Here is a 67540-nt window from a genome sequence, read left to right on the forward strand (position 1 = left end):
ATCTTTTGGAATAACTGATCTACTAGAGACCAAATTGAATTATAATCACAAAAGCATTTGAAAATCAAAAAATCGGTACTTAACCGATTCATTACCGATGAAGACCGATGTATCCGGGTTCTAATTTGCAATACTTTTCTAAAAAATCCAAATTTAACCAAAAAGAAAAATGAGCCTTCCAAGTATTTGACCTTTGACCTTCAATAATTCAAAATGGAGAATTTTCCGGTCATAGGTATGTTTGGGCGAAATGTTTGCCAGGACAAGCTCTAAAACTTATCCAAAAATAATTGAAAAACTTGGGCCAATTTTTTGCAAAATTGGAAAAACCTCATTTTTGACCTATTTTTGAGGGATGTGGAACGTTTGAAAGGGAAGGGGGAAAAATAAAAAGGTTGGGTACGAGATAATGTCATTTGAGGAGGGGTCATCGAAGACCGGAAGTTGATATCTCTTACCGTTTAAGCTCCAGAACAGTGAGAAGTTTAAAAAAGGTCGATTATATAACTGCTCTCTCTTTGAGTTCGAGCAGTAAATTATTATGTATAGTTAATTTATATTCTAGTGCCAAGATGTTCTTTTCTTAAAAAAAATGGAAATATCAAAAAAATTAATAAAAATCGTTCATTAAGTGTAAGATTTTGAAAAGTTCTAATTTTTAAGTTTTAATATTGACAATAGCACATAGTTGGAGGTATACAAAAATACTCTAGATTCTTATGAACTTTCTACTTTATGATTATGTATAAACTTTGGAAGAAAATAACTTTAGATATTCAGGAAACATAATTTTCTCTATGAGACTCTGATTCCTGGTATTCCGATCGTCCTTAAAAGGTTAAATAAAACTACTTTAATAGAGTTTACTGTTTACCAAGAGGAAAGAAAGTTGAAGATAGGTGTCAAAACCAATAGAGACATGCTTTGTCTTCTTGACGATTCTAAAATTATTGACAGGGAGTAACAGTCACAGTTAAAGTTCGAATTAGTCTTGTTTTTATTATCATAAAAAGCATTTAAATTAAATGAACAAAATTTATAATATTTCCGCCTCATTATAATTTACCACTGAACAAGTCTTTTAATATCTGTTTAGTGTGGTAAGCTCATAAATTGTCACAACTTTGCAGAAAATTGGATTGTGAACATTCGAAATTTATTTTTTTAACATCAACAATAATTTGTTTAAGAAATTTATCTACTTTCGATTTCTTTAAACCTTTCGGAACAGAATGGATAATAGATTTGCGCTGTTAACAGCCAGCTCAAGTCCAGTTCCTCAGTTCTATTTATTTCTTTCGAACTTCAAGCATGCATGAACTGGTCTATATTCCCCTAGATATTTCTAATTTACGTTTGTTTGTAGATATATATAGACAATATAAATAAATAAATAGATTTAGGTTCAATTCAATTTAAGTTTCAAACGTCTGAGATTGTATAATTGTTGGTATAGCGACAATATCTCTTCAAAATTTCACATATTTCTGAGCTTTTTCGAAATGAAAAGTTTCCATAACAGCATATTCTCCTTTGAAAGCATTGTTCGAAAATTGAAAATATTTGTAATTGTTTATGAATTTTCAAATTCGCCACAATTATTCAACAAAAAGCGTCTCTTCTTTCATCTTCTCTGTCCAAAGCCTCTGTCATTTCATATATGGAAAATTTACTTTAGCATGTCACATTGTTTTCTGACTTAACTTTTTATTCATTTAGACTGGAATTTTCAAACATATCCCCAATATCCCTGTGGAATTATTTTCGCGTTTTCACCGCTTCAACGTTATGGCTTACAATTTTTTCGGTGATTCTGAAAATGTATGCTGCAGGCAGAATGTTTTGGCAATATAATAGAGTATGTATATCCTAAATTTTGGGGGAGTAATGTTTTCATTTCCTTTCTTTCCCTCTTTGTCTAGTATGATTCTGCAAAAGACATAAGGTTAAAAAAATCTATACCGCAGTGCAATCGATTATTTAATTCTTCTTTCCATACAATGTACTCGTACAATGAGCTAAGTTCTCAATAACATGCTGGAGTTTTTCTTCAAATTGGTGATTATCACAAGGTATGATGAGTGGAAGACTTTTGGGGGAAATACTCCCTTCATTTGTCCCATCAGTATAGTATTTTCTCTCATTTACTGTGAAAATTTAATGAAGAGGAAAAAGTACACAAGAGAGACCCAAGTGCCAAAAATTCTTCCTGTATGTCCCATTGAGAAGATTTCTGGCACATTTCCCTCAAGAGAAAGCTAATTGATTTTAATGAGTCAAGTTATGGACAAAGGAATTTTTCCCATCACCGTGTTACTTCAGGGACTTTTGTGTCTCTTCTGTCCAACAAAGTTTATTCAATCTTTTGCTACAATCTGTAATCCAAGTGATGTTTAGTCAAGTGTTACGTTTTGTACATTTGCGATGGCTAATCTTCCACCCACCTTAACTTTAGGCCATCCACATCAACTTGAACGTGCCGGAAAAGTTTGGCGAGGGGAGCTCCCTTAGAAAAATGTACGTTCATTGATTTTATCTAATTTGCCCACAAATTGGTGAATTGTTTCGCATACAAATTGAATTTTCCTCTCATGTCCCTTTCATAGTCTTGCGGAATTTGTCTGCCCCATCGAGCTTGGAGATTTGTCATTTGATGCAAGATAATCAAGAAACTTTTCCATCCGTCTCGCTTATATGGAATGGTGCCTAATATCCCTAAGAGGATAATTAAAGTTGCTATACAATTTCACTCAAATGGTAATATGTACAATGTATATTGCTACGAAAATATACTGACATAGGCTTTTCGGGTTACTCACTGAAGAAGAAACTATTTGCTTTTCTTATACTCAAATTACACCCTGATGTTCTGGACAAATTTAGGAGAGTTTTAACATAAGAAAATTTTAGAAGTTTTTATCTATTAAAATTTCTAAATGAGAGTATGCGACACTGAAAAAAAAGAATTAATTATTATGTTATAAGAATTTTAAGATGTTACTCATTCAACCTTCAAAAAACACTTGGATTTGCATTTACTTAATGCTCATTAGGTCTTTTTGAAAAAGCTCCCTTATAATTTATTCAAAGTTTATATAATAAATTACTCAATTATAAGAACCATTTCCAGTAAGATAGGGAGTATCGGGTAGCTTTTTAGAAGGGCTGTTTTCTTTTTTTTCAGTTTCTCCACCTTTTCGAAAGAAGTGGGCCAAGATCTTTATGTTTTTCAATTAACGTTGTCCTACAGCCTAGGAAACCCAAGTTCCAGAACACGGAGCTTGACGCTCCTCTCTTCCTGGATTTTCCCATGACTGCCCCATTCAATCTCCTCGTTTCACATTAGCCCTTCTCCCGGCAATAGAGTTCAGGCGGGAGATTCAAAGCTCCTGCTAAATAAAAAATGGTTTTGGTTTAGCCCACACTACCGACTACTACAATAATATCTCAGCCCCATATCCACTAAAATCATGAACATCATAACACTTCTTAATTCTGCAATTGCTCTTTTATAATGTGTAAAACGTTTAAATCTTGCAAAATTACATCAAAATAGAATTTTAATGGTTTAGTTTTTCAATTATGAACTATTGAAATTATATAAAAAAGTAAAATCATTATTATTATCAAAAAATCATTTGGAAATTGAAAATTGTTTTTTGTGAATACTTTGATCCTTTATCTAAGTATTTCTAATTCATATTAATTTGACATTTAAAAATGAAAAAAATAGTCGGAATTAACAAAAGTCATGTGCATATTCGTTACCTATTAAGACCAATAAGACCTATGCAGCCGATTGGGAGATTTAAGACTTTAAAAAATAGAATTTGACCAAATCTGTTTGAGAAATTCTACATTTTGAAGATTTTATATTCTAAAATGTTTTTGTTATGCTATAATTTATTATTATTGGTATTATTATTATTCTTTTAAAATATATTTTTAGAACATGTTCTAGCGATCTATAATGATGATTAAAATGATTTTAGCGCTACAAAAGACCACTTTGTGATGTTACATAGTGTATAGTACACGAAGCTGCCCTTAAGAACGCTTTGGAGCAATATAAAAAACTCGGCTTGCGTCCATCAGTCTCGCCAAGCGACAATCTTTCCATTACTGCCAGTGATTTGTGCCTTTTCTTTTCTACGTCTTCCTCTGTAAACGTGACTTGTCCTTCCCTTCCCCCTACGCCCTGGGAGGGTTTTAGCTTCACCTGCGTCTCTCAAGCAGACGTAGTGTACGCTATCTCCCGTGTTAAGTCGAATGCCATGGGGTGTGATGGCGTTTCCCTTGATTTCATAAAAATTCTTCTCCCGGTTTTAAATCCAGTGCTCACTGATATCTTCAATCACATCCTTATAACTTCAAGCTATCCAGACTCTTGGAAGCGCGCACTAGTGGTTCAAATTCCTAAAATTTCCAATCCCAAATCTCCTTCGGATTTTAGGCCTATGAGCCTACTTCCTGTCCTCTCAAAAGCTTTTGAATTTATTCTACACGAACAAATTTCGCAACATCTGACCGCAAATGAACTCCTCTGTGCCTTTCAGTCGGGTTTCCGTAAAGGTCACAGTACTACTTCTGCCCTTCTCAAGGTAAACCATGACATCTCTTCAGCTATCGATCGTGGTCGTTTTGCGATTCTAGTTCTTCTAGATTTCACTAAGGCCTTTGATAGCCTTCCTCACGACCTTCTTTGCTACAAGCTGTGTAGTCTCTTCAAATTTTCTTCGTCTGCAATTGCCCTCATTCGATCATACTTCTCTGGTAGATCACATGTCATCAAATTTGGTGATGAAACTTCACCACCTGCATTCTTAAGTAAGGGCATTGCTCAGGGTTCAATTCTTGGCCCTCTGATGTTCTCTCTCTTTATAAATGATTTACCTTCAGTCTTGTTAAATTGCCTATTTCATCTTTATGCAGATGACCTTCAAATCTATGTGGATGGTGATCCTACTAATCCACAGGGTGCCTTCGATCTTATGAACTCTAATCTTTCCAAAATTGAGCACTGGGCGTTGCTGAATGGTTTGCTTCTAAACCCTAAAAAGTCCCAAGCTATCATCATTTATAAGAAAACCCCTTCATTTGATTTCTTTCCTCTACTCCTACACGGAGATATTATTCCCATCGTAGATCAGGTTAAAAACCTTGGAATAATCTTCAATTCTACGCTATCTTGGTCAGACCATGCTACTTCAATTTGCCGAAAGGTCAACTACTCCTTGTATACCCTTAAGCGCTTCCGGGACATCACACCTTATGACACTCGCTTGCTCCTCGCGCGAGCGCTTCTTCTTCCTTTCTTTACTTACGGAGCAGAGCTTTTCTTTGCGGCGGATAGTGACACCATTCGTCGTTTAACTGTCTCTTTCAATAATTGTGTCAGGTATATCTGTGGCTTAAATCGCCGGGACCACATCACTCCTCATAGAAATGTATTTATCGGCTGTGACCTTATTTCTCATTTGAACTCAAGAGCCGTGCTCTTTTTGTTTCATTTGCTGATTTTTGGGTGTCCTGAGTACCTGCCGGGTCTTCTGGTGAGGGGGGGGTTCGGCCAGGGTTCGGGGACTCATAGTGCCTAAGGTCAGGAGTGATTGTCTGTACCGGTCACTCTTTGTAAAGGGTGTTGTGCTCTACAACGCAATTCCCAGTGACATACGTAGGTCCGCGGATGGAATTCGGCAGTTTTTTTCGAATACAGGCTGAGTGAATCTTAAAGAGGCATCTTTTCATCTTATCTTTTTTTCTCTTCTTTTTTCCACCTTTGTTTTTTTCTCTTTAACTCTGTGTTCTTTTGTTATTTAATTTTAATTTTCTTTCTCTTTATCACAATTGTAAGAGGGACGAACCCTATTTTGTGATTAAATAAATATACTATACTATAGTGTAGGGAGTTTTTCAAAGACCCTAAATCTGTAATCTCTAACGTTTTAGTTTTCACAGATCCCATATTTACTCCATAATTATTTAATAAATTTTATACGGATATTTTTCGAAAAATGTGTGTTCCATCCTGGCAAGAACTTCGCTTGTGACTTTCCGTACAACGCGTACAACTCTTTGACTGTTCTGATTTTCAAATTTTCTATAGGAACTTAACACCGTTTTATCAGCTCTCTTGGCATTCTTTCAGCTGGCATTCGACAGATGTGCCCGAGCCAGCTAATTTGGCGCACTCTGATGGTAACTATGAAGTCTGCCTCTTGGTAGAGGACTTCTACTTCATAGTTCGTTTGAATACCCTCTTTTAACTGATTTTTTCTTCGGATCAAAAATCTGAAAACTTTTAGGTAAGTCTCAAATTAAAATTTTGACAAAAAAGAAAATTGTTGGCTGTTATACCCAGCGCACAATAACTTTTATTTATAAACATGTTTTCAAAATTTCCTATAAGAGTGAGCGAGATGACTAGATGTAGATCTCACTCACTCTCATTGAAATGTCAAAAATATGTTTATGAAACAAAACTTATTGTGCGTTGGGCATTACTCTATTTTTGCGTTAATTATTATTATTATTCTCTGCTTGGGTGTACCATAGGTATAGTAATCATGTTTCACAAGAAATCAGCGAAAACGAAATTCTATTGTATTATTTTAGGTGCAGAATAATTGAAAGTATCTTGGTGAAAATCTTCAGAAGCACTTGCAGATGGTAAAGAAAAGGAGGAGTTGCATAAAATTCAGAGCAAAAAAAAATTATGTGGGATGAAAGATAGTCAAGTTGGGCAAATTGAATTTGAAACAATTTTCCCATAACCATAAATTGCGATAAGCCATGGCTTCACCATCATTTTCTCTCAGTAGTTCATCTTTTTTATCGCTAGTATACCAAGAGAAACTGAAGAGCTGTATTTTGGAGGACTCTTTTCTTTTTGGGGAATGAGAGCAAGGACATTTGTGCGCGGGAAATGTCGAGATACCCCAGGTAGATGTCGTCAACAACGACATAATGGGATTTATGGGGATGACCCTCCAATAAAAAACGCCCATGGAGGACTGTATGTTGTGTGCTACATGTGCGTTTTTTCTGTTATATGAATTGAGCTGAGAGGATAATAAAAAGGCTTCCTCCATAAGAAAAATTATGAAGCAAAAAAGGGCATCTCTTTTGAAGAAGTTCAGGCCTAACCAGAGTGAAAAACTTATACTCCATACACTTGTTGGGAAATATCATCAACTTTGCAACACTTTGACGAAGAAATTTACTTTAATATATTCCCAACATGACATACTACCGCAAACCCCAAGTTGACCGAATTTTTCCGGAAAATGCTCCTCAAAACTGTAGAGAGAATTGAGTTTCCTCTTTGCACCATCGTAAGTTTTCTGTTGAGATTATTTATATTTTCCAAAGTTTAAACATGTATTAAAGTTTAAGCATATTATTTTGAAACACATGGGTAAATTAACAAATTTTTCTGACTCGTCTGTATCCGTAGTGTATTCAAATTCTATGGAAAAACACTAGATTGATTAATAAATGCTTATGAGTTTAATTTTAATTAAAAGTTTACATACGCATAACAACTATTTGCGCCCAATCCTATAATTGTGACCTAAATATATATTTATGTATGTAAAATGTAAATTATGTTGGGTACATGCACGGAAAATGAATTTTACTACGATAAAATTACTAATTTTCTGAAAAATGTAGGGCCATATGGGTAACTCCGCATAATGGGAGCTGTGAGTTCTACTAGTTTGTCATTAGATAATAAGTATTCTGAAGACGACACTGCTATAAATGTTTTAGTACACAAGAAATTTAAAAATAAAAATCATTCTTCCTATTTTAAGCGGTACTACGCATATTCGGTGAGTTTCTTAATAATCTAACTTACTATAATCCTAACAAAATCTCATGTCCTCCGACCGGCCCCAAACTTTGCCAGAATGTGTTTGGCCACTTCCTGATCATGAATATATGGATGACTAAAAACCGTTCCCGTCCGTCCGTCCTTCCGGCCGCCCGCTTTTTGGAGCTCAATAGCTCCTGAACTAAGAAAGATATCGACTTGCGGTTTTCGGATAACGTTATATATCGGGTGAAAACTTCAACTTGGTGCACTAACCCCCCCCACCCCTTCTTCCGCCATTTTGAATATCCCCATTTTTTTGTTTTCTGAATAGCTCCGTCCCTATGACGTTGATCAGGCTCAAATTTTAGTATGGGTCTTAGAGCATTCGATCAACATCAAATTTAAGGTCCCCTGACCCCCCCCTGGCCCGAGCTATAAGAGTCCAAAAAAATTTCTTAAAATGGCCATAACTCAGGTTCTAATTGTCAGAATTTAAAAAGTGAAGGCGTTTTGTAAAGCTCTCGTGATATTCCACTTCTTCTTCTAACATTACAAGTTCATAAAACCATAGCGCCCCTATTTTTAAAAAGAAGTTTTTTTTTCAATTTTCTAAGTTAAATAATTCAAAAATTCTTTTGTGCATCGGGCTGAAATTTTAGTATGTTGTAGCCGCAGATTATACCTATAAAAAAATACCTAAGTCGATCCATAACCCCTGACCCGAGCTATAAGGGGTCAAAGTTCGAATATTGACCGGCTTCTATCTCCGGTTCTAATTAACATAGCGACCTAAATTTTGACTTTTTGGTTTCGTCTCGATGAGCACTTTCAGATGGAAGTTCGAAAGGTCTTCACAGGTGGCGCTGCGATAGCGTCAAAATTCAAACACATTTTTCTCAAAAACTCCTTTGTGCCGGTTATTAAAATTTTAGAGTGTTGTAGTCTATTCTAAGTTGTGAAGTTTCCAAAAAGTGGCGTAGATTCGCTGTGGTTATAATAGAACCGGAGGTATGAGAGGTCAAAGTTTACGAAATCCTCAACGCCATATCTCCGGTTCTATTTAACCGATTTTGATGAGTAAGGGGTAAAATCTTACAAAATTCTACAAATTTCTAAAACATTTGATCTTCGTGGGACCAACACCAGGGCGCGCCACAGTCGAAAAACCAATTTCAATATCACATAACTTCAATTATCTCGACACGTACTTAACCGATTTTGATGATTACTTTTACATAATTGTAGAGGACATTTGTGTCTACATTTCGTCCATACATGATTTTTCGATCGGACAATGCCACCTGTCCAATTTTGTCGTTTGAGTGTGAAAAAATTGATTTTTCCCAGAATGACGCTTTGTAACCACTCAGATGCCAATTTGACCGCCTCTACTCCACCAAGACACTTAAAATAGGGTTTTAAATGGAAAGTCTCACAAAATACAACAATTCTTTGATATAGTTGAAGTTCATCAAATGAACACTTGGGGCGCTCTGGGCGAAAAGAAACGAGTTCAGAAACAAACAACCTCGATTATCTCGGCTTTTGATTAATCGATGAGATCAAGTTCTATGGCAGAATTATAGAAAACATTCTGGTCTACATTTCACCCATTTATCACTTTTCTGTCAGTCCATCCGAATCCTTGATATTTTGGTTTAAATATAAAATTTGTATAATTTCACGAATTTGATTTAATATAACTGAATGGCGTCCCCCAACTTCAGCTTTAAATCGAAGAATCTCACCTACATAAGCCGGTTAGGATTATCTGTCCCTTTTCTTTAAACATTTAGGAAAATATGCGTTATCAATTTTAAACATTTTGATTTATCATCATCATCATTTTCAGCCGCTTATCCCTATTGGGGTCGCGGACCCATGACATACAATTTAGCAGCCCACGCTTTCGATGCTCCGCCACTTCAGGAAAATGTTCGGGTTCGATCCCAAGGCGCTCCAAGGCAAGATTCTGAATTTGATTTAACCACCTTGTCGTAGGTCTGCCTCGAGGTCGACGCCTCCTCACAATGGCTTGCGTAGCTTTTCTGGGGAATCTTGGGAATTTTAATTTATCCTAGTATACATTTAACCCATTTAACCAAATTCAAAGCTTTCAATATTCATCCTAGAACTATTATTTCTGGGTGCATGAAACAGAAATAGCTATTTATTAAGTTTTTTTTTAATTTAAACATAGTGCAATATTCATACACTTTGTGCATTATCCAAATCCAAATCCAAACTTTTGTCGTGAATTAGCTCTTTTGGGAGTCAAGCCAACTATCGAACTTTCGTACTAAACAAAAAGTAGTTCACAACGCAACGAAATGTAATAAGGCTGAACTAATATTTAATTCAAAATGGATATTGTTGATAAAAATATTATAAAACAACACATATTAAAACAAAATCAGTGAAGAAAGAGGAAACTGTTATTGTTTTAGTTTTGATTTATTTCTAAATTTCCCATATTTGTCATGGAATTGTAGAGAGCATAACGAAAATTTTATTGTTCTGAGAGAAATTTTCATTATTGATTTTTTTAAATGGAAAATAATGAAAACTTGAATTCAATTGGAATTTCTCAATACGAGGGGATGGTGCCAAAACTTTTGCAATCTAAATTCAAGATTTTCAATACCACTCCACAAAAAAAGAAAGGGAGTGTTTTATCCTGAAGTTCATCCTACCTCGCAGTTCTTGAGCTTTTTTCTTATCTATACATTCCTCCTGTTGAGATGCAATAAAGTCTCCTGAGGTGGCTTTTCTTTATTTTTCTTCCGCACAGACAATACTGGAGCCCAAGTGAGGAAGGCCATACCATCAATTAAGGACAAAAAGTCTTGTTTTTATTACCATTCCTTAACTCATGGCACTTCCCATGGCGAATTGTGCTGGGGGGGGGGGGGGGGGGGGGTGAGGAAGCTGTGGGCTTTTGAAGTACAAAAGCTCCATTAGAAGAAGTGATTTGTTTGTTCCTCTGGGAGCAAATGAATGGGCTAGAGTGTGCGCTCAATTGCGAGAAAGAAGCTTTAGAAATGCTTTTGGTGACTCGAGGGGTGCTGAAAGATGCGACAAAGTTTAATAATCTAAACCATTTTCTGCTGGGGCATACATTAGTGCTTGTGTGAGAGCTTTTTCATGCTTCGGTTGGGAATGACATGCAAAGCTCCCCCTTTTGGTATGAGCACCTTCAACAGATTGACGATTCCTAGCACAATTGTCCCCCTTACACGTGGGCTTCTTTTTTTTTTACCTCAAAAGGGAATTCACAATAGGGTGGAGGATGATTGAAATTGAAGGGTCATTTGGGTGTCATGGTGAGGGCGAGTCTGTTGACTTTCCTATCAGTGGACACATCGATGATGATACGGAACATTTATACTGTCCCCCAAAATATTCCATATTCATGTGCTCTATGGTAAATTTACATTAAAACTGTCTTCATTTTCGCACAGGCATCCCGTACTTGCGCAAAAATTTCCAACATTTTGAGAGAGATTTTGTTGTGAGAGTGCCAGAGAGCATGGGAGTCACAAAGAGAGATTCTGGTCCAAGATTCTAAGTCAGATGATGCGGGAGAATCAGAGATTCAGGAGACTTTGGTGCGTCTGGACCACATTTTTGCTTAGTCTCAGCTTTAGAGGGAAAAAAGGTCGAACTTTAAAACTTTCCCACAAGTTCCGTGATACCCAAACCAATTAATATTATCGCTAAAAGTCAGTTACGAGTCGGTTTTTCCTTCTTTTGTTTTACCAGTGAATTTCCCAGTGGTGTGTGTAGAAAACACTTATGTGCATCTGAAGCTTGCAAGAACAAAGGGATAAAAAGTATTCTTGGCATTAGAATTTGTATGCTTCAGAAAGGACTATATCATCTGTGCGAGAGTGTGTGGTAAGTGAAATAAAAAGTAATTGAATAGCAGAATGAAGTGGAAAAAGTGGAAAAAAGGGCAGAATTGCAGCATAAGCTGGAGTAAATTATTAAATTATAAAAAAAAGAAAGGAGAAAAATTGAGTGAAACTGCAGAAGAGAGGAATAAGAATATTCATGCCCTTTATCCTGAAAGGCAGAAAAGCCATTCAGCTAAGGCAACTGTTCAATGAATTTTTAATTTAGCTGAAAACACACAAAACAAAAACCATTGAGACTGTAGGTGTAGGTAGAAGCCTGAATAAAAAAATAAAATGTATGATAAACAAATCTAAGGGGTTCGACGGAAACCTATAAAAATATCCCTGAAATCCACTCAATTTTTGCATTAATATGCAAAAAAGCTCATTTTCAGCCAATGATGCTCAAAAGCTTTCCTCCAGTCTTTTGTTGCTACAGAAAATTTCTAAAAAAAAAAGCATTTACGGGTGATTATATAATGTGCCATTAGAGACTTTTGGAGGTTAATGAGGTTACATTTGAGACAAGTCGAGCTTAGTGCTCTCGAGTGCCTAAACCTAGGGATTATTAAATGTATAATAGTTGCTTTTTGCGAATACACTCGAGCCTCTTGCTGAATATTTCTAGCATGCTTGCTTATGAGTGAGCTTATCATTTGGAAAGCTTAGCTCATTAGGTTTCAGAATCTGGTACATTTCTCCCTATCTCCCAAATGAAATCAATGAAATAGTTGCCATCCACAATAATTTTTGAAAAACATCCCACGGATTTTACTGAAGTTTTTATAATTAAATTTATTAATGAATTCTCCGTCAAACATCGCATTGAAATGTGTGACAAATTTAAAATTTTGTATCTGGTTAATTCGAGAGAGATTTTCGAAAATACGATTCAGATCAGTCACTGCGAGTGCTTAGTGTAGATCCTAGCAATAACCATTCGATGCCCACTGATCTACACTGCTGTCCTGTTCCCAAATTTAACACAAAAATTTATCACATGGTGTTACTCAGTATAGCGTTACTGTTATTAAATTCACAAGTTCAAATCAAGATAATCCCCTTATGAATTATCAATAGCTTAAGATTTTGAATTTGAATTTTATTTAAGAATAAATTCAGAGGATTATCATCTTAAGCGTGCCAAAAATGGCAAGAAAATCTTGTGTGCCAGGTGCAAAATGCGTTAAGCCCCAAATATACTCAGGCCAATCCTCGAGAATAGATATTACGTAAAACTTTGAGCTAAGATTAATCTAAAAACTATCATATACTGAGAATTGTGGATAATATGATTTGAGGATGATATCAGAAATCCTGATCCTTCAACGTAAAATTTCACTTACAGGTTAGATATTCTCGGAGAATCATCCTGAGAAGTTTTAATCAATGTAGCAGATGTATTCTGTAAGTTGACCGTGAGACCAAGATAGAGATCAAAATCAAGCAATTTTAATGAAGCTGGCATATCTTTCCAAATTTCTAAATTTAATGTATTCACGAATTTCATGTCTCTACATATTCGTCGGGATGCCTTAATCCAAATAAAATAATCTAAATTTCGTATGTAACGGGTTTTTTGCTTAATAGTTTTGTAAACTTATGAAAACACTCGATTGCTAATTCCAATAAATAAAATCAAATAAAATAAAAAAAAATCAACTAAATTGTTTAGAATCTTGACATTTAAGAGACATCAATTCCGATGAAGCAATATTAGAAATCTATTAAATATTGTGTTATTGAAATCTATTTTGAGTCTCCAACCCCCAAAGGATCGATTTTAGGGCAGAATCACATTGACAGTAAAATGCTCACCGTTACCTTCAAAGCCCTTACCGCGTATTTCGTCGATTTACGCATTTTCATTGCAATTCTTACGCAAATTTTCCATTACGATATTACCTTGTCTCATACTCGATGGCACTAGGTGAAAACAGTATAAGATAATTGAATAAATAAAGCGAAAATGCGATAAACGGTAAGCAAAAAAAAACTGTAGGATTTTTTTGCTACAGTTTTTCGTACAGTTTTTTTTGCTCACCGTTTATCGCATTTTCGTTTTATTTATTCAATTTTCTTATACTATTTTCACCTAGGGCCACCGAGTATCAGATAATGTAACACGATAAATTGAGAATTTGCGTAAGAATTGCAATGAAATTGCGTAAATTAACGAAATACGGTGAGGGCTTTGACGGTGACGGTGAGCATTTTACTGTCAATGTGATTCTGCCCTTAAGCAAAATTTTTAAATTTTGAAGATCTTGAAAATTAAAGTCACAGTAGCGTTTGTGCTTGACTGTTCCCTGTCTGTCAATCGAATAATATTCAAATGATAAAAAGATATCGGCTTCCGATGAGCCACTTTAAAATGAATGTTATGCTCAGACTAAATTTTTTTATCCTCTTCTCTAAAATAATTTTTTTGGTTTATTTCGGTAATAATCCAAGCAATTTTTCTTTAATTTTCCATACTTTATATTTATTTTAAAACTAATCTAGATTGAAGTTTTTAAAGTCAAAATTAAATCACTATGGAGAGAGCTCATTGTTAAACTGGTTTGATCAAAATTGGATTTATTTAAAAGATTTTGAAATTGTAATGAAACTCTGCTTAGATCCCAAATGGTTACAATCGGTAAAGCATCGGTAGTTTATTTTTTTTTTTTAATATTGGCATTAATCTTTCGCAGATTTTTTTTAGTCTCAAAGCAAAACAGTAAATTTTTTAGGAACTGGTTGTCGGTTATTTCTTATCACTACCCGTTTGTCTTGAAAACATGTTAAATCGAAAACAAGTCTACTTAGATAGAGGACCTAATTCTTAACCGCTATGACGGAACAAAGCCTTCCCGCAAGGGGATTTATAGACCCTCATTATTATTTTTTCTTGTACGGAATTAGGTTGTCAGGCCCACGCCCGTGGAATCAAGTGCAGTGAAGCTCACTGGATGCAATCCGAACGCCTTTAACGCCAGAAAAAATTCTGGTGACCCAAAGGGAATTCGAACCCGGAATACTTGCATCACAGAGCGAGTGCTCTACCATTTGACCCATTGAGTGCCCTTTTTTTTTGGTCCTTATGCTCGTACCAAAAACTATCCGGCCAAACGGTAATAAATATAGATTTCTGGAATTCGGTGATAATCTATATTTTATAAAAATGAACGTTCTTTACAAAAGGTTTTTTTTCTTTTACTCTCAATCGTACTAATAACGATAATAATAATAACAATAATAATCGTGGCTCAACGTTACACATACAAACTTAGGCCTTTCCTCAAGAGGAGTTCGGAACATCCATTATTATATTTTATTATACAGAGATGGGATGGTCAGTCTCCCTCTCCCGTGGAATCAAGTGCAGTGAAGCTTACTGGATGCAATTCGATCAAACACCTTTAATGCCAGAAAAAAAACCCTGGTGACCTAAAAGGAATTTGAACCCGAGACTCTTTCATCAAAGAGCGAGTGCTTTACCACTTGACCCACTGAGTGCCCTACTACTTCTCCGAAAATTATGACTTTTAATTGTTTCGTTATCGAATTCAACGATTTTTTTTTGATTTTCGAATAAGACTTTATGATTGTTTAAAATACAGTGGACTCTCACTCAATCGGCTCTTTTTCAATCGGGCGACAAATTTTGTTGACAATTTTCACGTTTAATTATCAAGCTAATTCGTTCAAGTTCGCTGTAGCTCTTCCTATTTTATCGTGATTCTTTATAATTGAGCGCTTTTTGTGGAATTTACAAAGGCTTTAACGCTCAATTCTATCGCTAAACCGGATAACATTTTGCCCCATATTCCCGATTGAGAGAGAGTCTACTGTATTTCGTCCGTATATATGTCAATGACCTCCACTCACATACTGCAGCGATTTTTCAGTATACATGTCAAATTTTTTTAAAATCAAATGTCAAAGCATTTTAAAATACGATCTTATCTAATGCTCAATTTTAGGTTTGTTTTCTTATGGTTCATAAACAAGTTTAAAATGGTAGTAAACCTGTACCCAAAAACTATTTTCTTAAAGATTGAATCTACTTGTGAGCTCAAAAATCTCAAACACTGCTACAGTTTTCTGAATGCCTTGAACTCTCTAAGATTTCAATAATCTATTATATTCGTACTCTACGTTAAACAGTATGTATAAAAAAGGGCAATTCCATTATTCTTTCTTATTAAATTTATTTTATTTTAAATTTTCTTTCATTTGGTCCTTTCTGAAAATATTTATATATCCGCACCATCCGCACTATATCACCCTGTAAAATTCCTGAACTTCAGAGTTTTGTGTTTTTCCCGGTGGATGGCTAAAATAATGAGACTATTGAAAGTTCTGTGAAGTTTAAAAATTTTATGTTCAATCATTTGCATAAAGAGATGAAAATCCTCTTTTGGAGGAGAAAGACTTTGAGATTTAATTGTTGAAATGTTTGTGTGCTACCATACGATGCAGTGCAAATAGATGAATACACGAGTAATTTTCCCCGTGTAATTATGTAATCTCCGGTAAGTGTTCTTCACCACATTTTCCCACCCATTCTTCACCGCGGAAGAGCACTTCTAAGCGACTATCATACTGTTCGCAACAAATGAGGGTGGCAACATATGGTGATGGCACTTTTCTACTCATAAAAATCATTTGTTAACTTTTTTTTTGATCCCTATGGAGATAAATCCTCAGTTTCTTTCTTTGGTCAACCTTATCAAAAGTCGTCGTCCAGTTGAGAAATTCTGTGATTTAAAATTCAAGAGCATGAGAGAATTTGAAAAAGTACAAAGCAGTTTTCATCCATGCTTCTTATTTATTTTTCCAAGGTGAATTTTCTTGTAAAGCAAATCCTGCTTCAGCAGCAATTTTGAGAATGGCTCAAGTCAACCTTTGCAAAAGAGACACTGACTGGCTGAAATAGATTAAAGAAAGCATACCTCATAAAAAAGGGATCGTCATCTCCGTGAAAAGCAAGAAACCTTTCATTGAAAAAGATTTTTCTCCGCCTTGGAATGAATTTACCAACAAATCTTTTTGCGATATAAATAGCTTCAGGATTGTGTAAAATCAAAAGGATATTATTAGATTAAAGACTTATAAACTGTTTATCAATATTAAATAAGTTTGTGGTAGTTTTAGGGCATTGTGATCTTACTCACGTTGTCTCAGACAAAACTTTCTCAGACACACCTTTTGCCAAAGAAAACTTGTATATATGAGATATTTCTCGAGAGACGCAACATTACAAGACCATAATTCAATTGTGTGCTTGAATTCTCTTTTGTACAATGATTTGTCCTTTAAATTTTCCTTCTGCCACCAAACACAACGTGAAACATCTTACAGCGAATAAAGATTTTGGATTTAGAAATAACTGAATCAAAATGTAAAGATTTGAACTTGATTTGATTTAAGTTTTCTGAGAATTTGATATGCTTATATGAAAGAAATAAAAAAAAGAATTTCATAGATATATTTGCCTCAAGTTTTTAAGCCTTAAATCAAGGCCAACCAATATAAAGGAAAATTCCATTTTATAGTATAAAATATAATAAGGTTTTTTTATATTCATCTGTGACATGTGTTCAAGAAGTTATTAAAATTTGAAGTATGAAAATGAATAATTCATGTTGTCTTAAAATTTCTGGAATTAGGATTGATTTCGCTAGTCGATGTGCTCAATCTTGTCAAATTGTCCTTTTGTAGGGTAAGATGGGATAATTTGGAATCATGCATGATTTCGGACTTTGAGATTGCCTAACAGTATTTGATGGCAAAAGGAAAAAAGCTATTAAAAAAAAGTACTCGCAAATGTAAAGTATTCTCAAATAGTTTTCGTGATTTTCCTTTTCTCCTTGATCATCTGAAACAGTAAGAAAATCTCAAAATTCCAAAACAGGTATAATTCCGAATTACCCCATTTTATACTAACTTTCCTATTCTTCTTGGACTGTCATCTTGAACTTCTTGGTCAGTCATCCATCCGATCGGGATTTTTGATACGTTATAAACATGTAATTTATTTTTAATTATAGATAAAACATTAATATTTTACTAATCGTATTACTCTACTAGAGTGTTCTCTTTCTAACACACGTGATTTTCTATTTGAAATTTTGTATACTATACACCTTTCTTTACGTTTTACGGCGTTATCACACTTGCACATTAAAATTTTAATGTGATTCACATTAATTGTCGCTTGTGAGCGTCCAAATATGTTATTTGTGTCTTTGAGTCACTTAATATTAGGGGTTTTTCTATTTATTGATAAAAAAGTGGACTTGGCCTGCAAAAATAAGTTTAAATTTACCTAAAGCATAAATATTTTTCACATTAAAAAATTAAAGAGAAAATCGCATTAATTTTTCGCATTAATGCTATAAATCAATTTATATCAAATTTTGCGGGTCAACTCTACCTTTTTATCAACAAATAGATCAAATTTTGAATATAAAATGATTCAAACACACAAATTACACATTTGGACTCTCACCAGCGACAATTAATGTGAATCATGTTAAAATTTTAATGTTCAAGTGTGATAACACAGTTACTCTTAGTTAGTATTAATCTTATATGTGACACCACGGTCAGGTTCTTACTTAACAAAGGTAGTTTAAAAGTTTGACAATAAACCTGTAATTTTACACATTTTTTCACGATGTTTAAAATTTTGAGGAGTTGACCCTATCGGAGTCGTGCTGTATAGTCATTCGAGGAGAGATGGAACACCTAATTTGTATTCAATATTGCGGACACGTTTTTAGCGCGAGACAAAGACAAATCTCACTGGTTTGCCATTTGAAGACTCTAGATTTAAGATGTCAATAATAGAAAAGCCTGGACGAAAATAGTCATTTCGAAAAATAGGATTTAAAAATAGTTGCATTTTGTGGCACTCAAAAAAAGTGCGGGTGAGATGGAACACCCACCCCTAATTTTAGCAAAATATTTTTATTCTATTTTACTAATTTAGAATAGGAGGGAATTCAATTTACACAAGAATATGCTATTTCATTGAATTTATTGGAGTTTATTTTAGTTTTTCAGTAAAAATTATTTATTTTGTAGAAAATGTGGCTCATCTACTTCGATGACAATTCAACTGTGAGTGTATCAAAAGGACAAATATTCAATCTTTCTTATTTTCCATAATTTTCTTAGTTAAATCTCTTACAAATATTGGGCATCTAAGAATCTCCATAAATTGTAAAAATTTTGAAACCTCTGTTACTTTAAGTTTAGAAGCTCTTTTATTCTGAAATTTTTGACTTGTTCATATTTCCCAATATTTCCACATTTAAATTGAAAATCTATATTTGTCATGTTGATTTTCATTCGAGTTTTCGATTTGCACCAACTGCAGTACTAGTTTCTTGAAACTTCCTCCAAAAATATCTAGGAATGCAATATGCCATTAAACATAAATCATCTTGGTTCTTGTGCATAGCCTTCTTGCAACTGCTGTTTCTATGATTAAAATTGTTGTTTATTTTCTCCTCTGATACACAGAATGATTCTGCTTGGAAATGAATATCTTTATGTTAGAGAAAAAAGACATGATATATGACACAATTTTTTAGAGAAGCTGTGCAAAGTTTTAAATTAAGGTTTTCTGAGGCTTTTTTTCTACATACATCCGGTATTGCAATTACAGCAAAATGTAAATTTCGTATGTAGATTTTACTGCTCGAACACAGCGAGAGAGCAGTATATATCGATGGCTCGGAATAAGACTCTAACATCTCGAAAATGGCAAATCTTACAGGAGAGAAATTTCAATTTGAGATTGTACAAATTAGAATTTTTAAGACAAAACACAAATCCAAAAAGGCAGGGGATTTCAGAGGGTGTCAAGGAGTACCAAAGAAGTGAAAAATAGATTTTTTGATTCTACGATATTTCCAAAATTTTCGGTGTTATTTTTTTGTACATCTTCGCGAACAGACGAATTCTTATAAAATGATATCGCTCTCTCCGTCATAGTGTGAAGTAACGTCCATTTGTCTGTCTGATCAGTCTGATCTATCCAGCCGTCAATCAATTCTATTTAGAACCTAAACGATTAGAGATCGAAAATTGAGTTATAGCATTTAAGTCGCAAGATCGAATATTTCGCAAAATTAGCATGCTACTCATTTTTTGTCCGTAAAATACTAGTGAAAGATTGTGTGAATGATATTTTGAGAGATTTATAAGTCGGTATATAAAACTGGTGTATGGAGGACAGTGGGGAAGTCCTATAGATGGCTAAGGAGAGAATTTCTTTAAAATCTTCCTGATGGAACGGTTGAAACCGGAGGGAAGTTCGTTTGGGTTGCACAAAAGCCGAATGTGCAAAAAAAGAAGTGAGAGGAGAATATGAAAAGATGAGAGGAATGAAAAATCAATTCCTTTCCGAAGGATGGCATGAAGGCAGTTGGGCTTTGGGAGTTTGGTAAATGAGGGTGAGGAAGTAAATTTCCTCCATGTATTATTTATATTCTTTCTCCTGCAAGAATGTAAGAGGAGAGATGGCGCGAAAGAAGTGTCTGATGTTCCCACAATTGCGCCAAGACCTCCTTCTATTTTTCGAGATGCTCCAGCCCAGAAAGAAAGAGCTTTTTTTGGCGCGAATAAAATGAAAAAAATATCGAAGAATCTCTGGGAATAATAACGAGGAAATGATTGTGGGTAAAGTCAACTTTATATTGTGGATAAATTTCAAATATTGAAGATGCAGAATTCCATCGACGTTTTAATGATGCCGAATGACTAATTTTCATTTTAAACATCACAGGAAATTTAATTATAACAAGCTGCACGTCTTCAAGTTGGATTACCACAATTCCTCACTCCTTCACCTTTGTGCCCACGACCCACTCAATTTCCTCCATCTTCCGCGATGTTCCCAGAGACAGAGAATTCTCCCCACAAGTGTCTGTCGCAACAGCGCCTGGTCCCACAAATAAGCACAGGCTGGCTGTACTTATAAATCAATTATGTCCAAATCTCGGAATATGCCTCTGTAATAATATGGCTTCACCACAATTTAGATACAGCGACTAATTTATTTATATAATTCGCCATTTTTGCATTGTCCAAATACAATACGTATAGGCCAAAGCACAAAAGACATTTGATTAACATCCACGCACTGGGTGGAGTGGAAGGAGCAGAATTAAAAATAACCTTTTGTATATATTTATGGTTTAGCCAATAGATATACATATAGCAATACGACAGACGATCGACACCAGAATGATACATTCACAAAATTGTGTGTTATTCAATTGAACTGTCATCATATTGAGTGAGGCAACATAAAAATTCCTCTCCTTCGAGGGGCTTTGTCTTCTTTACTAAGGTATTTTTTAACAACTTTGTGATTTTAAACAAATGTTTATAATATAAAAATTATTTGTTAAAATAATGCTGTTCAACTTTAATTTGTGTTTCAGCTTTTCAAATTTGTATTTTAATAATGCTTAAAATAATCTAGTCGAATTTCGACTAAACTTTTTTCGAGGCAAAAAATCTGCATAGATATTAGCTCCACATGATTCTTTACCTACAAAATTTAACTTGCATTTGAATTTGCACCTACTTTGTGTTGAAAACACTCTGAAGTTGCCTGTTTGAATATTTTAAATTTAAATATACAGTTTGAGTAAAATTATTTTGTCATAAGTTCAGTAGAAGATGAATAAGAGCACTTAATTTCAATCAGTGAAGATTAACTGATTCAAATGATAAAAAATAAAAATTAACTTAAAAAATAAGTTCAGTTGAATGACAATAACTTTTCAATTGTAGAGCGTACGACCTATTGGACAAATGTCAACCCAGCTGACGCGACGGTTGTAATGCACCAATCCTAACTCTTTATTTCCTTAACACGTCCAACCCCTACCATCTCTATGAGGGCTGAAAGGTCGCTTTGGGGCTCTCACTGTTACACTGAGAGAAATCCGAAAAAGTTAAAATAACATTCCGAAAATATTTATTTTACCCTAGATTATTGACCCGAAATCGGTGTAAATATTATGCTTTTTATGTGTACTAAGGATTAAAATTACCCTTTTTCATGTTAATTTTACCCTTAAAAAGGTGTAAAATTAACATTAAAAAATGTTGATATATTTTTATACCTAAAAAGTGTTAAAATTATGAGGAAAACAAATTAATCGCACCCCCGTTTTTGTCTCAGTGTAGGTAAGTGTCCTAAGTTTTCAGTGAGTGAGTGGACGGTTAACTCTCATAAGTCATAAAGAGAAAAATGTGTGGCACCTTCAGTTCTCCAATTTCCCTCTATAAGTCTTAATTTTAATTAGGTGAGCCCCATCAGGGCTTACACAAGTAATTTTCCTTGCTCATTTAATTCCTGTTTCAATGTTATTAAAAATTAGGAGGAAAAAGTAAAAAGAATGTCCGAGATAATGTCCTCATATGGGAGAGGGGTCAGCGAAGACCAGAAGTCGATATCTCTTACCGTTTTGCCTCTACCTCGCGAGCAAGCTTAGGGTCAAGTAAAAAAATAATTTCCGAAAAAATAATTCAATTATCGGTACTTAACCGATTCATTACCTCAGAAGAGCGATGCGGATTCGAAATTTCAATACCTCTCCAAATAAAATCCAGATTTAGCCAAATCGGTTTGAAAATGAACCTTCCAAAGTGCCTGAACTTTGATCTTCAATAATAAAAAATGGAGAATTTTCCGGTCATAGGGATGTTTGGACGAAATTTTCGTCTGAACTACCTCTTAAAAATATTCAAAAATCATTGAAAAACCTTGAGCCAATTTAAAAAAAAAAAAACTGAAAAACATGACTTTGGAAGGGTTGGAGTGGGGTTAAGGATATACATATATTGTTACTATGTCGTCATTTGCATCAGCTACTATGCTAATTGGGCACTCAATGGGTTAAGTGGTAGAACACTCGTTCTATGATGAAAGAGTTCCTGGTTCGAATTCCTTTTCGGTCACCAGGAATTTTTCTGGCATTAAAGGTGTTCGAATTTCGAATTGCATCCAGTGAGTTTCACTGCACTTGATTCCACGGGGCATGGGATTGACAACTCCATCCCTGTATGAGAAAAAATAATAATGGATCCCCCTTGCGGGAAGGTCTAAGTTACTCTATAGAACGTTGTGCTGCCATTATTATTATTATTACTAATGCTAATTGTATCTGCCGTGTATCTGTTTATCATTATTATTATTATTATTATTATTGTTATTATTAGTAGATTCACCAAGATAACGTTGCCACTACATCTAGTAGAGTGACTATCTTCCCTGAAATGGGTTTTCTAGACATTGTTGTATAAATTTAGCGCGGTTTTCTAGACAGATATCATCATTTTTCTTATACAAGGCACAGGTATGTCAGTGCCGTGTCCCATGATTCATTGTAATTAAGTACAATGAAGCTCACTGGATGCAAATCAAGCACTATGATTGCCAGATTTGAATCCGGTACATTTGCTTTGTACCAAAGATTAAACACTCTACGATTTTACCCACTGAGTATCTTAAATAAGTTATATCAAGTACTTTTCTAAGAAAGATTTTAAATATCGGTTGTTAAACAGCATAGATTAGGTATAGTTTAGTCAAAAAATTATCGTTTATAGCTCGGATTACAGATGATCTTTAATTTTCCATGGGTTTTAATTTTTCATCTGAGGTTCTTCACAATATCTCTGAATTTATTTAAAATTTTTTGTTCAGATGGATTTAATTTTCTTTATATAATCTGAATTTATACAGGGACGCAAAGTATCTTATTCTTTGCATAAAGGAAATATGGTATTTCAAGAGGTTCAGGCTCCAAACTTTACCCAATTCGGTTAACAAACACTCCTTTTGAATTTTCGATACTGAAAAACCGTTATTAGAATTAATTTAACAATAGTTTCGTATCTGGACTATATGTTCGCATAAGTAATCTCTAAAACATATTTAAAAGAGGAGAAGGGAAAGACGAAGGGTGGCGGGAAAATGAAGAGCATGTAAACGGTTTTTGGGTCGACTTTTGGGGGTATCTCCCGAATGTCCTAAGTCACTATTTCTAATCGTTTGGCTTATAGAGCTGGCGACTGGCGACACGCCCGGTTGATGGACAAAACAACGTGACGTAAAAAAAACTCGTAAGGAGTCACAAATAACTTAAAATTCAGGAATTACATGCTGTTCTCTCTCTGTTGAGTTTGGGATGTAAAGAATTATTTTTTCTAAAAACTCAGAGAAATAGAATACATTGAATAAATTAAAAATAAAATAAAATCAATTAACACCAAAAATAGAAGAAATTGTAATAGTAAGAGAACCAATTAGTTAATCTTCAAATGGATGGATGTTGCCATCAATTATTACATTTTGCTAAATCCTTTAACAAAATATATTGGAATAATCCTATTCAATAGACGTTACAAACAATTCTATTTATGGTATCATTTGTTAGCATTCATTCATGCTTAACACCCCTCGTTTCAGTGGAGTATATCACGCACAACGTGGCAAATGCCACCCTTAGGCAACTCCCTGGAGCGACATAATATCTTTCACTAGCTTGTCCAACTTACATTTCTTCTACTTTCTCCATCCCGAAAGCCGTTTCTCGCGTAGATTTTCACTTTGTATCGAACTCTTGGAAACATTGGGAGTGCTCTACAAATAGCCGATCAGTGATAGTATCTCGCATAAATGGGGTGCATAGAAAAAGAGAAAATCATTGAATTATAGCACAACATGGGGTCTATATAGAGGCATTAGAAGTAAATAATCTTTCCGGGTAAGGGCAGAATCACATTGACAGTAAAATGCTCACCGTCACCGTCAAAGCCCTCACCGTATTTCGTTGATTTACGCATTTTCATTGTAATTTTTACGCAAATTCTTAAGTACCGTGTTACATTATCTCATACTCGGTGGCCCTAGGTGAAAATAATATAAGAAAATTGAAGAAATAAAACGAAAATGCGATAAACGGTGAGCAAAAAAACTGTCCGAAAAACTGTAGCAAAAAATCCTACAGTTTTGTTTTGCTTACCGTTTATCGCATTTTCGCTTTATTTATTCAATTTTCTTATACTATTTTCACTTAGTGCCACCGAGTATGAGACAAGGTAATATCGTAATGGAAAATTTGCGTAAGAATTGCAATGAAAATGCGTAAATCAACGAAATACGGTGAGGGCTTTGACGGTGACGGTGAGCATTTTACTGTCAATGTGATTCAGCCCTAAATCTTATTTAAAAGCCTGTTGTTGCGACATTGATCAAATTCTGATTTTCAGAGGAATGAGCGGAAAAAATGAAAGTTGCTTCCATACTTATTTCTTATCAACAGAGTTCTCGCATTTGGGCATGCTTCCTGATTCGTTAGAACCTCAAATGAAAGACCCTTTCGGTCGGATTGTCAATTTAGAGACTGCAGAGTTGGTCATTGCCGAGATCTGAATCGCTCATAATGGCTCTTTTCAGAGTTCTTATGTGCTGTTTGTTGGATCGGCAATGTCTTGTGAGCATATTCCCAAAGAGAGATTGAGTTTCTCTATGTAAGGAGTATGTTTTAGTAAAAGAAAATTTGTATGTATTTATTATTTTAGTATTTAAGGGTAGTAAAAAGAGATTTAAAGCATTTTGTGTCAAACAGCCAACTAATGAAAAGAAATTTTGCTGATGAAGCATGTTTGAGATTAATAAATCTTGTAGATAAATCTATTTTTGCACTTGGAAGAATGTTCATTCTATTACTTTTCAGGCCTATCGTCACCGACACATCTCATTGAGTAAGGATTTTCTCTTGTCTGTAATTATCTTAGCCTGGGCGTATACGTCTTTGATAGTAATTGATAGGTAAATCAGGGTCAGAGCCTTGTACTTAAGACCAATACTTGTTATCCTTTTGATACTTTAAGCCCATTAATCCTCAACACCCTTGCCATATCCCACATAAAATTAATCCCTAACAGAATTGAGGTGAATTGCTTACAATTTTGCCATGACTAATGAATTTTCATTGTTTCCTTCTAGAGGATGTGCCCAAAAGGAAATCTAGGGCGGAAGAATTTTTTGGGACATTCTTTCCTCATTTCCTCATAAATCTAACATGTTTTGTCAGACTGTGATGTTGCAAATTTTATTGAAAATATTTATGTTTTTGCAACAGGGATTGTATATATGGCTAATTTTTTTTGATTAACTTTTTATCAATTACATATGATGATGTAATTCTTTTGAATTCCATAAAAATTAGGAAATTACTAAAACTTTTCCATAAACTTTAAATGATTTTAAATCTTCATATTATTGCGAATGGGACTTTTTTACGACCTTCAGAGAGATAGAGGAAGAGACTAGGGCTAAGGCCAGCAGGAGTGACAAAACATAAGTTCCATTTTAAAAGCTACATTATTTGCTATAACCTGATGGTTTTGGGAGTTTGCGAGGTAGAGTAATTCTGTTCCAAAGGTGTTTGTTGATATCGAAAGGACGTCTTCTTGAGCTGCATCCGAATTCCTAATGCGTGCTTTCTATTTCTTCTACTTTTGTGGGAGCTAAGAACAGCTGAAATTTCTATTTATCAGAGCCACGAGAGTCTTAACAAGGAGACGCGTCGTCGAGCTAAAAAAAAGTAACTACGCACTGTGCTGAAAAGGTCTAGCCATGAGAGCATCCTGTCTCAAGCGTGCAGGACATCAATTCTTGTAGAGTTATGACAAGGCCCTTTCGTTAATGACGGGCGACCGATCTGTAGAATGACAAGCGTCGCGGTGCCCACAAAAGTCATTGTTAAAATAACATCACGCGGGCAGAGGCTCCCTTTTCAATGTTAATGGGACCTAGTACTTAGGTTGGACGCCTTACGGACTCTTATGGTCTCTACACACTAGAGAAATTTATGTCCATATTGAAGCAAATTCCCTACGTTTGTGTAGGAAAGACTCAATGAACATAAATTTCTCTAGTGTGTAGGGTAGGGACCATTAAGGAGTAGACAATCGTCATCAAGCCAATCCGCTGATTTGGATAAGGGTCCCGGATAATTTTCCGAGAAGCGTAGAAATGGATTCGATTAAGAGGGGTTCCGAAGTATAAACAAAGGAGACAGGTACACGTTTAGAAGCATTGTCGAAGGCAATAAGTCGGCCCCATTAGCTCGAGCAGGCTCGAATAATGTGAATTTTCTTTTAGTTTTTCTAAAGACTTACACATTTATATTAAATATTAAGTAGTTTATTATCAATTGTTGATAATTTTGTCATAATTATGTGTAATATTTTAGGAAATATAAAAGAAATTCACATTATTAGAAGGCATGAACGTTCAGAGGGAGAGTACTTTCCCCTGTATATCGGAGACGAGTTCAACGATTATTTTTTTTATAAAATTCCCAGTTGTTCTAGAAATAGTATAAGCAATAATTTCATCCATAATATGATTGAGAATTTTGAATTATAAACTAATCTTAAATCATTTTAAACCAATAATAATAATAAGCCAATAATTGAGCTTTTACTGTAAATTCAGTTCAAATTGGTTATATGCAATAAAGGGTTTTGAGATGGTTCATTAACCAGTTCTGAATTGACACTATCATAATGACAACAGCAGGGCAGACTCATTTGGATTATATAGTAAAAGAAGCTTTTCGTATTAGCATTTCTTTATTAATAATATATATATTTGTTGCTCTGTGTTTGGCTATGAGATTACTGAAGGGGTTAATAACGATTCATACACAAGATTAGTAGAATCAAGCAAGTTTCACTGCACTTGATGCTATGGAGCATGGGGCTGACAATTTCATTTCCTAGAGTTAAGCTTTTTAAATTTAGGTTAAAGAGGACAAATAGCATTTTATACGTGAGTTGTCCTTGGTAATTTCTTTTAACACTTTATATAAACATTTTATATCATATCTTTAAACTTAGAATGGTGTTAATAAATGGAATAAATTTCCGTGATTTTCACAACAGCGCATAAAAAATTTAATGACTCACTACATTTTTTTTTTGTGAACCACTCCTCATTATTTTTATATAACATTGCATCAACCATTTTTTTTACTGCCGAAGCTCCAAATCAGAAAAGTCGTTGGGAATAATTTATATCTTTTGACACCCTATTGATTTCATGACAATCTCATATTTTATTTTCTGTAATATCAAGCACTTCACCATTAAAAATCACAATCAACTCATTTATGGTGTCTAGTGAATTGGAAGGCTCTCTTTTGTGAAATTGTGTGGAAGAAAAATAAATGTCTGCTTTCTGCTAGATATACCGCTACTCTATATATAAAATTTTATCATTAAAATTGTCATTTAGTGACACTTTATCTATCATTCTTTACTAAATCTAACATTATATTACTCTTGAGGAGAAAACACCACCATATATCAAGTTGCTATATAGCAAATTTTATCATGAAACAATCAACCTCAATGAAATGCAAATAAAAATAAAGAATTTCGACCAATATTGAAAGAAAATAAGACAATTTATGAGTATTTCTGCTATTTTCTAGGTCTTCAAAGTTGCTTTTGTAAACTACTGAATTTTATTAAGATAGTAGATTTGTCTTTGAAGGATGCTCTGTGGAATGCTCTTAGCCCATTACACATTTTAATAGACTTAATGGAAGTACTCGAGAGCTATATATTTGGTCTTCAATTTATTGTACTTACTTAAAGTTGCAACTTTAGTAAGGTTAATTAGTTGAGTTTTTTTACAATTTCAGCTTCTGTAGTCCGAGTTGAAATCCGATTTCGTTGGGTAGGGTCCAAAGTGTTTACGTATGGCCAACTCTTGCTCTGAGCGTGTCAATTATCAAGTGAATGAGTGATACTGAATCTGTCTTTCCACTCTTCTCCTTTCCCTTCCACCATTTTGGAACACTTCATATTTCCGTTTTTCTCAATAAATTAGCCCCTATGGCACGGATCGGTTCCAAATATTAGTATGTTATATCTCTTCCTTAGAGTTTTCGATAAAAAAAATTGGATACTTCCAACTTCCGACTCCCAGACCCTAGCAATAAGGTGCCAAAAAATAGCCTTAGCTAGCTCCGATTCCAATTATTAGAATATAATTCTAAGTAGTGATTAGAATAGGTCTCGGTTATACGCAACTATTTTTCAACGTATCGAAACTTTATACGACAACTGCTAAGAGCTAGTCCTCGGTGAGTGGCCTTCAAAGTTGAAGGCAATTTCTTACTTTCACATACAAATGCGTATGAGAATTTTTCTGCACTCGTGATCGTTATGCAAAATATTTAAAAAATGAGAAGTTTTTCCGTATTATAAGATACCTTTCCGTATAGAGGGATAAATATACTAAATTTTTGTTTAAATAATTTTTTTCCTTGGAGCACTGTGAGCTAAGTCCGAGATCAATTTAGGAATTGGTTTCAAATAGCTCCATATAAAAAGGCCAACTTGCCAGGCGCTTGGCTAAGAGCGATAAAATAAAAAAATAGATGTAATGCCGAAAACTTAACATCTCGAAATCTCCACTTTTAATTGTGGTAAAATTTTAGTATAAATAGCTGAGGTCAAATCTTTACCGTCGAGACCATTCTGCTTCTCGTTCTTTTGCCAGTTTGTTTTGAGCCAATAGAAAACATAAAAAACTAAAACGCGTTATCTCTTGTTGTTTTACATGCACTTCTGTCTCAACGGACCGTCTACTTTCGCCTTTTTGTTTCATTCAAAGTTTTAGATACCTATACAAAAAATGTGACAAACTATTATATCTTCTGAGTTGGTGGCAGAGATGAGTACATCTAGATCCAGAAAAAGCACAACTTATTGAATATTGTTCTCTCTTTAGAGGTAGATAAATAATAAGCATAATGTGGTATCTTTCTTTTTTTGCTGATCAAGGCAAGATGTAAAATGTCATAAACGAAAAATAATTTGCGAAATGATGCTCAAAGATAATTTCATGGTTCAAGGGTATATGTATAAATATCATTCTATTAATACACTTTCCCTTTGATACGATAGAAGAGTGCCCATGGTGGAAACTTTAATCCCTTGAAGCTGCAAATAGAGCATAGAAGATAAAATGTGAGATAAAATTTTGCTGAAGAGATTGTCTTTTAACATATTTTCCACGTAAAAGAGCACCCACTGTCACATTCCCTCGATATTAAATTCTTCCCATCTTTGCTAGCAGTTAATGATGGTAAAGAAGGTGGATGGAGCTTCCCCAAAAGCAGGAAAAAGCATTTAGAGATAGGTCCTCGTTGCAATGTAAGTCATTTATTTGAGCAGAAGAGAGAGAGATAGAGATATGATATTTAATTATTGTTTGTGAAATTTATCAGTATAATCATTACAATTGACATCAACGAAACGAGATGAGATTTCTATTTTCGGAAATTAATCGCCTTAGTGCTACCGTCTTCCTCGCGTGTTGTATCGCAAAATTATGTATATGTTTTGATATAATATTGTTCCAATGTAACAAAAGAAATTATAATTAATATAAACGATTCTTGCTACTCAACGTGATCGAGCTAAGGCTACATATCATTACTTCTCTGATTACATCACACATCGAACTCAAACTGAGAATAAAATATTTATTTCTTACATTTTCAATGATGATTTAAAGATTTTTAAAGATGACAAGGATAATTTAGTTATAAAATTAAGAATTTCGAAAAAATGATTTCATTATAAAAAATATAGGATAGAAAATACAGGATAACTAATTGGGACAAGTTTGTGTTAATTTGAAATATGGTATTTCCAGAGTGATCTCGAAACGGTTTCAATACTTACTTACTTACTTGTCCGGCGCTACAACCAGTTACTGGTCTTGGCCTGACTCAGGACCCGTCGCCACACGAGCCTGTTACGCGCCACTGTTCTCCAATTCCTCACCCCTAATGAGCTGGCGTCCTGGTCCACGCCGTCGGTCCATCTGAGGCTGGGTCGGCCTCGCCTCCTCGTAGCATAGAGTCCGCCCCTAAAGACTTTCCAGGCTGGGTCGTCCTCATCCTCGCGAACCAGATGACCAGCCCACCGGAGCCTATTGAGGCGTATTTGCTTGACGACAGTTACCTCTCGGTAGCGCTCATACACCTCATGGTTGTACAGGCTCCGGAAACTCAAACGGGGCCAAGAGTTCGCAATAACGGTTTCAATATCATAGTTTAAAAACCAGTAAAGAACTAATTACAGTGGTGTCTCTCTATATGCATAACCTGTCGATGCACAGCTTTTGTGTCGGTTGCATTCAAAATCAATTTGTTTACAATTTGACAAAGTAAATAAAAGAAATTATTTTCTTGGTAACTAATTTTTCTCGTTTTAATTTTATTAATTTTATTGTTTCTGTATCATATTATAGTTGAAATAACCCGGGAAATTCTAAAAAAAATAAAAAAATAATAATTTATTAAAAGAAAGAAAAAAACCGTTAGGAATTTCAAAAAAAGTCGTGCACATTCAGAGATCGGAACTCTCAAAAAAGTACCCAAACTATGCATATAGAGAGACACCACTGTAGTGTAATAAGAGACCGCGGTAGAATTAGTAGCATAATGAAATTTTTCTTTGTGTTTAATTTGTAAAAGAAATGTTTCTATTAGGCTGATAAATATTTCAATACATAGGTAGCGATGTATATACTTCGAGTAAACAGTACAGTAGACTCTCTCAAATTCGGGCATTTGGGACCGAAATGTCACCCGAATTAGCGAGAAATTCGGGCATCAAATTGTTTGAAATGCAACGATTTTTTATTCATCTGCATACTCATATTGCGTTTACGTCGCGTCGTTTACGTGCTCATTGCTATTGTAAATTTCATGAAACCCTCTTTATAATGTAAAATCATATCATAACTAGGACAAAACATGGCAATTTTGAGAAAAAATATCTTCATTCGAAAAAATGAAAAATGTCGATAAACTTTTTTTGAAATTTAACTGCTGCCCGATTTAAAAAGTAGTCCGATCTTAAAAGAGCTGAATTAGCGAGAGTCTACTGTAGTTCCCTAGCAACTAACTAACTACACAATACCTATCTAATTCTATACGTCGCTAATTCTGCCCCAGTCTCCCCTTCTAAATACCACTCCACAGATTTACCAGTCAACCTGGAGTGATATTCATGCTCTATTATGAGAATTATAGGATGTGTTTTCAGACAATTTCTCGAAATTTCTTTGTGTCACTGAAATGGATATTTATTTCCAGATAGAGCTTCTCTTAGTGGATCAGTCGACGGCGTCACTCACGTGTGAGATGATTGCATGACAAGAGAGGCATCCGGAAAGACATGGATGGTGAAAATCGCATAATTCTCAATGTGGGTGGTATCAGGTAATTTTTCCCATCAGACTTCACTCTTAGCCATATCTCGTGTGTTTGAGCAAATTTGCCAAAAACACGTTATGAGAATTTTTGGCAATTTTCCCTGTATATACCCATTGATACTTGGGCCAGAATGAGGAAAGCAGTGGGGTACACTATGGGGTGGTGGGAACGACAAGGGAAAAAAACCGTCATGAAAGAATCAAGAAAGATGGTGCAAAAAACGACAAAATATTTATTCACGTTCACCGGAAGGATCTCTTTGTTTGGCGCTTTCAAATTTCTGACGCCGCTTTTGGAAAGGTTTCTTTTTTTTTGTTAAATATTTTTTTTAGTGAAAAAAAGCTTCATCATTGAGAGCCCTCGGTGAGTTCTCACCCTCTCACAATGGACGTGATGATATGAAATAATGCCCGTTTTAGATGTGGGAATGAAAATCACAGTGAAACATTTACTTCTAAATGAATCATTTTGTAAGCGCCGTTCTTTTTTTTTCTTTTTCGACTTTTCCACCAGAAAATATCTCAATGTTTTGTGCTTTTTCACCTTGATGGTAAAATTTCTCTTTTTTACCGCCCTCAATTTTTTTTTATTCCCTCATTCAGATACGAAACGTACAAAGCTACACTGAAGAAAATTCCAGCAACGAGGCTCTCCAGATTGACAGAAGCCCTGGCAAATTATGATCCCGTCCTCAACGAGTATTTTTTCGACCGACATCCGGGCGTTTTTGCACAGATTCTCAATTACTACAGGTCAGTGGTATATTCTGTATGTTAAGTTATAGGAGCGTGGGAATTTTATTTTAGAAATCCCAGCACGAGAAATTTGACGAATGCCTAAATTGTGATACTCTAACTTCTAAACATGAATATGTGCATGAAAATTCATTTCACAAGCATTTACTTCCAAGTTGTATAATTCATTATTATAATTCGGTATAAAGACTTTATAAATTTATATAAACAATATTTTAGGGACATACAAGTGTAAGATATGTTACTATATATTATTATGATTTTCGAATATTAAAAATAAGTGGAATAGTGGAATTCTTGAATTTGTACCTTGCATCGTACTTACGAATTTGTTTACGCATTTTTTTCAAGTTAACCGTTTCATAACCGATTTAAACCGATATATTAATCATTTAAAAGTTTACCTAAAATAACTCAAAAGCAATACAAGTGAATTTTTGAAAGAGATTAGTTATCGATTCATAATCGGTTTATTATTGGTTTATAACTGTATGGCCTCTAAGTCTAGTGACAACTAGATAGATGTATAGAGAAACGGTAAAACAACGGGACGTGTTGTATTACTACAAGATTTATTACTGCTTAAATTCTAGAATTCTAGAGAGCATTATATACGAGGTATGTTCAAAAGTAAGGTGAATTTTCAAAATTTAATTTTTGGGGTCTGCGTACATTCGATTCTCGGTTTTCCTTTTATGTTATGTTAGTGTACATATCCTAAATATATGTTGACATGCCCAGCCATTTCGCATTTTTAGTGTAGTTTTCACGGATATAAACGTTAGGCTTGTAGAGTTCTTGGGGAGATCTTGCTAATGAAAAATATTAATCATAGAATATCTATTAAAATTTGTGTGAAAATATAAAATCAAATCCTCTAACCTACTTAAAAATCATCTACAGAATTTAGAGAGTCTTTTTTCAGCAAAAATGAAATTTAAAAGTGTTATAGCCTATTCACAAAAGGTCTAGAATATGTTAATAACGATGTTCGGTTCTGGACGTCAAAAACCGATTAAAACGTTGAAGCAGTAAGGAAAATTATTATGCAAAACTGTGAAATAACTTTTAATCCTTTAAGGACGATTGGGTCACCCGTGACCCATAGAGAAAATAGTTTTTCCTGGCTACCTAAAGGTATTATTTATTTATTTTAATGTACCTGACTTTTTATTGCCATTTTGTACATTGTTCAGTTTACAAATGTATTAATGTTCGATTTACAAATGTTTCGTGAAAATATCCATTCAGACGCTTCAATATTGCACTGGGCGGGACTCGAACTCACAACTGTGACAGTTGTGCCGGGGGTCACATTAATTTTCCGAGTTTTGAAAATAATTTCTTAATGCCCTAGACACACTTATGACTTAAGCCGAGAGACGACTTAGTGGAAAATGATAGAAATATAGTTTAACCATTATTTCTAATATAATTACGCTAAGCCGTCTTTCGGCTAATCCTCATGTCTGTCAAGGCCCTAAGTCAAAACATAAAATAGTGTCTCAAATATACCTATTTATTTATTGAAGAAAAATTCTATAATTCCCATATGGAATTTTGAAAAATTCCCATTTGGAGAAGATTCTGAATTAGCCTATTCGTAGCAAATAATAAAGTTTTAGTCTTCTCCCTAAAAAAAAAATGACTAAAATCATTACTTAAAAGCTGCAAAAATACTTCTGCAACACCGGAGTATACTTTTGCAGATATGTACTTTCTTTTTAGTAAGTTCAAGCAATAGTATGTATATCCACAACGAAGCTTCCGTTTTTGAATTAATTTAAGTTCTAGAATAACTTCAATAAATAATAACATGCCTGAAACAGAATTAATTAAAATGCTCTATTAGTCAAATTTAATACTTAAGAAGTTTTACCGAAACTTTCTCCCTTTCCATAGTCCGTGAAATCAAAGGGCAAGACTTTAGCAAAATTTATCCCATAAATTACAACCAAGGGTTTTCTCTCTGTTATACTGAAAAATAATTTAATGAAATTCGTTGGTGTTCCACCCGCTCGATTGCACATAAATGAATATTTTTGGTACAATTTTATCAATATTACAAATACAACCATGAAAAATTTATATACCATAAGGTCAGAGGTGATTACGAGTTATTTTCTCAAGTGAATATATCTATAGGCAAAATTTATCATTTAACTGGGTATCCCCAATTTTCACCAACAATTGATAAAATTCCCAGAATGATAAATTATCAGGAGAAATAAGAGAAAATCAATAGAGAGTGCAATTGATGCTTATTCTGTTGTATATAAATTGAGATGTACATTTTTCACCAGAGAAAAGACTTTGGCGGGGAAACATGAATAGAATTTCAGTTTAGTTTCATAATAGCTTCTTAAGTTCTGCCAAATTCTCACAAAAATACTTTTGGAAGTTATTAGTTCTTGTTGGGGTATTTATGAGTTTACCTTATTGCTTTTTGAAACTAGAAATAATCCAAAAGAGTATTCGAAAGGAGTAGATAGATATAGACAGGAATATAGTCCATTGCTGGTTGAACCGTTGCAGAAAGGAGTATGAAGCAGCATTTTATGTTCTGCTTAAAGTCATTACTCATAATATTTAGTGTGTAAAAATTCTGAAATATCATTCTAAAAAATTCTAAAGCAAGCAAAACTAACAACAATTATTTTATGTAAAAAAATAATTTTCTACAAGTACAATAAAAGCCGGATCGGATTGGCAAATTAATTTTTAGTTAAGTATCATATCATTGACAAAAAATCGCAAAATTAATTAACGTTTCCGCTTTTTGGTATTATTCTCTGGGAATAATATATAGGAAAACATGCAATATAATGAAAATATGCTTTTGTACAACATTTCATGTTGTCATTAACTGACTATTATTCCCAATTGCTAAATTAAAATTTTATTGAATTGTACAAAAATATAATTTATTGAGCACATAAGAGATGTTAGTATCTAATTTGAGTTTTAAATTAGATTTCCATGAAGGAATAAGGTCTTCCCGGAAGGGATTTTTTCTAGCCATCTATTATTTTTTCTTATACAGGAATGGGGTTGTCAGTCCCATGCCCTATGGAGACAAGTGCAGTGGAGCTCACTGGATGCAATCCGAACAACTTTAACACCAGAAAAAAAAATCCCTAAAGGGGATTTGAACCCGGGACACTTGCATCATAGACCGAGTGCTCACCACTTGATCCATTGAGTGCCTTTATTGTTGTTACAACTAATTTTTTTTTGAGAACTCCTTTCTACTAAGGTTCCACGTATATATATTTAGACAAGCCTGATAAAAATGTGTCAAAACGGATATTTAACTTTCAGACGAGTTTAGGAAGAAATTTACTGTTTCTTAAGGCCATACATAAATTGTTTGTCATTATGTCTCGCATCTTTTAAAAGTTTGGACGTTTAAGATTGTTCATAAAAATTGTCTAGTGAATATTCTATTGTAAGGGTTTGTCTCTTTTATTTCGGAATATATTTTAGTCGACCCTCGTTTCATTCTACACATGGTTCTCTTAATAATCCAGCTAAAAAAAATTTAATTATTTATACTTATATTATTAGCTATATAGTTAATTTGTTAATATTCTTCATAGACTTTATCAATAACACATAATTTCTGTCAAAAACGTAAATTCAAATTGAAACACGTTTTTCTTTTTCAACAGAACTGGAAAACTTCATTATCCGACTGATGTGTGTGGACCACTTTTCGAGGAGGAGCTGGAGTTCTGGGGTCTGGACTCAAATCAGGTGGAACCGTGCTGCTGGTCCACCTACAGCATCCACCGTGACACGCAAACTACTCTGGCGATTATCGACAAGTTGGACTTAGACAACGAAAAACCCACAGAAGAGCAGATAGCTAGGCTGTTTGGCTTCGAGGAGGCGCTGGCACGTGGTGAATTGAACTGCTGGCAGAAGTTGAAACCCAAAATTTGGGCTCTGTTTGATGAACCGTCGAGTTCCATGGGCGCGAAAGTAAAGCCCAATAATGTGCATTGAATATTTGATTTTATGATGCATGTCATCGCACTTACTAATTCACGACCATTACTCTTTCTCTCTTCCTCTTTCTCTTCATCCCTCAAGGTTGTGGCATGTATTTCGGTGTTTTTCATATGTACATCCGTCATTGTGTTCTGCCTGAAAACACATCCGGGCTTTAGAGTGGAGTCACTTCCTGTGGACTTCATTGTGGCCAATAGCACAACTGAATTGGCCAATACAACTGTGGCATATCATGAAGAAACAACGACTGCATCAACAATGAGACCAGCATCTCAGGCTAGCTTTGGAACAACGAATTATGGACGCTGGAAGAGACCCAGCATGGTGAAAGACGGATGGCAAGATACTTACGGTCAACCCCATTTGGCATTTTTCTATGTGGAGCTGGTGTGCAATCTGTGGTTCATTATTGAATTGGCCATTCGATTGGTGGTGAGAACTTTGTTATTCTTTATTCAACATCCATTCCAAGGGCCAAACATGCAAAATCAATTAAGTCACTCCTCGCCATGGGGTGGTTGGAATCTCATAAATCTCTCTGTGAACCGTTTTCCCCAATTAGAAATTCAATACGGGTTCTAATTTTAATGTGTCATGTCCATTTCAATGGCACTTTAACGTCTATTAGAATGGATAGTGAGTGAAGGTAATGACGGGCACTAATGATTTTGATGATTTTAGGTTTCGCCAAATCTCTTTCAATTCATCAAATCTCCTGTGAATATTATCGATCTGGCTGCCACACTCAGCTTCTACACGGATGTTGTTCAGCAGATGGGCGAACAACCAGGTCTCCTGGAGGCTTTTTCCATCATCCGAATTCTACGACTCTTCAAACTCACACGGCACTCACCTGGCCTGCGGATCCTTATTCACACCTTTAAGGCCTCTGCCAAGGAGCTCACACTCCTAGTCTTCTTTCTAGTTCTCGGAATCGTGGTGTTTGCTAGTCTTGTCTACTACGCTGAGAAATTGCAAGTGCGTGTTTATTCACATTTTATCTGAGTTGAAAGGATTGTAGTTTTAAGCCATAGATAAACTATGGATTAGTGCTTGCTTTAAAGTTATTGATGAAACTTTATTACATATTGGTTTTGTATGCATGTCATTTGGATTCTATTTCTAGGACATTTTGAAAATATATTTTTAAATTAATAAGTCAGGTTCAAAAAACCGGTAATACATCAAGAAAATAAAGGTTATTTTAATACTTCTTTGATCCTTTCCGACCACTTTAAGGTAATAAAGTAGTCTCTATTTTTAATAATTTGAAATTACTATTTACACAAAGTTAACCATTTCAATTAATAGAGATTTAAAAAAATAAAATCTCTGAAAATTTATTTTAATTTCTTCATGTTTTCAAAAATTTTCTTATCTGAAAACTGGGGAAAATACGACAAATCTAAAATTTCAAAGTCGAACGTATTCCAAAATACAATAAGCCTCAAAATTTTACCCTAACGTTTACAAAAAATATTAAAAATGATTTCAAATTGGATTCCTATTTTTTAAAAATATTTTGTTATAATTAAAAAAATACTTAGACAAATTTATTTCCAAAATATTTATATTGGTGTGTTTTTCCAAAACAACTTGTATCCACGGAGCATGAATCCGTTGACATTTTTAGAATTTTTCAAAATACCTTCTATGTCTCGAAATTTTGAATTAAAGATACATGGTAATATATACCAAAAATCTTTACTGAGCCACAATTTAGTCCGTTTGTTTTTCTTATAAATGAAGGAAGTATCCAGTCGGAAATAGAAATAGTTGATAAAAAAATAAGAATAAAAATTATTTAATCCTCTACACTGCCGCAGATAATTTATCTGTATTTCAAAGGGAAATGCGATTTCCAACACCGAGAAAACTTAGGATGGTAAAATTTACCATGCTCCCTACAAAATTTTAATAGTTGGATAGTAAATAAGGCACATAGTAAACGCGATATTAGATCGGATTGTCAAATAATGTAGAATATTCGTGCACGCCTTTAGAATTTACTATCCTATGGATAGTAAATTCTAATAGCCGGATGTTAAATTCTAATATCTCCGGATAGTAGATTTTACTAGCCGGATGGCAGATTTTACTAGCCAGAATTGTACTGGCAGGATGGTAAATTTTACTGCCTTGAATGGTAATTTGAATTCAAATTACTATTCTCCGTTAAATTTTACCGTCTTACAGTTAAATTCTAAGATCTAATATTCGGCTAGTAACATTTACTATCCGGATATTAGAATCTAGCTGAGGTCAAGGTAGAATCTAAAGAAGGATTGTAGATTTTACCATCCGGCTATTAGAATTTACTATCCATACGATAGTACATTTTAAAATTTCAAGATAGTAGATTCTAAAGGAAAATGTCTATAGAGGATGGTATTTTCTACTATCTTTTGAGACAGTAGAATCTAAAGACACGATTTGTAGAAAATGCCATCCAAATTTTTCTCGGTGAAGTCTTTTTCCAAAACCAGTTTTTGGAGATAGATTTTGCATCAAAATCTTGAATAGTTTTAAGAACTTTCGCTATTTAAACTTTTAGAAAATAAATCAAAAAACTCATTTTCCTTCGAGTTAAGTGAAAAACTTCCCCAAGATTCTTTACGTTTGCGATTTAAGAGCTTTCTCTCTCTGATTAAGATTTATGTCGTATGGAATCCCAACTACATATCGATATGGTATGAACAACCCAATCTTTAAATTTTATAAATTTTAAAGCAAAATGTTTCCGAAGTTTTTGTTTGTTTTCCTTATGAATAATAATTAAAACTTGTGAAATTAATCTAGAAGTAGTGGTATGAATACTGTGCAAGTGCATATGTTCTTGACAAATTCTGTCACTTGATAACAGGAAGTACTTATTAGTCCTTGAATTTTATTGGTTAAATTTAGAAGATTTTTTTTTGGAATTCTGAATGTCTACCAAAAGGAATCGGAATGATTCTAAAAGGAAAAAGTATTTTTAAAGAAATTGATTCTCTAATTTTTTTTCTAAATCTCTATGTCTTCTTAATGAATTTTTCATATTTTAATTCGATAATAATATGTTAAAGGATTTCATACTAATATGTATTTCGAATAGAGACTTGAAAATATAAAAAGTTTGGCCTTTTTCATAAATTTTAAAATTCCTTTAAGAAAATATTAGAGTAGATTTGAACTAATCGTAATACTAACATTTAAAGAAACGAAAACTGCCAAATTTCGTACATGCTGTTGGATATGTTGTAGTCTAAAGCTTGAAATGTAATATTTTTATTACAATTTTTTATATTTTTTTCTACAGAATCTTGCTTGTAGAAGCGATTGTCATGTATTTCTTGGACATTGTACAAACTTCTATGATTGAAAAATCTGAAGATTTATGAAATTTTGAAGAACAAAAATATATTCAATTTGGCAAAGTTATATACACTAAGTTCAGTATTTTTTGCTGCTGATAAATGTGGTGAAAATTCTAAATTTAACGTAATTAGTTACTGTAGCATGTAGTAGACTAAACGCCTTAATCTAACGCAAGTGTTTACGACTTGAAGTTCAATTTTGTTGGTATATTGCCTTAGGTCTATGTTTAATCTCATGTTTCTTCCAGGATAATCCGGATAATCAATTCAAGAGCATTCCTCTCGGTCTATGGTGGGCCATAGTGACCATGACCACTGTGGGCTATGGTGATATTGTACCCAAGACGTACGTGGGAATGTTTGTGGGTGCTCTATGTGCTCTGGCCGGTGTATTGACCATAGCTCTTCCCGTTCCCGTCATTGTTAGCAATTTCTCCATGTTCTACTCTCATACTCAGGTAATGGCTGTTCTTGCATTATTAACTAGTACGGAATTTTAAGAGCTCTTGCCATAAGAAGACTAATCAGGAATACAGTATTTCATATCTCGTAATTGATTTTTTTCTTGTTCATTTCACTCCCCTTTTCAATTTAGTTGAGCTGAGGCCAGTGAATAAGTTAAATTGGGTTTTTGATTTAAAATTTATATGGCTGAATTCTTCAGCACTGCTGGTTTCAATGAAATTTTTGAAATTACTGGATTAAGAGCAAATGAAATACATTTATATAACACATCTTCTGCAACTGAAGAAATACCGAATGTGTTTATTAGCAAAACACAATTAAAACTCTTATTGATAACGTATGGACAAATTTGATAAATTTAATTATAAAATTGACATTTTATATTATGCATTTTAGGCACGATCTAAATTGCCAAAGCAGCGTCAGCGCGTTATTCCTGTGGAACAACCCAGGCGCAAGAGGGAGACTGAAGTTTCAACGATACGACACAATGTCAACAGTAGTCTGAAGAACAGTCAACATCCGCCGAATGCCCACCTCAACAATTTCAAAGATGCCTTTGGTACGGCTAAAATTGGTATGAGATAATCTTTACCATTGTTCTAGAATCATCCTAAAGTGGGGTGGTTTTTTTTTCTTTTTCTGCTTTTTCTTTTTTTATCTGATCCCTTCCGCCGAAATCGCCTTTCTTCCAAAACAGCAGTAATTTCACCCTCTGTCGATAACAAGTCTCGCCCGGTGAGAAAGGATGATTCCACCCAGGAGACTGATAACCATCGTGACACAAAGTACCGCCTTGATTATTTTTAAAGAAAAAAACACAAAATAAAGTGAAGAAAATTGCCAAACTATATAAAATAAAACATTCAAAATTAAGAGAAAGAGTACCAAAATAAAATATTGAAACCACTTATCGACACTCTCTACCAAACTCGTATACTTTTTGTGATAATAAATTCTCTCTTTAAAAGTAGCTACATATATCTTCCAATAAAATGAAAAACTGAAAACCTATTTAAATAAAGAGAGTTACCCATTTTTTCTAGATAGGTAAGTGAATAAATTTTCGTTTAAATCAATTGTACATTTATAAAATCACTCTGAAAACTTCTGTGGCAGGTGAAGAAAAACTCCGCTTATAACTGAAAAAGTTAAAAACGTTCTTTGACGAATTCTACGGAAAAGGCAGTCGAATACCTGTACCCATTTTTAATATGAAAATGTGTTTTATTCAGATAAGCATATAGCTACCGGTTTCTCGAGCAATGCTTAAGATATCTTATCAGTATAACTCTAAAAACGTAAATGAATTTAGAGGCTAGATTATAGTGTCGCTTCCTAAGTCCTATACTGTTAAAGTTACTGGTTTACTTGTTAAAAGTTTCTTGCTTAATAAGAGTTACTCAAAAACATGCCGTTAAATAGAAATAGTTGCATTTTTTTAAAGAATTAGAATTTTTCAAGAAAATTTAGGCTTTTACACAATTAGATCGGTACTGTAATTTCTGTTTTTTCTTACTTACGACATTGGATCCTTCATAATCATACACATTCTTTTGGAAGAGAATTTGTTATAAATCAGTATATCTGTTTCAACGTGAATTACATAAAAAATAGAGTACGACGAGTCTACCGGTCATAAAAAATATTTTTTTATAACAGACAGACATAAAAAAGACATTTTTCAAATTACTGATTATAATCACTCATTATAGCAACAAGTAACCAATTTGAGTTTTTTTTATCTGTTTGAAAAATTGTTAATATCCATCCACTGGAACTGATATTCATTACAGAACATTGTATTCACCACAGTCCAATCTTGACCAAAAATTTTTCTTGATTAAAAAAATTTCTAATTTTTTTTTCGAAATATTGATTAAAAAAGAACGAACAAAACGTATTTAGAAAATTTGATTTTATTAAAATTTTTGTAGTTGCTTTATAGATTTCTATATAACTTGCCCAATAATTTTTTCCAGAGTCAAAATCAAATTTATTCTCTGATTTCTCAAAAAAGTTTCAATTAAATTAGATTGTGTTTCTTTTATTAGATTTATAGCTCTAAATTTTGAGAAGTAAATTAATTTAATTTTGCGCACTATGAGTTGAGAAATGGAGAACTGATCCCTGGCAAAATCTTATCTTAGCAGGACATCTCCAATAACAGCCAATTGGGCTTGATCAATGTAAATTGACTACATTTATTAGCAATTTTATGTATAACCGATTTAAAATTTAAAAGTTTAGCTGTTGTGACTTAACGATCGGAGATCGTTTTTGAAAAAACTACCTATGGTGGACACGCGATTTCTTAAGGTGGGTTCGTCTGAGTCTATAATGTAAAAAAAACTAAATATTTTCCATTAGCAAGAAAATAATAAGAATAATAAGAATAATAAGAGAATTTTTGAAAAAACTGAATTTGGATTTTTGGACGAATTTGAAATAAAAAGTATAATTTTCTGTGTATGTTCCATCACGTTTCGTTTTGCAAAATAATTTCAGATTCTCAGATGAAGCACTAAACAATCTTTGCGATAAGAAACATGCAGAATTTCAATAATATCGATGCATTATTTTTCAAAATATCTTGTCTTCCAATTTCAAAACGTTGTTTTGAGAAGGAAGTGATCAAAGTTGATGCTTCCCACTTTCTGAGCTTAGAGGCAGAAATTTCCACTCCTAGAATTTTATTCCAAATGTCTTGAAACTTTGAGAAAATATTTTTAGCGAATTAAATTATTTTACAAAAAAAATTGTAATACTCATGTAACTTCTTAAATTCATATTTCGTGTATTTAATGGTCGCTTCAAATATATTGAAACATTCAATTTCTAATAACACAAAGTCAACTTTAGTCTGCTTTTTGTAATTATCAAGAGGATGCTATCAGTAGGATTGAATAAAATTCACAAACTCATATTGAGAAGAACTCTGTGAATTTATCTGTCATTGGAAGTTTTGAGAGTGATGACAAACTTTTAAATGTAATTTCATTAATTAAGAAAAGTTAGAAAGAATGCGAAAATCTTATTATAGAAAATTCAATAAATGAAAAATATTTTCAAAAAAAATACCAGACATTCTATTTTATTATTTACTCTCATTTTGTATTTAAGGTAAATTATGAATGTATGTATAAAATTACATGAATACTTGTCCAAACTGTGATTCATCTAGAAAAAGAGATTTAATCTTCTCATGAGAAAGAAAATATAGTATAAGGGAAATAAATAGCAAAAGAGTGTTTTTCTTTTTGTTGCTATATCTATATATTATCTTCTATAGACACAGCAATATCTCTTTCATTTTGTTATCTTCTAAATCCTTATTATTAGGTATTCCCCAAATACTTCTGCTACAACAATACACAATTCAAACCCACCAAATGATGTCGAAAAAGTTTTATTTTCACACTATTCAGTCCGAATAGACAAGGGTTTGGTAAGAGAATGGCACTAAAATCTGCAAAACTCATTGTTAGAAAAAGTTTTTCATCCATTTGGGCGATCATTGGAACTAATGCCTAGCGCCTAAACCGAACACAAATAAATTCTTCAGGGAATAGATTTAAAATAACAGTTTGTCCATTGGTTTTATATCGCTCATTCGATATTACTTCAACAACTTCAGCACAGTTCTATCCCTGACTGGAATTTTTGTGAAACAATTTTAAAATTCATCACAATCTTTCTTTATTTCAAATAAAGAAGAAAATGGATGAAGAAAAAAAAAATAAAAGAGAGAGAGAGAGGATAAATTGAAGATGTTCTATTCAAATTGATTATGGTGAAATTGTACCTCTGTAATATCAAATAATTGATATGATCTATCGACTTGAGCTTATTTTTGAAGTAAATGTAGATTTTGTTCTAATCAAAAATTCTTACAGAACTAACATTAAAGAGTTTTAGCACTCTTACTTTTTCGTATTTATTAAACTGGTACACCTGTCATATCAGCCATATAAAACCTATTTGAGTTTTTAAAAAAGTGTTAGGGGAATGTTGGCAAGGTTCGCACAGAGTGAACCTTCTTTGTTTGAAAATTTTCTCTTTGTGTGCAAAGAGGTAGTTCGTCATTTCTTTGCCATAAGATAGATCATTATTAAGTTCATGGAACGAGATGAGAAATGGTAGGTCAGCTCTTTGCAAACAAAGAGAAAATTCGCATCGTTTGATTGTTCACTCTGTGCGAACCATGCCTACATTCCTATAATAACATTTTTGTAAAAGAAAAAAACACAATTATCATTTAATATTGCCAATTCATTGTCAGATAGAATTGTTAAACTATTCAAAAATTTGTAGATCTTACATCCTAATAAAATTGTTACCTAAATTGGAAGATAAACTTACTGACATACGAGATTTTACAAACTAGTACGATCCCAAGCTTCGTAAGGACTAATTTTTTAAAAACTATTGAAAAGTGCCTAGTTTTTAAAATATTTTTCGGAGTCACATTTGAGATCGTACACAGCAGGGGTATACTTTCCTCTACCGCAAAACAATTAAAGGTCACTGATAGTAATTTTGTAATACAGAAGTAACGTTGATTTGTGTAAACCTAAATAATAAGGGGGAAATAATTGAACTTATTTCTGAAATACGTAAATATTTATTTTCGTGAGGTAATAGGAGTGGAAATTAAAAAAAAAAATATTTTAGCGAATGTCAATTTATGAGCAGTCTTGCAGATTCAGTGTCAATATTTCTTTACGTTTCACCTTCCAAAAAGCAAAATGAAGTCAGCCGAACGCTATTTCTATCATATGGTTATACCGGTCATAGAAATTACTCGGGAATTCACACATTATTCCTTTAAATTTGGGGAACAACTATCACGTTTTTATTAGATTACTAGCAATAGCATTGCTATTTGGTAAGTTCTCTTCACAAAGTTAAGACGCTTTAATTTTACATTTAAAGAATTGTTTTTCAAAGGAAATTTATTTTGAAGGACAGAAAATTGAGCACTTGTCGCAATTTCAAAAACTCACGATTAATAGATCTGAATTTTAAATTGAGAAAATTTCGTAAGCCAATCATCTGATCAAAATTCAAGATAGACGTGATCTTAATCGGTTTTGACGCAATTATTTCAGGTAAGTATAACGCTATGTTGGGGTGAAATTGTGGTTAGAGCTCAAGTCATTTCGATGATGTTCAAATAGCATTTTGGTGTTACATTTTTTTATTGATATTTTCAAAAAACAAACTAAATTTTATGAGTTATGTTATATATGTTTCAGTTGTCTATAGAGGTAAATGTAAACATCTAATCCGACTCCGTTGTGTTTTTTGCAAAGTTAGACATTAGACGTTTTATTGTATTTTGTCGATTAAATTCTTATTGTGGATTTTTGGTCAGTGAAAAGTGTCTCGTCCTTAGAGAGTTAAATTTAAATCAGTGGTCCTATGGTGTTCATTTTATTAACACATTAGAAAAAGTTATTTAAGTCACAAACATTATATCAGAAGCATTCTGTACAAGTAATAATCGTGTGTTTTTTTATAACTTTATACAGAGACCATGAATATGAGCAATGTTGTTTGTGTTGTTTGTCTGACAAGGAAAATAACTAGTATTACTTTTCCTAGGTAGTCGTAATAATAAACCACCGAGATATGACTCTGAAGCAACAACATTGGTTAGTCAAATAACAATAAACCACGTTATTGTTTGGTTTTGCAAATATCCAATTTTGTAATCGGTAAAAGCTGTATTATGGAGTTATTACACTGAAAAGTTCCTTCTATTTTTGTCAAGCATCAATGTACTTGTTTTTACGACTGTTTTTTCGTGGTTCTGTATTCAAAGACTGGGAGAAAATTTACTTGAATCAACGATGAGAAACTTCATGACATTCTTTCATTTTATAAAGAAATGAAAATGGCATTTTCATTTATTGACGGGATAAAACTTACTAGAAACGATTTAAAATGCCACGATGCCGGAAAATATGATTAGATTATCTTTAGACTATTTACATTTTATATAAAACTTTTAAATACAATTGAATTTAATTTGTAATTGTTAAAACTATAGGGGGAAGTGGGGCACCTTTGAAAGTGGGGCACCTTTGAAATTGGGATTTTTCTCCTATATTTAAGTGGATCTGAGCCATAACAAAATGTAATATAGCTTCTCAATCTGTTTGTGCAGCTAAATTATATCACGATAAGCCTCATTTAAAAGTAGGTGAAAAATCTCAATTTCAAAGGTGCCCCACTTCCCCCTACATGTCATTTTTACCAATTTTTGCGGGCTAAGTTTACCTTTTACATCTTCCTGGGCTGTTACCTGGATGTCCTAAACCCATGACACCGATAGGAATATGCGATTTACAATGAATGAATGAACACTGAGAAAAATCCGAAAAAGTTAAAATAACATTCCGGAAATGTTAATTTTACCCTGCATTATTGATCCGAAATCGGTGTAAATATTATGCTTTTTAGGTGTATTAGGGGTTAAGTTTACCCTTTTTATGTCAATTTTACACTTAAAAAGTCGTAAAATTAACATTAAAAAATGTTTATATTTTTTTGCACTTAAAAAGTGTTAAAGTTACGAGGAAAAAAAGTTAATCGCACCCCCGTTTTTTTCTCAGTGAATAAAAACTGCCGTTTTGAATGCAAATTATTAATAATATTAATTGCAATAAAATTTTAATGTGAAAGTAAGGCAGCATGGTTTAAAAAGATTATTTTTGACTTTTATGGGAAGTTTTACCACCTGGAGAGTCAAGAACTATCTTCTTGTAAAGTGTGGTACTGCTTTAAAGAGATATGCCTTTATTATAGTTAGGGGAAACTGGAGCAGTAATAAACATAGGGTAGTGGTAAATACTTATATTTATGTCTACACTACTTGAAATTATGTCGACTTTCTTCAGTGGGCAAGGTTCCACTGAAGAATTCATATAGATTTCGTTTTCTGAACTGTAATATTAAATTGAAAAAATCGCATTGTTTAAAACTACATTGTATTCACTAATGCCCCAGTCTCCCCTAAGTTATATTCAGTGAAAAATTTTTTTTCACATAGTCTCTCATTTTTCCGCTTAATATTATTATCTGTAAGTTATGAAAAAAGTGAAATTTCTTTGAATTTAAATATAAAAGTAATTGATGATGATTTAAAACACGGATTATGACCTATATGTTTGGATTTATTCAATTGTATAGCTTCACACAATGAAGTATCAAGTATAACTAATTGACCGTACCATTCCAATATAAAAGTAATGCATTACATGAAAATATTTATAACAAACAAAGAAAAAGTTTAAAAACACTTGCTTTTCCATTAAAGACGATTATATTGGTGATATCTTGTTTATAATGAACTTTTATGCTATAATTTTCATCTATTTTGGTGAAGAATATTGTGCAAAGCAAGAAATTCTCATCATTAATAAGAATTTATCTTACAGAATAAGTCTTTGGTTGAATGCAAAATAAAATAAACTGTTCAATTTCAAGCAAGAGTGAGTTTATTTTTCTCTTAAGTACATAACATATCATTTTATTGAGACTCAAAATGATCCCTAGGAATTTAATGGAACAATATAATGAGCCCCGTGGGAAATGCTACAAAAAGTTATAGCACTTAAATAGGGTGAGTGCACTAGTTTCAGTGAAATGACCAAATCGTGATAATAATTAAAAATACAAATTGTCTGACTTAAAAGTGCATTACCTTTGACAATTTTTGTATATGGGAATGAAAAACAGAAAAGAAAGTTTGCTTGAGGGTAAGTTAAGATTATACAGTGCATTTTTAATATACCGTAAAATGATTAATTATTTTATGTTATATCTCAGCTTTCCTGAGGGATAAACAGGTGGCTCTATATAGCAAAGGATTTGTTTAGATTTTGCATTTACTTCTTTATTTGAACAGAATATTCAATTTGGAATAAGGCAAATATGATATGCGACACAACATTTCTTTTTGATCTTCTGCCACTTCATAAAGAGAATTTTATCACTCTTGCAATTCTCTTTTGTTTCCGTTTTCACATGTCCCCAGGGAGTCGTACTCCCTTGAAAATTCCATGGAGATATTGGAAAAATTGTTGCTCACAAGCACTTCAATATCTCATATTCAATATTTATTCTATGCCCCCGCCCTCGCTATGATTTCATCTCTTCGCGATTTTCACCCCTTTGTGTCGCTTTGCCCAAAAGCCTTTCTCATGTATGTAGATCAGGAAATGGATTGTTTTCACCCCCTGCTTTTGGCGCCACTCAACCACATTTTGTATTTCCACTTGATTGATTCCTGTCGCTTAAGGTTATATACGTTTCCCTATCATTGTCTCCTAGATGCCGAAATTGCGGTGAGGGTGTCATTCAAATGGGCCGATATTTACCGACAAGGAGTGCTAATGTAAGAAAGAAGATTGAAAGTGCCCCACTTAGATAGAATTGCTTGTGGCATTATCCTGACCTATACAATATATAAAATCTCCAATTATTTATCTAAGAAACACGACAGTGTACCTTTATGCAAGCGTAAAGAGCAATTAGTACACCGATTTTTTTATTTAACATATTTCTATATATTATCTTACTTAGTTAATTAAATTTTACACACAAATGTAAGACACGGATAAGCTCCATACCGTATACTTATGATTATGTAGTTCATAAGGCAAAGTTCAGCAAGCAGCAAGAATAAAAAAAAATCTAAATAAATTAAAATATCCAAGAGAATCTTTTTTTCGTTTATTAGCTGAACATGACCATGAACATGATCTGAACATCTTCTCAGCTGGTGATCTCTTACTACACTGAGAAAAAAAAGAGGCTGCGATTAACTTTTTTTGTCATAACTTTAACACTTTTTGGGTGTAAAAATATATCAACTTTTTTTAATGTTAATTTTACCCCTTTTAAGGGTAAAATCAACATGAAAGAAGGGTAACTTTAACCCGTAATACACCTAAAAAGGGTGATATTTACACCGTTTTAGGATCAATACTGCAGGGTAAAATTAACATTTCCGGAAGGTTATTTTAACTTTTTCGGATTTTTCTCAGTGTACGAAGAAATCGGTCCTGAAAGCCTAACTCTTTGTGAACGGCTGCAAATACACGATTTTACATTAGATTCTTTTTAAATGCTCGAAGTAACTTTGGATATACAAACTTATTTTATCGATCATTACATTACCTAACCCTCATGATCATGGGTCAGGAAAGCAACAAAGATTAGAGAACTTTTAATTTACCTGAATGACTATGCTTGGCTTTGCTCACCACTCTTTTGCCAAACTTCCTTTTTACTATGGAAGCATGAGCAATACGCGAACCAATGGTTTAGTGTCAAGACAGTGTCCTGTCCATCCTATTAATAACACTAATTAATAACTCATTAATAACACTACTATAACTTGAATTTTTTAATTCCCTGTTTCAATGAGATTTCACTGATCATTTCCTATTTGATTCTGAAAAATGGTTGAACTAATAGATCGCTTCACATTCTGCAGACAATGATTAGCCAAATATACTGATGCTTTTATTAGTTAACTACAAGGTTTACTATTATTACTACACAAAGGTGTAATAGGTTCTATATCATGTACTTCTACCTTCATTCATTATTAATTCAGGTAAATCATTAACCTTGATGTGATTGAAAGGTTTTCCGATAAAATAGATTTTATTATTTTCTGTTGGAATTTCGTGTGTGCACGTAATAAATCCAATTATAAACTTAATAGCAGCAATATTTCAAATATTAAACAATAAGACCAAATCAGACAAGTTTCATATTTCAAAATGCGTAACTCAAACTTTTATGTACTATAAACTATAAATTTTCAGTTGGGATATTTGAAATGATGTAAGGGGTAAGAATCAATTTGTTGAAGCAATTTCTTTTTCGTCAAAATTGATTTGCCTTCCAATTGACTTTCAAATTGAACTTATAACATTAGAATGCTTCTTGTGACACTTATTGGCAGAATATAAGCTTATAAATGAAAATGGTATTTCAACCCTTATTTGAAGGGTACGCAAATGGAATGCCAAATGACTTCCTCTCTTATGGAAAGTTGCTCATATAGCAAGTAAAATCATTGAGTGGACTTAATAGTTATATGGTTGGAATATGCACTTTATGCTTTGGATAAAATATCCCGCAATTACAATGTTTGTTCAAATCCAACTCACTCGTGTCTGAATAAACATTTGATTTGCATTTTTGCCATTAATTTAATATGCCCAATTTTAAACTCAATTACACTCACCCGCTTTGCGACTTTACATTACGTACCGAGTCTAAACGTTTATAAATCCGATGGGGAGTTAAATGGAAATGCTAAAAACTTAGGGCAAACATGCTTTTGTTTTTTATGTGGGGTGGTTAGTGGATTGAATTTCATCCGCTACACACACTGATTATTAATTTATGTCTGATAAATAATTTCCAACATTCCATTGTTTAAAATTTTAGGCAGAAGGTTAATTTTAAGTAATATACCTACATGTTTCGACTCTTATTTTCTCAAAGGATCACTTAATATTTCATTTCAAAAGATAGAGACTAAAACGTTAAAAGAAGTGGATAAGTTCCAGAAATCTCTCAGAAATTGACAATGAGATTATAAACGTGACCTTAACTTTCCCTCTCCTTTTTGCAGGGTATGTTTTAGAAAATTAAATGAACACACCTTACGAAATTCAAATATAAAGTTCACTTCATGTAGTGCAACAAAGTTCACGACAAATTCAAGATATTGTGATAAGATTTATGAATTGACTTAATCGGTTTTTAAGCGATTGAATAAAGTAAGGTAGAGTAAGATACTTATCGTCTAACTGGTAATTATTACTTCCATACAGATTGGGTTGATTAATAACTTTATTCATCAAAATAAATAGTGAAAGACCAAGTCAGGAACAAGTGAAGTACCAAGTATCAATCTCATAAGTTCGATTATTCTTCAAAGTTCATCCTCATCTTGCTTTGCTATCCCTTTGCCTAAAATTCTCGCCAATGCTGCATAAATGGCTCTTCTATGTTTCATAATATCAACAGTGTTACAAATACTGTACACAAATTTCAAAACCTACGCTTTTACGGGTATTGAAAAATAATATTGAATTGAGGGGGGTATTTGTTGATTTTGACAACTTTTCCAAGGAGAAAATGTAAAGACACCTGCCATGAGAGCCCTAGAGGTATAAATGAGAAAGATCCCCCAAAAGCAGCTTCCAAATGGGATTTTACGGGGAATCGAAGCCTTTTAGGGGTGTCTGTTTTTCATGGTGCTTACGAACATATAAACAACCAGTCATCCATGTATATTTAATAATTCGCGACGCAAACCCCTGAGGTATCTCTGTGATGTGTTCGGCTCTTTTTTATTGCCCCATCTCTTCCCTGTAGTATAGTCAATAGAAAGTCATATTTTAAAGCCATATGAGCTGTCGATTTTATGGAATTTCATGCTATAGCTTTGCTTATTTGGTATAATAATTTCTGTTGATTGACCGGGTTGACTGGCTTCTGAAAACCCATATTGGGTGTAACTATTAAAGGTTTTCACACTATTTTTAATTATGAAAGCGAATGTGAGAATTTGGTATTTCAAAGTTACGAGTTTGAGCATTCTGCAAAATTGTCTACATCTTTATGTATAAATACTGAAAAGTTTAAGCGAGTTTGTATAAAATTTCGAGTATTATATTTGGGCTTAAAATTTAAATTAGAAATCTTCAATTCTTACACTGATTAGTCGAGGTATTGCACTGATGAGAAAAAAAAATCAAATCATCCCTGTATTCTTTATCAAACCTAGCAACAACGATTTAGAAATTACAGGGATTTTTTCTTCATTTTTATCTTACTTATAGTTTCTTAAATAAATATATTTCCTTATGATCTACTAAAAGGAATACTAAATAATTGCTTTTCACGATATATATTTATTCTTTCATCCTAAAAAAAAATACTTTCGTAATGCCAATAACGGAGATTGATGTGGACAAAATTGGAGGCGGAAAATCATCATTTCATTCCAGTTGTAATAGGAGATTTCAGGACAAAGAAGAAAAAAGGCAGTCTTTCACGCCTAATGATTCCGAATTGGAAAAATAATATGATGTATTACGCCAGGCAGTATAAAATATGTTGCTCGCAAATTAAGACTTAAGAAGAAAAACCCAATGACATTTCCTAAGAATAAGCTTTATTTCAATTTGAATTAGCATTGAGTTGAAAAACCTCATGCCGTCTTTTGCACAGTTGTAGAAAATTGGAGAGAAAATAGTTAAGAAAAAATAAATTGGACGTATAATTGAAAGTCACTCTTTGGATGTCTATATTTTCTCTACATTTTTCACATCAAATATTTTTTTTATTTTTTACTTTTTTTTCAGTCAAAGCAAAATGTGATGAAAATTCTAAACCTTATAATGAGAATCTGGAAAACGCCAGAAGCTACTCAATGTGATGAAAAGCATTTTACAAACCGTTATTTTTTCGCTGATGTGATAATAATTTTTATTATGATTTCCACTCTTGTAAACTTTTCATCACGATATTATAAGTATAAGGATTCAACAGGCTGTCACGTATTTTAGGAATATTCTTCCTGTAAGAGAATCATTTTTCCACGAGAAATATCACTTAATTCTTGCATCGTTTCATCATGAAAACCACCTCTGGCCTTATAAAATAATGTGTTTCTTCCATCAAGTTACGGAAATATCTTCTGGTGGAAATCCATTTTATCTTACATGAAAATTTCTGAAACATTTTAACAAGATAACATACAGGATGACATAAAGAATTCTATTAACTTTAGCTTTACGAAATTCTTGCATAAAACACATCGACTTTTACAGAAACCAAAATTTGTTTATCCAACTTTTTTTAGTTTGAGTAAAAAAGGGGAAGAGGTTAGATATCCAAAGTGATTACAAATAATTTATAATTCTAAAATAAACGAATATTATGTTATATCCACTGATTTTGAATTACATATTATGTGGACGTTTCGTCTTTTTAATATCCTTAGGGGTATTACGATTTTATTATAAGAAGTTTACAGAAAAGTAAAGAAGGGTGGTGCTGTTTAAAAGAATAAGATTTTTATTTTAAATAGCCAATACCTAAGAGAAATTAGGAGGACTTGCTTGGCTCGACTGTACCTCTTGAAAATGCTTCACAATTCTTAAAAAAAAACTTCAGATGCATGAAACTGCCCTATACCTTCTCTTATACAGCATTTGTAAACTTCTGTTATTATGTTTAGCCAGCCGGAAAGCCTATATAAAGTCGATAGTCACAATTTTTCAAAAATTATTTTAATATACTGAAATTTTGATCACTTCTTCTAGACAGGATTGTCTTATGATCAACCAGGAGGATATTTTTCTTTGATCGTAACTTATTTACCTATAGGGGAAACTGGGGTACCACCAAACACTTTTGAAAGATGCGATTTTGACTGAATTTCCTAAGAAAACTGTGAATTTTAGAAAAATGTTGCTTACCCCATGTTATAGTCTTAGGTATAGGCTGCATAATTAATGTATACAAGGATTACGTGAAGCACTTCAATTCTCCGTAAAAAGGAAAATTGTATCACAATGCATTTTTCGCTTTTTTCCAACCACCCGGGGTACCAATAAACACGTTCTGGGGCACCAAAAAACACCTGTTTTTCTCATCCATTGAAGTTATTTTGGGCATTCACCACAACTCTTAATTATAAAGAAGGTATTGAAAATGTAAGTAATTCTCAAAAAAGCACTGCAAAATTTAGAATGAGTGACCAAAATAACAAAAAACTAAACCACTGCACACCGAACATATTTTTCAATGGATTTTTCATTATTTTGACAACATTCGACTTCTGACTGGAAAGCAGCGCCACTAAAATCGTGGCAAACACTATACCTAAAGTTCAAATTTTGCGCGCTCTTTTGATTATTTGTAATAAAATCGAGAAATCATTCGTCAATCCTTGATTAAAATCATTTAAGAATCATTAAGAATCATTTAATGCAAAATTGGGTTCTTGAAGCTATATTTCTCCTGAGTCTTGAATGCAAATCCCATGAATGGATATAAATTTCTGAAATCGAACAAAGAGGGAGATGAAGAGTAAGAAAGATAAGAGGAAAAATTTTGCCATTCAAGCTACGCTCGCGACATCTGCAATTGTGAGAAATTTGCCTGTTTGTTGGTGCCCCAAACACTGTTTTGTGATGGATTTTATATTCTTTTAAAAAAATGTGAACATTAATTTCTTTAGTTTTTTTTATTTATTTATTATCCTATTATTATTATTATTATTATTATAACATAAATATTATCCCAAAACATGTAGGAAAGTACTGGTGTAGTGAAATTTGATGTAACTTATTTCAGTTTTATTTTCCAGGTAGATATATAAATTACTAAAATTATCAAAAACTTACAATTTTGCGAAAAAAGATTCTTATTTCTAAACTACTTGAACTATGTGGATCATTTTTTCTCTGGACAAGCATCCCTATAGTATCTATGATTTAATGTAAGTCTCATTCTCTGAAATCTTATACCTATTTAAAAAATCGCAGTGTTTGTTGGTACCCCTGTTTGGTGGTGCCCCAGTTTCCCCTAGGTAAAATATGGTATTTCAACTAAATTTTATTTTTGCCATTTTTGTATTCGCTACTGAAAATCATTATTTAGTTTTTAAAATAATTTGATTTAACGACGAGTTACACTCACCTGGAAACAGTTAGGGAAAATGTCCGTGAGCGTATTCAAGCCTCAAAAAGATCATTTTTTTTATGTCACTCAATAAGTGTTTCATCGCACCCATATTTTAAAAACTACACAAAAGTGCCCATTCTTTGAAATATATTACGAAGCATGGGCACTTTTGCCTATTATTAGTTTTTTTATTTATATATGTTATATACATATCATTAATTATGTTATCCTTACTACACAAAGGATGGCTTTCTTACAGAGGGTCTTTAAAAATTTATTTTAAATGGCTGAATATTAAAAAAAATTTTAGTAAAGAATTTTATAAAAATGTTGTTGAAATATTATTCCCTTACATACTTTACATGCTTAATTGCTTTAATTGAATTAAGAATTCTTTTATTGTGTATAAAATAACGGTTTAGCCTTTGAAACTCGTGTTATTTCTTAAGTGTATCAAAGAGATCGAACTGCTTGATACCTTACTTACGAAATGCTCAAAGTATGAACCAAACAAATGAAAAGTTAATTTTGATTGGCCTGGCATAAAATACACGAGATCTAGTATTACTTTACGTGTTGTTCAATTGTTCATCCAGTTGCAGTGTGCGTTTTGTGCTGAGCAGACGTGTCATTTGACCCTCTGTGAATATTCAAAGTTTTTCTTGGTGAAAGTTGTGATTTTATCCCAAAAAAGGGAATAATAACTTGAGAAATAGACTCATATTACAGATTAGTGAAAAAAGTTAGTGATTTGACCACTAAAATTAGTGAAATTTCCACAAAAAGTGATTCATCAGTGAAAAGACACTAAAAACCCATCATGGCGTACTCTGGACAGAGTAAGAGTATTGGTGAGCGTGATACTCGTCCAAACATGTTCGCACCGTTTGCAGAGGTGGAGGGGAAGACGATTCCGAACACAGACTACGATACATCATTCCCTGTTATACGAAAGGGGAAACGTCAACGTGTCGAGCGACACAACGACTTCTTGCTGAAATTCACCAACACGCACGAAAATTCCCGACGATACCTCGAGGCTTCATGTGTGAGTGAGGACCAGAAATTTCGCAGTATTTCGGTTTTCAAAGTAAAGAAAGTGATCAAAAGTATGTGTGGATCAGTTGAGAGGTTCCAACCACTGAAAAATGGGAATGTATTGGTGGTAACAAAGAACATCGCTCAGGCCCAGACTCTGATGAAGTTGGACAAAATTGGTGACAAAAAAGTGAAGTTTGATTTTCACCCAACTCTCAACAAAAGCAAAGGGGTAATTGCATGTTTTGATTTTACCCATCTGACGGATGAAGAATTGAAAACAGAGCTTGCTGCTTATAACGTCTGTGATGTTAAACGCGTCCAGAAAAGAGAGGAAAAGAATGGAAGGACCATCATGCGAGACACAGGGACTTTCATACTAACGTTTAATTCACCAGTACTCCCAGCATCAATTGATGCGTACTATACAATTCTAAAAGTGAGAATCTTCGTGAGGAATCCTGTACGTTGTAAAGGATGTCAAAGATGGGCTCATTTCGAGGACCAATGCAAAACTAAAAGGAAGATTTGTGAAAATTGTGGCCTCCAGACACACGATGGGGCTTGTTCTCGTCCACTGACTTGCCCCAATTGTTTTGGAGGTCATCCAGCGTGGAATCGACAATGCCCAGCATTCAAGAAAGAATTCGCAGTCCTGGAAATCAAAGCAAAGAACAATATTTCTTACTTTGAAGCAAAAAAGAAATATAACGAGATGCAGAAGGACGAAATTTCCTTTGCCAGAGCCTTGTTGACTCCAGCTAACAGGGCTGAAAGACGTCGAGATCTTGCTCCAACCCACATTCAGGAGCATCAAAGTGTGAATCCTTTTGCAAACAGCAAGGACAATGGAGTTGTTTTCCGTTTCACGGGACAAGCAGATAGAGGACCACCTCCTCTACCTCAACCGCCAGATGCTCAACAACAGAAGGAACCAGAAGCAGCAAATACATCCCAGATCCAGAAGGAGCAGATGTGGGATGATGAAGTCGAAATGGACAATGCATATCATTTGGATGCCTCCGCCTCAGTGGAGTGCTCCGGTATTGGAAAGGACAGTTTGACAAACACAGGAAGGTTGATCAAGGATGCATGTGAGGTGATTAATGAAGCAGATAAATAATTTTCCAATTTATATTAACAATTAACTATGGCTATAATTCAATATAATATAAACGGTCTTAGTAATAATTTTTCAGATTTACAATTAATTGCAAAAGACAGTACAAACTTAGTAATTTGTGTACAAGAGACACATTTAACGTCTAACAAAAATATTTCTTTGAGAAATTTTAAAATGATCTCAAACAAAGATATCATTAATTCTTCCAATGGTGGCTGTGCTATATTTATTCGTGAAGGAATTAAATATTCAGAACTGAACATTAGAAACTCTTTAGATGCTGTGGCAATTAAAACTTCAATATTAGGTAATTTGACAATTTGCTCAATTTATTTAAGGCCAAATGAAAATATTAATATAAGTGATCTTAATGATTTATTAACAAATCTACCAAAACCATTTTTATTAGTTGGTGATTTTAACGCGCATAACAGAATATGGGGATCAGTAGATACCAATACTAGAGGTCGTACTATTGAAAACTACATCAATAACAATAACATTGCTTTATTAAATACTGGTTCTAACACTTATTTACATCCTGGGCATAAAACTTACTCAGCAATAGACTTATCTTTGTGTAGCCCAGAAATTTTTCCAAGAATGTTATGGAAAGTTTTAGAGACCCATTTCAATAGCGATCATTTTCCTATTAGGATTGAATTACCAGATAATCTTCCTGATCTGATCAGAAGAACCCGATGGAAAGAAAATTCAGCTGATTGGTCTAAATTTTCTTTATCGGTATCCAGAAATCTAGTCAATCTTGATAATGTTGAGATAAATGAAGCAGTAAATTCTTTTACTTCTGTAATTCAAGACGCGGCTAAAATATCTATACCTAAGACTAAAGCAATCCCAAAAAATAAGACCGTCCCGTGGTGGAATGAGGAAATAGATGCATTGAGAAAAGAGTGTACACGAGCTCAAAAAAATTTAAACGAATGTCAACTGAAGAAAATTTTGCAGAATATAAACATTTGAAAAACAAATATAAAAACTTAATTGAAAAATCTAAAAAGGAAACTTGGAACGACTATGTAGAATCTATTGACCACCATACATCTGTCAAAGATATGTTTCATAAAGTAAAGAAAATTTCGGGGGATTTTAAGACTCAAACGATATATCAATTAGAACATAACTCCACTTTAGTTTCAGATCCAAGCCTAATCTGTCAAAGTCTAGCGGATCAATTTTGTAAGAACTCTGATGACAATTTTGACAATCCAAATTTTGCAGAACGTAAACTATTCCTGGAATCAAATCCTTTGCCTCAACCAACAAATGAAGAGAGCCCTGAGGATTTGAACTCATTATTTACTATTGAAGAATTAGAAGCAGTTCTTAGTAATTCTAAAGGTAAATCACCAGGTCCAGACGAGATAACATATAGCATGCTAAAAAACTTAGACGACTATTCCAAATTTAAATTGCTACAACTTTTTAATCGAATTTTCCAAGAAAAGATATTCCCTGATGAGTGGAGAAAGGCTCATATAATCCCTATTCAAAAGCCGAATAAAGATCCTAGTAAACCTGAAAATTACAGACCTATATCTTTAACAAACTGTTTAAGTAAAATTTTAGAAAAAATGGTTGTTAAAAGATTAGTCTGGTGGATAGAAAAGAATGATCTTTTATCAGAAAAACAATCGGGTTTTCGAAATAACAGGTCAACTACAGATAATTTAGTTTACTTGCAACAATTCATAAGCCTAAATTTGCAGTCAAAAAATCATGTTTCGGCTATTTGTTTCGATATAAAAAAGGCATACGAAAAAACCTGGAGGATAGTAACGTTACATCAGCTTGCCAAATGGAACTTGAAAGGTGAAATGTTTGAATTCATTAAGAATTTCCTATCATTCCGCCTTTTTAGTGTCCTTTATGGACACCAAGCTTCAGATTGGTGTGAACAAAAAAATGGCATGGTTACTGGATCAGTATTAAGTGTCCCTTTATTTTTAATTTCCGTTCATGGTCTGACGCAGGTTCTTGACAATTGTCCAAATGTTGATTTTATGATGTATGCAGATGATTTAGTAATTTTTAGTGCTGATAAAAATGAAAATAATGTTAAGTCAAACTTGCAAAATGCAATTTCAGAAATCCAACTTTGGGCAAATGACAATGGTATTATGTTTTCTGTTGAAAAAACTTGTGCCATTAATTTCTGTCCAAAAAGAAACTGCCAAGAACCTTCATTTAATCTTTATCAGGAGCCTATAGCAAATGTAATAGAAACAAAAATTTTAGGAGTTACATTTGATTCAAAAATGTCATTTAAACCACATCTTGAAAATCTGAAAGTTAAAGCCACTAATGTTTTAAAATTAATTAAAGCTTTAAGTAATACTCGATGGGGGTCAAGAGAAAAACAGTTACTCAAAATAGTAGAGTCTTTATTACTGAGCAGATTTGATTATGGCTCCCAAGCTTACGGTCAGGCTAAAGAGAATATTTTGAAAATAATTAACCCTTCGTATAATACGGCAATAAGACTTTCACTTGGAGCCTTCAAATCATCTCCAATTCCAAGTCTTCTCGCAGCCTCTGGTTTCCCCTCATTACAAGATAGGAGGAACTTAAATTCAGTCTCATATTTTAACAAACAGAAAAATAATTTTAGAAATCCAAATCACGAATTTCTGCAAAATACTTCTCTTTACGATAAGTTTCCTGAACCATTCGTTAGTAGTGCTCTTAGGGTATCAGCAGGCCTTAATTTAGGTAGTTTTGACAGTAAGGCAGCTATTATTCCCCAATATGCTCCTTGGAAATTTAATAAAGATTTAGTTGACATTAGTTTAAGTATAAATAAAAAAGATAACACGCATCCAATGCAATTTAAATCAGAATTTAATATAAAAATGTTGAAATACGAATCATATGAAAAAATTTTTACTGACGGCTCTAAAGGAGATTTGGGAACTGGTTACAGTGTGGTCTCTAGTGATAATGTTCTACAGTGCGTTAAAATCCCTAACTTTTGTTCAATTTTTTATGCAGAAGCAAAAGCAATTTTAGATGCTTGTACTGTTCCCTTAGAACTGGAGACAAAAAGATTAATCATTACAGACAGTTTGTCAGTACTAAAAGCAATTCTTAATATTAAAAATAATGACACTATCATTAGTGAAATAAGAGACATATTGATATTAAATAAGTCAAACATAAAACTCCTTTGGTGTCCTGGGCACTGTGGAATAAGTCTTAATGAGAAGGCCGATAAAGTAGCCAAAGATGCCACTAATAAATATTTCCCAGATAATCAGGATTGTAGTCAAAAAGATTTAAAATATTTCACAAAAGAGCAATGGAAAAAAGTACAAGATTTTAAATGGAATGAAGTATCAGAATTTGCAAATAAACTTAGAAAAGTTAAAAAAGATCCTTTTGGCTATAAATATAATGATAAACATTCTAGAAGAAATGAAACAGTCTTAAATAGGTTAAGGATAGGACATACGAATGTAACTCATAATTTCCTCATGAACAGAGAGGATCCTCCAATATGTGACGTATGTAATGTACAAATAACTGTAGATCATATTTTATCACAATGTACAAAATATTTAACACAGCGACAAGAAATAGGTCTAAGTCAAAACATAGCTGAAATTCTGTCAGAAAATATTGAATGTGAAAACAAAGTAATTAGATTTCTCAAAATGACTAATTTATATAACGATATATAAGAAAGGCTAAGCCTGTACTGTACTAACATTCTTATTTTTAAGATTTATTTATGTTAAAAAAACCTATGTAACCCACCAATGCACATATGGCAGCTTTTGCAGCTTGGTGCATCTTTATATTTTCAATAAATCAATCAATCAATCAATTGTTCATCATCCCATTTCTGTTGCAATTAATTTTGAGCGCTAGGTAATTTTCAATATTTTGTTTCCATCATGTTTTGTCAGACGATAATGAAAAGGCAACAACGACATGTAATTAAACTACTGTGGCCCTTTAATTATGATGAAATAAATTGCATATTAATTACAATGTGCTTCTTTAAAATTTTGCATTTTGTATTTCCTTGATTTTAATTTTCTTTTCTTTATTTGCACGTGTGATTCTTACATAATCACACCTATTTCTATCAACAGACCATTTTGACTTGCAAGAGAATAGACTATAAACGTGTGTGGTTATAATCTCAGCACTGGATTAAAATATTTGTCCCTGTTATTAAGTTCAAAGAGGAAATCCTCCGTAAAATAAGATTAAAGGATAGGATACACTGTGAAAATTCCGAAATAGATAGAGTGTGTGTTGTCACATATGATAAGTCTCATGAATGTCGCAGGTAAATTGTCCCAAAATTAATCTTGTAGCAACAGATATGCCCCTTGATATTGTCTCTTTATCAAACACCATTGACTGTCACCCCTTGAGTAGATCTATTTCTTGACTCCTTCTGGAGAATCCGTATATTCCGAAACATAAAACACTGGCGCCTGAGCCTGAGTATGTGTAATATAATACTATATTTATGCTATGAGACATGGAAACAAAATTATCTGACAGCGGGGGTTACAGCTCGTCTCATTACTCATCCTCCTCATTGCATCCAATATTCCGAGTGTTGGTTTCCGCAGTGCCCTTTAATATGTGATTATGGAACAAAAAGAAGTGTTAACCTTGTAAACACATTTCACCCTTATCATTGACAACTCTGTAAATTGACAAAAAGGAAAAAATTATAACATTAAAGTTCTTACTAGGAGGTGTAATGATTTTAAAGATTCTTGAAAATTAGAATAGTATCTACAAATGTAAGTCTTAATAAAGATGTATCATTTGAAAAATGAAATCAACTATTAAATCAGGATTTGTGTGCAATATGCCTCAGTACCGTAAATGTTATTACACCGACTTTAGCTTGACATTTACGTGTAGCTTTAGCTTGCAATCTTAAAATTTCTACTTTCCTTTAGGATTACATCTTAACATATTTTCACGAACCAGACAATTTCTGAGAAGAGATGTCATGCTGTTTGTTCCTCTGCTTATCCGATCCTCTGATCTATATAATCCGTTCAGCCCAAACTATAGACCTATAGACTAAACGATTCCAGATAGCTACTTTGAGAAACCTCGGAGCACCCTTCCCGCGTCCGTAAATTCACCTAAGGCTATTATTCACCTAATTAATAATGACCTTCGTCATCACCACTAAAGCCAGGTTATTGTGAGCTTGCTCGAAAACGCCTTGAAGATTATTATCATTATTGGATATCTTATGGCCCCTACACACTAGAGAAATTTATCTCCATATTAACCCATTCCTTACCATGGTATTATACATCATACGCAAATTGAGTGATTTTAGATGATTTATTCCAGGGAAATTAATATTCGAATTTATGTCGGGAATGGATTTTTAGTTACTTTAGTCCTTCAGTTACTTGGAAAAAATAGCCCGACAGAGATGGGAATACATTTTGTTGTTCTTTTATCGCTTCGTGTGAAGTCATGCAAAAATTTTGCTCAAAATGGCGGACGGAAAATTCGATATCCCGTCGAATTTGTTAAAATTGGCCTTCATCCTCTTTCCTGATTTGAATTCTGGTTGCTAATTTGTGTTCTTGGATAGTTACTCTATCTAAATCAATAGAATTTGTAATGAATTAATGTACACAATTTAAATTCAGTGACCGTTAAGACGCGTGTTTGAGAGCGGCTCCCCGCGCCCCCATAATGGATAAAAAATTTTTCTTTTCAAAAAATTCATCTATTAATCTGTACGAAACCAAAATATGAACGTTCTATCTTAAGTATTTCTGGTACATTGACTGAATGGGTTAAAGAGTTTTTTCTACACCAGAATAGAGAATTTGCTTCTATATGGATATAAATTTTTCTAGTGCGTAGACGCCATTAGGCTGTAAATGTGAATATTTCGTCCATACAGTGAGCGAAATTCAAATAGGGACGGACTTATAAGTGTGTGGTGTGGGTGGTCTGTAAGTCGGATCGACCTAATATTTTTTGTATAATATAGGCCTATCCAACAAGACTTTTTATGGTAGTGACCCACGCGCAATTGCGTTGGTGCGTGAACGCCAGCCAAATATCAAATTTTTATAATTTTTTTATTTTTATAATGGTCTTAAGTGTAGCGAAAAGACCTTATTTCTGGCATAAAGAATGAGAGATCAAGTCCACAATATCAAAATAATTCTCATTGATCTGATTTGTTTCACTTTTATTTAAAAAATCGGGATCGTCCCTACTTGAATTTCGCTCAAAAATCACCTAAAAATTTGATATTTGGCTGGTGTGCACGCACGAACGAAATTGCGCGTGGGTCACTACCATAAAAAGCCTTGTTAGATAGGCCTATATTATACAAAATATATTAGGTCGATCCGACTTACAGACCACCCACAACACACACTTATAAGTACGTCCCTATTTGAATTTCGCTCACTGTATACGAAATACCGTTGAATCATTCCTAATAACGGTTTTCGGCGTAAAAATTTAAAAAGGATCAGGAGTGTATTTCTTAACCAAAGAGGCTAATGTTTCGACGGTTTGAACTAATTGGAAAAGACTTGGTATTTCTGATAAGACTGATCCTGTTGCAATCGGTTATTAACCAGCAATGAACTTGTTATGAACCGATCCGAAATACAATTGTATTAATTCAAAGCAATTTTGAGCGCGCGTATGTGTGATTTATAAAACAGTTGAGAAGTGGTAAACTTCGGAATAAATTTCATATGCAAAGAAACTTTGCAAAATCCTCAAACTCGTGAATACTCCGCTTATACCCCCATCAATTGGACCGATTAGATACTTTCGATTAGAGGTAAACACTATTTTTAAGATCTTAGAAGTCACAAGTTCGAGCATTTCGCAAAGTTGGTACGCTTTGCCACGCCTTTCACCCCATCAATTTATTTATTTAGTTTTCGTAAATATATAAATATATCTATTTACGTTATTTAAATAACTAAATTAACATTAAATAACAATTAAACTGCTCTTGTTCTCCTACGTCTATAAAGTCACTATGAAGAGTTAAGAATTACTGTTAGGGATACTAAATGTAGTGTCTACCCGCCCAGAGGGTAGCTGTGTGGATCCTAAAATCTCTCTCGAGGGACCTTCTGCCCACGGTAAAATTTCCGCACAATCACATGACACACCACATAAACATTGCTTAATTCGTGTTTGTTGGAAATTGAATGAGCATGTTTCCACGGTAATATCATGAAAACTGATGCCCTGGGTTGAAACAGTCGTTATCATTTCTCAGCCACGAGCTTCAGGTAAAATCTGCCCACACATAACCATTAATTGAAACAAGGATTGGAAACTATATCAAAAACTAATTTCACATATATTACTATATCTATCTACTTATGTATTGCAACATGAGATATGTAACTCCTGTTGAGTAACATACCTTGCTGTAGTTCGTCTTTGGTTTTCGGTGAAAATTAATTGGATTATATAATTTTCACAAGGGAATTTAACAAATCATTTAAAAAAGTTGAAGAGGAAGCATGTAAAAGAGGATCGACGATGAAAATATGCTTTTAGAGTGAAACAGAGAAAATTGCAAATAGACGACATGACAAAGAATTTTTTTTTGATCCCATTAAAATCAATTTTCTTTACAATATGATTCACATAAATTTATTGAGAGTAGAATGATATTATTATTACATTCCTTTTATGATTATGATTTTCTGTGAGGTGTAAAACATCGTTTTCTTCATATCTCAGCTGCTAAACAAAAATCAATATACAACTTCCGACAGTGAAATAATGTAATGGATGTTGTTGATGCTGGCAAATACATATCTCAAATCCACGTAGACAAGAGTATTCTGCTGGAATTTATTCAGGTGCATTATTATTACAATGAAAATTCAATTAAAATGCAATTTCTACAAATTGACGCTGAGATTTATTTTGTTAAGTTCCATTTAAAATGAACACCGTGCAATTTATTTTTTTTAATTACCAGTTGGGAACCGATTTTATCAGATTTATAAATCAAAACGCTCGAAATATTTGGATTCGAGATTTTCGGATAAAAATTGATCATCGGTTCGTTGCTAGTTTATAACCGATTACTACCATATAAGCCTTAGATTCCAAGATCTTTTCAACTAGTCTAACAATATTTCTATTCTGTAGAAAAATATTTTCTCTGGAGCCTTGTTAATATTTTAATTTGAAAACAAAAACCAGTATTTTCACATAATTCCCATAATGCATCTCCACAATCTATCTCCAAAGTATACATGAAAGGGTGGCAAAGAGTCCCAGGCTTTAGGAAGCGCTCGAACTCCTGACTTAGATGCTATACTTGAAAAGTACTTTTGCATAATTTACCGTCGGTTTATAACTGAATGATAAATCACTAAAAAGATCTCACAAAATAGTTTTAAGAGTAAGTGAATTAAGTTTTCAATTAAAATTAGTTACCGGTTATAAATCAGTTCATTAGTGGTCCAGAACCGATTGGAGCCGAATCAAACTTGTCACAAACTTCAATGCCTTTCCGACAGCCTAAATATGATACCAATTGGTTGAGAAATACGCTCTCTAGAGCTTTTTTAATTTTTTACTTTGAAAAATCGTTTTTAGGAACGACAGGGGATTGCTAAATAAATTAATTACCAAGAAACGACACCTTAACGGGTAATGAGTCGAAATGGAACTAAATTTAAATATAAATAAATAAATAAACCAGACGAAATAGTTATTCGTCTGGACTGGACTACCTCCAAAACATATCTGAAAATGATTGAAAAAGCTAGGCCAATTTTGAGAAAAAGCAAAAAAGACATGGTTTTGCATGATATCTTTTACCGTTTAAACTCTAGGAAGTAGAAAAAATACGATTATATAGTTGCTCTCACTCTTTGAGTTTGAGAAGTAAAAGGGGTTAAAAAGCTGAAGCTCAAAGCTGAATTGCCTTGCCATGTCCTTTTTGAAAAAATTATTGGAGTGTAGTTCATTAGGGGAATTCAGGTATGGTTGGCACACAGTGAGTCTGCAAACGATGCGAATTTTCTTTAACAGTTGCAAAGAACTAGTTCGTAATTTCTTAAGAATAAGATAGAGAATTATTATTTTTCACCTTATGAGACAAGATGAGAAATGGTAAACCATGGCTCTTTGCAAACAAAGGAAGTCTACAATCCCCTATAGTTATTTTTTTTTAAATAAAACCTCTTGTTTTGGTTAATCTGCACACAGTGAATTTTTTCTCCTCTTCTAGAATAAATTTTAAATAACAATTTCATATGTATCTCACCCTGCGTGAACCCCTAAAACCTCAAAATAGCATCTCCGTAGCGCTATCTAGAAAGGAAAATATCACATAAATATTAATAATAATTCAGATCCTAATTAATTACTCATCAAATCATGTAGGGGGAGGCTTTGAACTTTCGCACACAAAAATGATGTTCAAGTTCAGTGATTTTTTCTGACTACCATGCAAACCGTATGGATTCTCCAACTATGCCAAAAAAATGTCTTACTTATAAGGTTCATAATCCCACCAAACAAAATCCCAGGAAATCCTTAGATTTTCCTCCAGAGGAAAATGAAAATTTAATGGCGATTTGTCCGATAGATGAATCAAGTTTCTATTATCGCACACGATTCACGCCATCATTGAACACCCCATTTTCACCGTAAATTTTGCACCGGACACTAAAAGTTGCACATCATTGTTTAAAGGGAACTCTAATCTACTTGATTAAACCATTTTTATAAGGAATAAAACATTTTAATATCACTTTTTTGGAACTTTTCTGAGAGATGTTTTATTGACACTAAAAACCATTTTTTTGCTTGATTCTACGAGAATTTCACTCCGGAAACGGTTAAATCTGATGAATACTTTCTTGAAAAGTCCAAATATCACCAAATTTATACGAATCAATAAGTTTTTAAAGCTAAAAATTGACTAAAACTTTGCAAGCGAGAAGACCACACATGATTCCACCATTCCTCCACGGA

General features: G+C 33.4%; 1 protein-coding gene across 9 annotated transcripts; it reads left to right on the forward strand.

The window, feature by feature from the left end:
• The first annotated feature begins 11408 nt into the window (after nucleotides 1-11408).
• Nucleotides 11409-43884, forward strand: LOC129805330 (potassium voltage-gated channel protein Shaw-like). Of its 9 annotated transcripts, none has more exons than XM_055853173.1 (9): nucleotides 11409-11716; nucleotides 31929-32054; nucleotides 32651-32800; nucleotides 36475-36802; nucleotides 36899-37249; nucleotides 37499-37795; nucleotides 40422-40631; nucleotides 41035-41215; nucleotides 41339-43884. In XM_055853173.1, exons 2-9 carry the CDS (start codon nucleotides 32011-32013, stop codon nucleotides 41446-41448), a joined length of 1671 nt encoding a protein of 556 aa, XP_055709148.1. In that variant the 5' UTR covers nucleotides 11409-11716; nucleotides 31929-32010; the 3' UTR covers nucleotides 41449-43884. The 9 variants fall into 9 exon arrangements, with proteins under 9 accessions (XP_055709148.1, XP_055709152.1, XP_055709154.1 ...); XM_055853177.1 differs by having other exon boundaries at nucleotides 36475-36787; XM_055853179.1 differs by having other exon boundaries at nucleotides 36475-36787; nucleotides 41342-43884.
• Nucleotides 43885-67540: the final 23656 nt, after the last annotated feature.

The sequence above is a fragment of the Phlebotomus papatasi genome, chromosome 3, assembly GCF_024763615.1.
Source record: "Phlebotomus papatasi isolate M1 chromosome 3, Ppap_2.1, whole genome shotgun sequence".
NCBI lineage: Eukaryota > Metazoa > Arthropoda > Insecta > Diptera > Psychodidae > Phlebotomus > Phlebotomus papatasi.

Bases quoted from the DNA above. Each gene is read 5' to 3' on its own strand.
- LOC129805330 (XM_055853173.1), top strand. From the start codon at position 32,011: ATGGATGGTGAAAATCGCATAATTCTCAATGTGGGTGGTATCAG. The intron at 32,801-36,474 runs GTCAGTGGTATA...CTTTTTCAACAG, and splicing joins CAGATTCTCAATTACTACAG to AACTGGAAAACTTCATTATC. The intron at 36,803-36,898 runs GTGCATTGAATA...TCATCCCTCAAG, and splicing joins CGAAAGTAAAGCCCAATAAT to GTTGTGGCATGTATTTCGGT.